At 36.0% G+C, this 72089-nt stretch overlaps 1 protein-coding gene across 1 annotated transcript; it reads left to right on the plus strand.

The window, feature by feature from the left end:
- The first annotated feature begins 43614 nt into the window (after nucleotides 1–43614).
- LOC149180165 (putative boron transporter 2) lies at nucleotides 43615–56854 on the plus strand. The gene is made up of 5 exons (XM_089418135.1): nucleotides 43615–44166; nucleotides 55283–55613; nucleotides 55709–56008; nucleotides 56099–56370; nucleotides 56480–56854. Exons 2-3 carry the CDS (start codon nucleotides 55515–55517, stop codon nucleotides 55832–55834), a joined length of 225 nt encoding a protein of 74 aa, XP_089274261.1. The 5' UTR covers nucleotides 43615–44166; nucleotides 55283–55514; the 3' UTR covers nucleotides 55835–56008; nucleotides 56099–56370; nucleotides 56480–56854.
- The last annotated feature ends 15235 nt before the right edge of the window (nucleotides 56855–72089 follow it).

Below are 72089 nucleotides of genomic sequence, written 5' to 3' on the forward strand. Positions count from 1 at the left end.
TTATTTCCAAATCACGAACTACAAACTAATAGGTAAAATTGCAATTATTGTCTATTCAATTACAAAAACAAGACTAAATGAAATACCAAAAACTGAAAGTGAAATTGCAACTATTATCTAATCCATTACAAGAACAAAACTAAATGAAATAGAAAAACTGAAAGTGAAATTGCAACTATCTATGATGGAAACAAAACTAAATGAAGTTCTTAGTTACTTTTCCTCTCAAATTTGGAAGAAAAACCTACTTGTGATGATATTTTAAGGAATTTTGTACTTCATTATTCTAAGAAAAGATAAATACAAAAATGCAGAAAAGACTCATTGCATGAATGAAGTATTCAACCACTTAGTTTAAGATGAGCTATCAACTAGAACGGCTCTTTAGAAACATTCATCTACACCATGAGTTAATAAACTAGTAACAAAATGGAAAGAAATGTAATGACACTAATCATTCTAATTGAAAACTTAAAGACTAGTGAAACAGTAAATAAAACAAACTACATTACACTACTAAATTTCAAATTCTAACCACTGATAAAAACTAGAAAGAAATTAAGCAAAAAGAAGCTATTCTGTACTGAAAAAATTATTCTGCATTAGTAACAAAATGACAAAGATTGCATTATAAACAAGGTTAGTATGAAAAATGGTTATGAATACTGTGGAAGAAATGATGAATTAATAGTTAACTAGAAAAGATAAAACAAAATGAAATGAAACCTTAGTCAGCACAGGTGCCCTCTGCAACTAATCAACTTATGTGTACTTAATCAAGACTCCAAGAAACTCCTTCACATATCCATGAAACTTGCGGTCTTCATATTAAAAAAGCACAGGAAATGAGTTTTCAAAATTACAAAGAAGTAGTCTGAGCTTAATACATCAGGAAATTTGAACTGGTTCTAAGTTCTTTACACAGGTATTTATAAGAAAATTATACAATTGTTTGTGGAGAAAAATAAGCTACAGCCAAAAACATGTAGCAGACAGGCACACAAAATTTTCTTCCTCGGCTGCTGGAGACATAAATCTAAGATGATGGTTGTTGGATTCGGTTGCATAGATGGATGTTGGAGTCTGTGGGTTCAAGAAGTTGTTTCAGATCCCATCATTGTGAAATGTGTTGATTATCCACAAGATAGAGTCCTGCTGCCTTCGGTCACTACGTTTGACTTATCCATTGACCGGAGTCTTGAGCTGGTTTCTTTGTCAATTTGTGCTGGTTGACTAGGATAGGATACATGTCGTGACCATTCTAGAGATGCCCATGTGGCCGGTTTCCTCTTTTGATACCTATAACCTGTCAAAGCATGAAGATAGCTACGGAACAACCAATTAGCTGCAGAATAGGCTATGTTCTGTAGCTAAAAGAAAAAAACTTATTCAAACAGCAAGACATAAAAGCATAACATGTAAATCACTAAAATGTTCTCCTTAAGGCAATGTATACTGGTTATTGATGATAGGGATGCATTTTCTTCATGGAAAAACAAAGAAAAGGGATGAGAAGAGTTGCTAAGGAAAGGGAACTTTTGAGGCTGAACATACCCTCACTACAAAACCATTGCATGTCCCCATGCAATCAAAATTGTGAACTTCCTCCTCCTATTGTTATGATACTTCAGCCAACACATACAACTTCCTCTTCTTGCTTTTCTTTGAACTGACTACCATCCTTGGCTCCCTCATAAGAAATTTGTATTTGAGATTAATAAGTGTCCTGTTTAGCTACTTACTTTTCCTTTTTAGTTTCCTTTTCTTTGTGTACCATAATCCCAAGTGTAGCATTGTGTTGTCATGAATAGCTCTATCCAGCTTATTCTATTCCCTTAAAGTTTCATTTTCTTTTTAGATGTGCTTGTTCAGAATTTCTAGCTCATAAATCTCCTGTTTGAGGGAGCTATTTAGAGTTTTTTGTGAGGTGACAGACTGCTTTGGATTAGCTGAAGTCCCTGGGTCTACTGAGGTACTCTTTTTCTCTAATGACTCTATGAATTCATAGATTTGTTGTTGTATTGGATCAATGTCAGGAGAAGCTATACTTGGGTTGCCTTCAAAATTTTGTGGAGGAGAGTTCTATGGACTTTGTTCATATGGAATATTGTCAGGGGACTGAACTGGAGTTTCTTCTTCTAAATTTATAAACTGGGCTTCTTTTGATTTCACCTTCCTTACCTTGCCTCGGAGTCTAGAGCTCCTCCTCAAGTTCTGGAAGCTTATGGTTTCTTATTTTGTGTCCTCCTCTTTCCTTTCTCCTTATTTTTCTTGATTTTTTCTTTGATCTTGGTTAGTCTTTCAGAAAACAACTGTTCATCTTCTTGAGGTGATGAAGGTTCAGGAATGTCCTCTCTGATTTCTTCAGCCCTCTCTTTCATTTTCTTCTGTTTAGTCTGCTTCCTAACCTCTTTTTTAGGAGCTGTCTCTGCATCATCTTTTTGTGAGGAGCTTTTAATGCTGATATTTCTTCTTCTGCTTCTCTTAACATGACTTCCCTCAAATAAATTTGGAGCATCTTGGAAGAAACTCCTTACCAAGAAATCCTCCCATGTATCCCCTACACTTATTAAATGAAATTCAACTAAAATCTTCACTAATCCATGGTGATATAAAGTTGTTTCTATTGATTCAACTTTCTTTTGGACATTAGTTGCCATTCTTCTCAGACTATTCAAAAGGAAAAGGGGAAGATTGAGGGTTCCATTATCTAGGAAATTCATTAACAATCTTATATGATAAACATACATAGACCCAAACCTTCCTTCACCCATAATGAATTTTTGCAGTATTAACAACATGCTACTCCATTTGTTTTTAAGTGCAGAAATTGGAATCCATTTTCTAAAGACTAAAACATCCATACCTGGGTTTTTAAGAATCACCTTCCAAGATTCATCATGAAACTCTTTATTTTTGAACCACCTTTCTCCTAGCCTTGGGAGTTCTATTGCTTCTGCTATGAAGGACTCAGTAACTGCAAATTTGATATCCCTATTTCCACTTCCGTGCCATCAAACGACCTGGCAAAGGATTTAATGATTTCCTTATGGTAGCCATTAAATTTTTCAATAAAACATAGCCAACCTACCTTCTGTAACATTCCCTTCAGCTACGGAAACCCCTCCATGTATTTTACCCCTACGGGCTCAGTTCTAACAATAAGCCCCATATCATCTGTTCTTGGTTACCCTTCAAAACTACTCTCACTATTTAAGAAATGGAATGATTGCGTATATGGTAATGTAGTGACTGGGTATATAGAAACATAATGATTATGGAAGCATGATGACAAGGTATATGGAAACAGAATGACTATGAATTATGGAAACAGAACGACTGTATATACGAAATATATGGAAATAGAGTGATTGTATACACAAAATGGCTGCATAAATATGAGAGAAAAACTTAAGAGTTGACATGTAATAAATAAACAGTCAGGGTTTGAAGAGTCATATATAGGTAGGTCACATTGTTAACTTAACCGTTAACAAATGTAGCTGTAGAGGACAGGTTAAGTACAAGTTATGGAGTTTAAAATGGAGATCAGTCATGAAGGAATCATTGACCGTTTGTCATTGAAGGCGGAAGATATGGGGGAGACATCATGGAAGTCAAATCACATGATGATTAATTAAGGAGACATGTGATCATACATATTATACAAGCTTATGTTTTTGAATTTCTTTTCGAAATAAATTTTTGTATTTTACCTTTGGAACCTTTACCTTCCGCTTGCTAATATTTTGATGTTTGCTCCATAGGTGCTTTAGGCATGATTGGTCTTCAAAGTTGATTTTTCTTCAATTACCTACATTTAAGATTTTATTATGAATTGAACACTTGTGCTTGGATTGACAAATAAACTGTTGCTGCAGAATTAGATTAGCTGCAGAACATGATCAGCTACGGAACAGAATCAGCTGCAGAATGTGGAAACAACTAGAGAATGTGAAAACAACTGCAGAATGTGAAACGGAGAGTAAAATATGGCTTATGAATGAATGAAATGGAAATGTTTGTGTAAGTGAAAATAAGACAAGATGATAAATGAAGAATGGAGATGAAAGAAATATTTGGAAAGGGAAAAATTTATTGGTGAAATATGGAAATGGAAAGAAGTGAAACTGAAAAAGTAAAACAGAGTGAAATGAAATGAGACAATGAATTTTGCAGAATGCAAAGTGACTATGGCTTTTTTTCACCACTTTTTTCAGAAAGGAAATGGAAAATATAGGGTGTCAGAAACTTTTGATTTTCACCCTGTATTTTCTGTATAAGCATGCCAATCAATGATTGGTTTTCAACCTTATACAATTTTTTTTTTAGATAGGAAAAATAAAGACTAAGTTGGTGGAGAAGAAGGATTCTTCTTCACTAACTTCATTTCAGAATTGTTCTGGAAGATCTTGATGAACTCCTCCTTTGAAATTGGTTTTTGATATATTTTCAATCTATGACCATTCACAAGAAGAGGAGTTTGACTTTCATCTATTGTTCTGATCCTCATTGCTCCATTATTAAAAACTTTTTCAATCTCATATGGCCCAAGCCAATGAATTTGAAACTTCCCTTGAAAATATTTAAACTTTGAATCAAATAACAATGCTCAATCTCCCTCTTGAAACCTCTTGTCCTTAATGTATTTGTCAGGCCATTTAGCCCTCTGTTGTTGGACTATACCAGTCCTTTGAACTGTCTTTTTCCTAATTTCATCAAGTTCATTTAATTGCTTTAGCCTATGCTTTTGAGCCTCTGATAAATCCATCCCCAACTGGACTGCCATCTTCAAATTTCTAATTTGGAACTCTATAGGGAACAAGACTTGTTTCCCATAAACAAGTTCATAGGGTGTATGTCCCGTTGTGTTCCTCCATGTAGTTCTATAGGCCCATAAGGCTTCAAGAAGCCTTTCTACCCAATCTCTTCTATGTAGATGCACAATCTTGGTGAGGATTCCTTCAATCAATTTATTTGTATACTCCACTTGACCATTTTCTTGTGGATGATAAGAACTAGATTTCCTATGCTTGATCTTGTACTCCTCCATAAGCCTTTCCATCATGTTGGATGTAAATTGAGATCCCTAATCTATCACAATTTCTCTTGGAATACCAAAATGAGTGAAGATGTACTCAAAAAGAAAATTAACTACAGATTTTTCTTTAGAAAAAAGTAATGCTTTGGCTTCTACCCATTTGGTGACATAATCAGTACATACCAATATATACTTTTTTCTGCTTAGATGGAGGATTAATTGGTCCAATAAATTCTAAAGCCCACTTTTTAAAGGGTTTGATAAATACCTCAGTTTGTAATGGCATTTCATTTGAGGGAGCAGGTTTCCCTACCCTTTGGCAGCTGTCACACCTTCTCACATATTCTTTAGCATCTTTGAAGATGGATGGCCAATAATATCCTAAATAAAGGATTTTATAAGTTGTCCTCTTGTTAGTAAAGTGTCCACCACACGGCTCATCATGACATGCTTTGAGAATATCAAGCATTTCATCTTCCTTGACACACCTTCTAATCATAAGATCTGGCCCTATTTTATACAATTCGTTAGTGATCCATGAATATCTTGCACTTTCTTGAATAATCTTTCTTTTCTCTCTAGGAAACAAATGTGAAGGTAACTTCCATGTAACCAAGCAATTAGCAACATCTGCAAACCAAGGATTTTGAGTAGTTACTGCAAAAAGATATTGTTCAGGAAACTTATCTTCAATCAGAGAGTCTTCTTTGTTATTTTGAATCCTAGACAAGAAATCAACAACTGTGTTTTGTTTTCCAGGTCTATCTAGCACAGTAATGTTGAATTCTTCCAAAGGTAAAAGCCATCTTGTAACTCTTCCATTAGTAATAGGTTTATTCATCAAATATATAATTGCAGAGTGATCTGTATGAAGAAAGGTTTCACAGCCTGTTATATAGTGTCTGAACTTGTTAATTGCATGAACAACAGCTAAAAATTCTTTTTTCAGCCACAGTATAATTCAACTCAGTGGGAGTCAAATTCTTACTTGTATAGTAAATGACATAAGGAATCAAATCTTTTTGTCCCAATATAGCTCCCAGAGTTGTATCTAAAGCATCTGTGGAAATATGGAATGGAAGTTTCCAATTTGGACCTCTTAAAATAGGTGCTTCAGAAATTTTTGCTTTCAAGATTTCAAATGCTAGTTGGCAATTAGGATTCCAATTGAATTCACAAACTTTTGTAAGCAATTTGAAGAGTGGAGATGCTATTTTAGTGAAGTTTTCTACAAACCTTCTATAGTATCCTGTAAATCCTAGAAAACTTCTAACATCCTTTTGGCAACTTGGAATTGATAACTTAGAGATTACTTTAACTTTAGATTTGTCAACTTTAATCCCATCTCCTGAAATGTGATGTCCTAAAACAATACCTTCTATAAACATCATAAAAAAATTTCATGGCTTAGTGAAAGGATTGTTTCTTTACATCTTTTAAGAACTATTTCCAAATTTTCCAAAGCTTCTTCAAATGTGTCTCCATAGACTGTAAAATCATCCATATATACCTCTACACAATCATGTATTAGATCAGAAAAAATTCCTAGTACTGCTCTTTGGAATGTTGCAGGTGCATTACACAACCCAAAAGGAAGTACTCGGTAGGAAAAAGTTCTCCATGGACAAGTAAATGTTGCTTTATCCTGACCTTCAGGTGCTACCTGAATTTGATTATAACTACTAAAACCATCCAAGAATGAGAAATACTTCTTACCTGCTAATGTATCTAACATTTGATCTATAAAGGGCAAAGGAAAGTGATCTTTAAGGATTGCCTTATTCAATTCTTGGTAATCAATGCACACCCTCCATTTACCATTCTTTTTAGGCACAATTACCAAAGGAGAAACCCATTGACTATCTAAAATTAGGTAAATGAAGTTTACATTGAGTCATTTCTGGAGCTCTTCTTTTACAATTTCCCTAAGATTTGGATTCATTCTTCTCTGAGGTTGTCTAATTGGTTTACTGTTTTCCTCAATATAGATATGATGGATACAATTCTTAGGATCAATGCCTTTCATGTCAGTGTACTCCCATGCAAATGCAACAGAATGTTTTTGTAATGTTTTGGTTAGCTCTTCTTATTGTAGTTTCTCAAGTTTTTGTTTATGTTCAATGTCCTACCTAGAAAAATTTCAATTGTAGAGCTACCAAACTCTTCCATAGAATAGAGAGACATCTGCCTAGATGACAAGTATTCAACATTAGATTTTTCTTGAAATTGTGCATGATCATATTTTGAAGATGTTTCAAAATTTTCCAATGTGTTCAAAATTTGACTATCTTCACTAATTTTTAACATAGTAAAGAAAGGTTGAATATCATATTCATCATCAATCCATTCCTTGTCATCTATTTCTGTGATTTCTTTTGCTAGAGGATACAAAGTAAATTTCTTTGTTGAATTACCATCAGAAATATACATGTCACCAGATCTACAACTAATAAAAGCATCAATTGTGGCCAGCCAAGGTCTTCTTAATATGAGTGGGTGTCCTCCTAGATTATTCTTGGGAGTTAAGATCATGAAATCAATAGGATATTCCCAAGAATCTAAGGAGACTAAAATATCTTCTAGTACACTATCTGGTTTGATTACTGATCTATCTGCAAGTTGCAGTAAGGTAGGTGTGTAAAGAAGATTAGGAAGTTTAAGTTGCTCCATAGTTTGTCTAATCATGATGTTTATTGCTGCCCCTAAGTCAATCAATGTATTTGGAATTTAAATTCCATTTGTATGTGTCTTGAAAATTGGACTCCCTAGATCCACATACTTTTGTATGGAAAATTTTCCCATCATTATGTCTGCTATCTTTCCTACCAGGTGAATTCTTTTTGTTTCTTTTGCTTTTCTTCCTGGTCTTTTGTTGCTTAACTCCTTTACTGTCTTCACTAGAATTGGAATTTCTCTAATGGCTTGTAACAAAGTAATTTTGATACAGACATTCTTCAATTCATCTAGAAAATCATAATTGCGCAACAAGATCTGTTTTTCTAACCCTCTATCAATTTGTAGTCTCTTAGCAAAAGGAGGTGTAGAAGTATATGTTGGTTGCTCAATGTTAGGATTTGTATTCACTCGTTCTTTTTGTTTTCCTTTTTCAATGTTTTGGTTTTGAAGAGATGTTTCCTCAAAAAATTTATTGACTTTTAGAGAATATTCCTCAAAAGTGTCTTGTTCTTGAATAACTACAGAAGATTTTTCCTTTTCTAATATCCTACGAAATCTTAGTTGAACATCATTAAGATCTAGAGGAGTAATCATGTAAGTTGGAAATTTTTGTCCTTCTACCATGTAAGCATTCTGAGGGTTTTTATTGTTGGGGTTTGGTAATGGTTGGGCAGGTAGCTGATTTGGTTTCTGTTGAAATGGCAGTAAGAGTTGAGGATTTTGACTTTTTTTGTGGGGGTTGTTGTGGAAATGGCAATGAAAGTTGAGGGTTCTGATTTTGAAGTTGTGGCTGCTGATTTGATTGCTGATTTTTCAGGGAGGATAATTCTGATAGGATGGAGGATATTGATAATATTGAGCAAATCTCCCATAAGAATTTTGTACCCCTTGTGCCCACGGTTGAGATTGATACTGAGATTGAGGTTGAGGTTGAGGTTGAGGCCAAGGTTGCTGCCAAGAATTCTAGTTTGGTGGGGGTTGAAGATACATTTGATTGTTAAATCCCTGATTTTGTGGCCCCAACCAAGGTCTTCTTGTAACAGAACAAAGATATTTTTCTGAATTTGGGACTGTTTCCTCTTGAAAGACAACCTTAAGACCTGGGATTGAAGGACAACTCTTGGTTTCATGGCTTTCCGAACAGATCATACAAGTTTCTACAATTTTTGCATCTAAAGGGAATTCCCTTAGAGCATGTTTCTTTTTGCATTTTGGAAAAAAAATGGCTAAAGCATCAGCCTATGTTTTCTGCTTGTTTTGAATTTTAAGGGTGTCTAGTTGCTCACTAAGGCTCCCTAAAATGTCAGTTTTAAACTCATCAAGCATATTGCAATTTCTACCCTACTTATAGATCCAGTTGCAGAATTGTTTGCTCTAACAAGAGAAGGATCTCTTGGCCCTTTCCCTATTTTAGATTTCCCTCTTGAGATATGAACACACAATTCTCCTATGTCACTCAATGGAAGTTGAGAGATATCTCCCTTCCCCATAATGTTAAGGATATCTATCCACTCATCTCTAATATCCTTTAACAAAAGAGCTTTCAAAGTTTCTTCATCTAAATTGTTCATCGTTGCTCTTTTCAAATTATAGTTGAATCTCTCAATCAAATCTTATAATTTTTCATCCTGTCTTTGCATCATTTTGAACACCTCATCTTTATGATTGGTAGGCATACAATAATCCAAGTATTTATCCAAAAATGCCTTTTTCTTGTCATTCCATGTTCTAATGGATTGAGTGACTAACCCAATCAACCATTTCAAAGCAACTCCTTTTAGTGTTGAAGGGAACAATTTGAGTTTTTTAGAGTCTTCTGGATAGTCATAAGTTCTGCACAAGACTTCAAACTCAAACAAAAATGTTTCAGGGTTCTCACTTCTCAACCCATAGAAGTTTGGGAGGACAGATGGTGAGATATTTTTCATTGTGGTATGTGTTTCCTCATCCACTATAGGGAATCCAAAAGAGTTATCTACTTCCCTATTTCCTCTGCCTCCTCCATTATTACCTCTACCTCGTCCATTATCTCCTCTACCTCTCCCTCTACCCCCTCCTCCAAACAGTGAGAATTCTCCATCTTGTTCTTCCTCTGCCATTATAGTTTCTTCAGAGTCAATATAGGGTTCAACCTGCAAGGTTATTCCCTTCTCCTTTAGTTCTTCTATTAATGGATTATGGAAGAGAGTTTCTACTTATTCTTCCTCACCAGGTATGTCTAATTATTCAACTACAATAGGCTCTCTTGTGGAGGTGAAAAAGGTTATCCCTGCTGTTGGAGATTCAAAATTTTTCTCTCCTAAAACTATCTTGATAGATGAAGTAGGAGATTCTTCTAATTGAGTTTCTACCCCTTGAATTCCAAGAATCCTATGGCTGGAAGTATGAGTCTAGGATGGAGGTGTGTCTTTTCTTACTCTTGGTGGAGTAGGTGGAGTTGTGGGAATTGAACTTCTACCCCTAGCTATAAATCTACCCGTAGAGTCTCTTTCTCTATGCATGTCATTGTTTTGTTTTGTTTTTTTTTTTTGAATGTAAGAGATAAGGCTACCTAGTTACACTTCCTCGGCAACAACGCCAAAATGTTTGGTCAATTTAGTGTCCTAAATTGCTCTACATAAATTATTAATCCAGGTATCGTAAACTGATGAAGTGTAGTGCACTATATGTGCTAGATGACCCTTCTTACTTCATTGTTTTTTAGTTTTATATTGTTTTGGGGGTTTTTGGGTTTTTGATCCTTTAATCCCTAATGATTTACAATGTACTTAAAAAAATATTAAATCTAACTTCTGTAAAGACTTCTAAGAACCTAAAGAGATGAGAACTAAAAAGAGCTTAAGTAAGATTTGGAAGCAAAGTTTAATCAAGAAATGAAAACAGAGTTCCTATTTCTAATCATATCATTATTTCTAAATCATGAGCTACAAACTAACATTTAAAATTGCAATTATTGTCTATTCAATTAAAAAACAAGACTAAATGAAATACCAAAAACTGAAAGTGAAATTGCAACTATTATCTAATCCATTACAAGAACAAAACTTAATGAAATACCAAAATTGAAAGTGAAATTGCAACTATCTATGATGGAAACAAAACTAAATGAAGTGCTTAGTAACTTTGCCTCTCAATTTTGGGAGAAAAACCTCCTTGTGATGACATTTTGAGGAATTTTGTACTTCATTGTTCTAAGAAAAGATAAATACAAAAATGCAGAAAAGACTCATTGCATGAATGAAGTATTCAACCACTTAGTTTAAGATGAATTATCAACTAGAAGGGCTCTTTAGAAACATTCATCTACACCATGAGTCAATAAACTAGTAACAAAATGGCAAGAACTATAATGGAACTGATCAATCTAATTGAAAACTTAAAAACTAGTGAAACAGTAAATAAAACAAACTACATTACACTACTAAATTTCAACTTCTAACTACTAATTAAAACTAGAAAGAAATTAAGCAAAAAGAAGCTATTTTGTACTGAAAGAAGTTATTCTGCATTAGTAACAAAATGAAAAAGATTGCATTATAAACAAGGTTAGTATGAAAAATGGTTATGAACACTGTGGAAGAAATGATGAATTAACAGTTAACTAGAAAAGATAAAACAAAATGAAATGAAACCTTAGTCAGTGCAGGGACCCTCTGCAACTGATCAGGTTATGCGTAATTAATCAAGACTCCAAGAAACGCCTTCACATATCCATGAAACTTATGGTCTTCATACTAAAAAAACACAGGAAATGAGTTTTAAAAATTATAGAGCAGTAGTCTGAGCTTAATACATCAGGAAATTTGAACTAGTTCTGAGTTCTTTACACAGGTATTTATAAGAAAATTATACAATTGTTTGTGAAGAAAAATAAGGTACATCCAAAAACACGTAGCAGACAGGCACACATAATTTTCTTCCTAGGCTACTGGAGACATAAATCTAAGATGATGGTTGTTGGATTCGGTTGCACAGATGGCTGTTGGAGTCCGTAGGTTTAGGAAGTTGTTTTGGATCCCATCATTGTGAAAGGTGTTGATTATCCACAAAACATAGTCTTGTTGCCTTTGGTGTCTACGTTTAACTTCTCCATTGACCGGAGTCTTGTGCTGGTTTCTTTGTCGATTTGGGCTGGTTGACTAGGATATGATCCATGTCGTGATCATTCTAGAGATGCCCATGTGGCCGGTTTCCTTGTTTGACACCTGTAACCTGTCGAAGCATGAAGATAGCTATTGAACAGCTGATTAGCTACAAAATAGGTTGCATTCAGTAGCTAAATGATGAAAACGTATTCAAACAGCAAGACATAAAAGCATAACATGTAAATCACTAAAATGTTCTCCTTAAGGCAATGTATACTAGTTATTGATGATAGGGATGCATTTTATTCATAGAAAAACAAAGAAAAGGGATGAGAAGAGTTGCTAAGGAAAGGGTAATTTTGAGGCTCAACATGCAGTCCAAATCGTCATCTCTCTCATAATCGCGGACTGGTTCAGTATAGCGCAATCGTTTAGCAGGATCTAGGGTTACTATTACGCGGAGCTATTTCTTTTCAAATATCATCTTGCGCTTCATTAGGTTGATTACCCTCAAGGATAATTTTAGGGGCGAATGTTCGCCCTTTGGCGAAATTAAGGGGTTTTAAATTTTTAGTGGGCGAATATTTTGTATCATAGTACATTTTTACAAATCACCTCAAATAGCCCACCTTATTTTAAGGGAGAGGGTAAAAAAGGTAAATTTAGCCCTTGAAATTAGGACTTACAACCTTCCATTTGCCCATTTTCAAGAATAGGTTTTATTTAAGTGAATCCATTCGCCCATTTTCAAGAATAGGTTTTATTTAAGTGAATCCTATGGGCCAAATACCATATTTATCAAAGAGGTATGGTAAATTAATAAAAATATAAATAAATGAGAGGTATGGTAAATAAATATAACATTTTTTATATTTACTCCATAAGTCACGTTATATACATGTAAGGGTGTAAACAAATAAAAATATAAGTAAAGTGGAGGTATTGTAAATAAATAAAATGTCTTTTCATACTTACTCAAAAGGTATGGTAAATAAATAAAAATATAAATAAACTAGACATATCGTAATTAAATAAAACCTCTTTTTATATTTAGTCCATAACCCTCGTTCTATTTATGAAGGCTCAAGAAAGAGGTTTTATTTAAGTGAATCCTATGGGCCAAATACCGTATTTGTAAAAGAGGTATGGTAAATTAATAAAAATATAAATAAACGAGAGGTATGGTAAACAAATAATTTTTTTTTTATATTTACTCCATAAGTCACCTTACATTTACGAACACTCAAAAAATGGGTTATATTTAGGTGAAACCTATGGCCAAAATACTATGGGACAAATACCATGGACTAGATTGTTATTAATACCATGCAAAAAACCATTATTAACCCTAATATTAGAATTAATAAAAATAAAAATGGCACATGGTATTGACCCATGGTATTCACCTGGAATGTAGCCTATTTAAATGGGGGAATTAAACCAGCATGTAGCCTATGCTAAGATTCACTAGGACTTTACAAAGTTTTATTATTTAGTGAAAGACTCGCCAAGATCTTACAAGATTTTATAATTGAGTAAAATATTCGCCATGCCTGGTGAGAGATTCGCCAAAAAATTATATATACATATTATATTATTGATAAAATCACCTTCCATTTTTCCTATATACCATGGAGATTCGCCCATTTATTATATTTATAAATTTAGGGGGTGTTCTTAAAATTTTCCCTGATTACCTTGTTCATGTCAGTATCCCAAACAATGCCAAGGAGCACAGGGTAGGGGTTGTTGTCATACATAATTTCTATTACTTCAAAGTTAGGAAATTCACTTAGGCCTTCAATATCTACAGTTACTCCTTGTAGTCGTCCCATGGGGATGATTTTTTTGTTGATTTTCCATCCTTAACTGAATCAGAGACCACTGCAGTACGAGTCTTCACATCTGCTCCTAAGTTTGCTTCGGTAAAACGTTCGCGTCTGACCCTAGATCCAAAATAACCTAATCCATGTCATATTCTCCTATCTATGCGGTCAGTGTCATCTCACATCATGTCCTTGTTTTATTCTCACCAATCTTCTGTACTGTTGGGCATGGAATCCCCCCAAGGCATGTTTTGGGGCTCAAAGCCCAAGTTTTTGACCCAATATTGTTGTAAAGACTTCGCGAATTGTGGGCGCCGAGTGCGAAATTCATGATAGAGTCACAGGGTTGTCCACCCTAGTCTTGTAATGTAATGTCAGCCTACCCATGGTCCACGAACCATGGGATTGTATAAATAGAGCGAGGCTCTAAGTGTAAAATATAACTAACTAAGAAAGCATAGTGAAGTAGGAGAAAAGAGCAAGAGTCTAAGTGTCTAAGTGTGTCTTAGGTCATAGAATAGGAGAAGGCTCTGCAACTGAGTGCACAGAGGCCTAGTAGTACGTAGTTGAGTGTGTGGACCGTTGCCCAATTTAGCTGTAGGGGTCTGCGCACTCAGCTACGGACTACTAGGCTTCTGCGCACTCAGTTGCAAAGCCTTCTCCTATTCTACGACCCAAGACACACTTAGACACTTAGACTCTTACTCTTTTCTCCTACTTTGTTATGCTTTCTTAGTTAGCTATCTTTTACACTTAGAGCCTCACTCTATTTATACAATCCCATGGTATGCGGACCATGGGTAGGCCGACATTACATTACAAGACTAGGGAGAACAACCCTATGACTCTATCATGCATTTCGCGCTCCGCGCCCGCAATTCACGGAGTCTTTACAACAATATTGGGTCAAAACTTGGGCTTGGAGCCCCAAAACATGCCTTGGGGGGATTCCATGCCCAACACATACCACGCGCGGTTCACCTGAAGTGTTTCCAGTGCATCTATCTATAACCTCCTATAACCCCTTCATAGCCTTGTTATCATGCAGCAACTTCATGCAGGTTTCTAGAAAGGTTGTAATCATAGAAGGGTCTATCTCCTGATCAGGCTTATCCTTGCTTCCTGAGGTGGAGGCCTCAATGAAGCTCTTCTTTGCTTCCCTGAATGTTTCACGTGCATGCTCCAAATCAAATTCAACCTCTTTTTCCGGAGCTTTGTGAACCCATGCGTTGTCTTCGAGTTGTTTCCCCTTATCATCTCCCGTTGAAATTCTACTTCAGAGCACTATATTCACATTCAGACCATCCTCGCGAGGCTAAGACCTCGTCATCTACAGGTTCTGAGTTGGCTGAGGGGGTAGCACCCCTTTGTCGCGTATCCTTGTTATCAACGTAGGACAATCCTCTGTCTCATGATCAAACTGAGTAGAATATTTGCACGACGGACATGTCGGGTTAGTGAATTCACAAGCATAGTATCCTGGTCCTCTGCAATTGTAACAAATCAACTAGCCCCGACCTCTGCCAGGTCCTCATCTACCTCGGCCTCATTCACACCCCTGAAAGCCTGTTTGCGCCATCCCTGCGCTCTCATCAGGGGGCTGCATTTCTGCCTAAACCCTATAGGCAAGAGTTCTGTCCATCATCAATTCATAACTTCTGCAGTTGCGCTCATCATGCCCTACCGACCTATAGAATTTGTTGAACAATTGCTATGGTGTTTGTACAAACTTCTGCAGCAAATGACTGTTATCTGTCGTATGTTTCCCTACTACCTGACATATAGCGCACGACAACACAGGCCTCGTGCTCAATCCTACTTGGCTTCCAGCCTCAAAGGCATCGGTCCTCCCCCTGTCATATAGTTTTCAAAGACCGAGCAGTGGTCTTTGTCATGCCCCTGACCTTTACATTTCAGGCACCGTACCTCTTTGCGCACCTCTGGTTAGACTGTTCTGTCGTGCTTCAAACTTTGAATTTCAAGGCAAATATTTTGCAACTACGCATGGATCTACTAAACCCCAGATTCAGATCTTGCATAAGTGTTTCATGCGGTCTCATTGTAATCTCCAAGGCCTCTACATGAGTCATATTCTTCTGTTGTGACAGTTCAACCCTTAAGTGTGGCAGGAGCAAAGCCACAAACCATTCACAATGTTTTCCATATGTTAATTTCATATTAGCTTCACGGATATTACACTTCAACCTCTGATCCAACTCCCAAGGTATCTCACCTGGTTTCATCGCAATTTCCTTGAACCCCACAATCGACTGTGCCTTAGATTTGGGCCTACTAAATTCTTTATTCAATGCGGTCTGGATGTCTGCCACTCCAGTGTTTGGGATATCATTAGAGTACTTGATGTACCAGGTTAGCATGCGATCCTACAAAGCACTAACCAATGTCACCTTCTTCATGTCGTCATCTGTGATGCCCTGAGTTTCCCATACATCTTTCACGACAAACCAAAACTGATTCAGGTCCTCATTTCCCAAGCCCTTAAAAAAAGGTAGCTTCACTGAATTTTCCATGCTGAACTGTGGTGGAGGCGGTGGTGGTATGGGTGAAGTCGCAGGTGATGGTGGTGAAGTTGGAGGTGGCAATCACAGGAATCCATGTCTTATTAATTGAACTGCGCTTCGCAGAGAAGCCTGCGCTACCCCCTCTTCGTCACCCAATGGAGGTGAAATCAGTGGGCTATATTCAGGACCCTTTCTTCCTTTGTTTCTATAAGTATTTCCACTTCGCATAGCTTTGAACACCAAGGTAGATGCATAACCCATTTTTCGCACAATAACATCTTAATCCAGGTATTTAAAGACCTCAAGTACTTACCTCGCAGACCTTTGAAAAAGAGTCGCTTCGTCTCACTGTAACTAACTAAGGTATCTACCATGAATTCACTCAAAAATCCTCCTATGATGATATCGAGCCAATGATAGACAACATGAGCGATCTTATCCTCAGAGGCTTCCAGTATCTGTACTAACTCCGGTGTCTAGAAAATAGGACCATCAAGTCTCCACCTTCCTTGGCTATCCGCTAGCTTCGCAATCCACTCAAATAGCTCAACTGGAAAGGAACATAAAAAGATCTCATAGATTTCTGTATACAGGTACCTGTCCAACCAATGTTCCTTTGTCAGCCGTGGATTTTTGTTCTCCTGCACCGCGAATTCGTGGATCTTCCTGTCCAACTAGTCTTTGATCTATTTCTTAGTTGGATTCCAGTGATATGACATCACACATCTCTTATGCAGATTCTAGTCCCAACAACGGAACTATTTGTTGGCTATGTGGGGCCTGACCCAGGTTCAACATTATTTAGCCAAACAAATCCCCACACTACTGACCCTTTCGGTATCAGCCCACGGAGCGTGGACCAAAGTCTCACCTGAAGCAGTATGGGGGGATGCTGGAATCAAGTTTCCGCACTCTGAGATGGTCGTGATGTTAGTTTTCACCCTTTGTTTCTACTTTCGCGCAGGTCACTAAGCTTTAGGTCTTTGCCAGTATAGACCTTTATTCCGCCCTTCAGTACCTCCGCGAAGGTGTACGATTGACCTTCGCACAGCCAAGTCATGATCCAGGTACTTTCACACTACTATGATAGCCGTCTGTATAGGTTCCCCTATCATCTTAAGTGTTTTACTTATCTTACTAAACAGTCACAGTTAGCGCCACGTAAACTAATACTCTTACTTGCATTCAATTAACGAATATAATCACATATATTCACGCATCACATAAACATTGTAAATTAATCCCAACACGCAATATAACCATATGCATAAATAGGAAATAAATACACAGAATTTGCAGAATACTTCTCTTTTTTGATATCTTCATATTATTACAGACTCTATCCACCCTGCGCACATAGCTACAAGGGTTCGCGCACTCAGCTGCGGACTTCCACCCTAGGCCTCTGCGCACTCAGCTGCAGAGCCTCTACCTACACTAAGACCAAAACTCTTAGACTTCTCTACCAAGACTCCAAACTTGTCTTCCTCGCTATCTTCTAAAAACTACTTAGAGCTTACTCACTTAACTCCTTTTTATACAATCCCATGGTCCTTGGACCATGGGTGGACCTTTACACACGACTTTACACTTTACAAAATAAGGGTGGACAACCCTTTATGACTCTTGACACCTTCGTGCTCCGCGACCACAAAATGCAGAGAATTTATAACTTTATTTACAACACTGTCCAAAACATGGGCTTTTAGCCCCAAAATTGTCCTTGGGGCTTCTCGTTCCCAACATCAATTCAAAAGCACTATACACTCAACAATATACACTCAAAAATATACAATTATAAATAAATATGTGCATTTTCCATCTAATCAACTAGGCAATTCGAATTCCATGCATGATTGTGTCTATTTTTAGTTGATTGACTAGTTAACTTAGAGAGCAGTGAGTTAACAACAGTCATAACTACTCATGATAGTTTGAAGATTTATGTGGAGGGTATATTGAGTTACAGTGTTAAGAATAAATCCCACAGTGGTCGTTTTTGAATCAATGTTTTGAGTCTATAACAAGACTCATCTTCATGATAATACCTACAGAGAAGAGTGCAAAGAGTAAGGGATTCATATAGAAAGGAATGAAAATGATAGAGTCGACCTTAATAATTTTAATATAGGGGAAATTAATATATTAGGGAACTTAAGATTAATATTTATCAAAATGTACATTTTTATATATAATAGTAAAGATTATAATTACTATTATTATTATTAGAGTAAAAATAAGGCTAGCAATGATAATGCCAATCATTATTATAATTAATCCTGCTATTTATTTGTTATTGTTTAACGCAACTATAATAGATTTATAACATTATAATAGATTAATTTCCAGTATTCTTTATTATATAAAATTAATAGTTTGTAATTATAATTATTTATTGTTATTAGTAATAATAATTATTATTATTGGTGTTAATTATATAATTAACACTAATAATAATAAGGCTAATTACTAATAATAATAACATAATAATTATTCTTTTATTTTAGATGCTAAATTAATCATATTAGTTATGAAGATGATAAAAAGTAGAAGGGGAAGGTTATATTATTATTAGGGTAGGCAAGGATTTGGATGTTAAGATTGCTAAGGACAGAATAAGGAAGGGGGAAGCAGAGAGAGGATTAAGAGGGAAAGGAAAGAGGAGGACAAGGAGAAAGACTAAATGAGGTAAAAGAGTGCTGGAGGGAAATAGAGAGAGAGGTACTAGTCAAGGTTGTGAGACATGGATACTTGAGTGAGTAAGGGAATCCAACTTTTGCTAATGTTCATGCCCCCATCTCTATTCAGATTGCGAGGATGATTTATAGTTTCAAGGGCTTCTCGGAACTTATGCTTGTATTGATTCTTTTCTCTAGCAAGAATTTTAGTGTCCTCAAGGAAAACATGGTGGCATATTTTTTTTAGTGTTCTGCAAGAGCTGAAGATTTGGACATCCCATTTCTCATGCTCCTTGAGTTTGATCTTGAAGTATCTCATTGGATCACCAATATAACATTCCCCACATGTACACATGACTTTGTAAACTTCTTTGTACTAGAGGCAATCTAGACTGACTTTTACAGATTTTATTTCTTGTCTAATAATTGTTAGGGGCTTGAAAGAGGTATCAATATTTTTCTTTCTAAGAACCTTGGCCAGCTTATTCGTGACTCCTTCAATGTATGTTAAGTAGGTCTTGCTAAGCAGTTGAGAGCTTACTAAAGAGGGTTTTGCTTCATTTCTAGCTTTAGTTCTAATGATGGTTCTCATTATGTCTTTATTTTTGTATCCAATGTTAGTAAAGACTATTTTTGTATAACTACTCAACTAACCTTCAATTGACACAACTAATGGCTAGAGATCATTTAACTGAGTTCAACTAACAATAACTCAACTAGATTGCTAGATCTTATAAATAAACTCATGCACAACTCTACTTCTAGCCTACAAACTCGAATTTACTAACTTAACTAGTAGACAAGGCCATTTCACTCTAGCTAATTACAATCCAAGTCATATTGCTGATGTGGAAAATTGAATTTTTTCCATTTGAATAAGGCACTAGTCAAATGAAGCCTTTTATTGCTATAATTTCAACTCTCTAAGGGACTAAAATGTAAAATGGTGAGATTATTTGAAATGATTTATTTTACTAAGTGTTAGTTTTAATTACTCTGTCTCTCTTATTTAATATGAGCAATGAGATATTTTTTTTTTTTAACTACATTGTATACAATTAAATGTTTTTTCTATTATTAATATGTTTTTATATACATGTTAATATTATTTAACTATGCATATTGAAATATTTTATTTATAACTTGCATTGGATTTTTTATTATTATTGATATTTTAAATGCAACATATTAATTTTATATTGAAATTTTGAATGAATTACACATCTCCCTTTTATTATTCTTAATATTTTATTATGGTCAACAACATACTCTCTCTCTCTCTCTCTCTCTCTCTCTCTCTCTCTCTCTCTATATATATATATATATATATAGATATAGATATAGATATAGATAACTGATATTAATATAAATTAATTTACATTTATATTCAAGTATTTTATTTATGCATAAGAATCATACATTTTTAACACTCAAAGGAGAAAATATAAATTTTTTATGTTTATTTTTAATTATTTTATCTCTATCTAAATTTTCTATAAAATTATGTTAATGTTGGAAATACTAAGGGGGGGTGAATCAATATTTACTTTGAATTGTTATATTATGCTAGTTAAATTTTATTAGAACACAAGATATAGAATAAGAAAATAGTTTTGTAATAAAAACAGTGAGGAATTCAATCCTCTATAACAATTTAAGCTCCAACCAATACAACAAAAGTTTTGACTCCTTCAAGGCTCCAACCTTGAATGAGAACTCCAATACTCAAATATCAATCGAGGCTCCAACATATTATGAGGAATACAATCCTAAAGGATCAATATAGGCTCCAACATAGTCTTAACGAGGCTCAAACCTCTTATGAGGACTCCAATTCTCTAGGGCTCCAACCCTCGCTATTTACTTTAGTCCTCCAAGGTGGCTTTGATACTACTTCAATACTTCCAAAATATTTTCAACAAGTCCTAAAAGATGTCTCGAACAAAGTTCCAATAATACTTCAAGGATGTATCCAATGGGTCTTCAAGATCAGCTTCAACAAATTCTCCATAACAACTCCATAGGGTCTTCAAAAAAACTAAAAAAATCTCAAGGAATGCTTTAGGAAAGGTCATGAAGTCTGCTTCTACGTCTTCAAGTTGCGTAATCATTGTCTCTAGTTCTACTTCAACAAGGTTTTAAGTCTACATAAAAAGTGTTCAAAAGGTAGCTCTAACAAAGCTTTAAGTTTGTGAAACAAGTGTTCAAAGGGAAGCTCCAACAAATCTTTAAGCCTGCATAACAAGTGTTGAAAGAGTTAGCTCCTACAAGGTATCAAGTCTTCACAACAAGTATATTCCTTATAATAGTTTCTACTCATCATAAAAAAATCTTCAAAAGGCTTCAGATTTTCTCGAAAGAATATTAAGAGAGTGGTGCAAATGCCGATGCGATTGGGGTTCTACAGGGCCGATATCATTCAAAACCTTTGTTTAAAGGATTTAAAGACTGAATTCTCTGTTTAAAAGCGTGTTGAGCCCGATACTTAGTGTATTTGGGTGTCTCCACTTACAAAGCCAGAACAATGGAATGCTCTCATCCGATGATCCTTTAACACCATATCTCCATTAAAAAACATGAAAAACCACAGGCCGCATCAATATTATCCTAATATATATAAAAACAAGCATTTTAAGGTCTCCCCGACCCAGTTATGTGATTATGCATGCAACATTGATTATTCATAGTAAAAAAATAATAGAGCTTCGCTCTTCAGCCTGATCACACAAGTAAATTCCTCTATCTCAAAAAGTGCATCAATTACATAGTTCCACACTTCAATCATAAATTCTTTGTAGACATAAATACAAAACTACATTTGAAGTTCTCTACCCTCTCTGGCCTGATTATTCAGTTAGCGGCCTTCTCTTCCTACGCTGCCCATAGGCTTACAAAGTTCTTGGGTCTTCTCCCTCTCTATCTCTCTCCTCTCGCATCTCCCTTCAAAAAACAAAGTAAATTGCATATATGCTAAGTTAACCATCTCCTCCACAATTGGAGGAATAAATTATACATTTAGAATTCAAATCCTATCCTAATCTAAACAAACTAGACTACCTGGCTTGATCTCCATGCAGGGAGGATCATTTACCATTTTATTCCAAATTTTTTTCATAATTAGGCCACTCTTTACTTACATTTATTTGAAATTAATACAAATTTAACAACCAAGTCTTCCTCCAAACTTGTATTAGCCACAACATGTGACCACTCCATCACATTGTTGGCTAGGTCTATATGCTCCTACATTAGACTCCCAAGGTTTAAATTAACCATGATCTCCTGATCATGCAGTTCTGATCTGTGTCGTCCTGAATCCCATAATTGGTTTGGTAGTTTGTTCTTGATTACTGCTGTTGTTGTTTGTCCCTCAAGTCTCCATCCTTTATGCTGTAATGCCCCATTGGTCATGCTTTCACCATCTGCTGCTTTCCTTTTCACATATTTGCTGCTATTTTCTCACTCTAATTCGCAGTTTTCCATTCCCTTCACCTGTACCATTCCTTCCAACCAATCTTCCTTTCTTCTTTTGTCCTGTATTTGTTTTATTGGAATGTTGTTGTATGAGCTTCCATAACTCATCCAATTCATTGTCCACTTCAATTCTCATATGTTGAATACTATTCTCCTACAACTGATTGTGTTCTTGAATAAGAACAACATAATCCATGTGCCAATGATTTTCTATATACATTTCTGAAATGTACAAATGCCTTCTCCATTGATCCTCTGCAATAATGACTTCACTACTTCTTACTTCAAATTCCAGTATACCGTAACTTCACAAATTTCTTGGAAACTCAGAATTCTTCTTGCTTGTTTAGCTACTTGGAATATTTCTTCTTCCAGTAACTTAATTTCTGCACTCTTAAGGATTATGGCATTATACTTGTCTGCATATGAAATGTCATCTTCAGGCTCTTCTTCATCAATAACTCTTTGTGGTATAATAGTAATTCTGTTACTATCATCGCTTGAACTCATTTCTAGTTCAACACTCCCATACTATAGATTCAACATCATTCCATCTTTTTGAGGCATTCTAATCTCATCCTTCATTAATTCGATATGTTCCTCAGAATCAGCTCCTTGTTTCAATTTCATTTCACATTTCCTTGTACCTACATATAAAGCTTCATCAAAATGAATCAATTCATTAAACATAAATTCTTTACCTTGCTTCCTCATTATGCCAACATTTTTGACAACTTATTTCTCATATTTGTCATCTATGACAAATTCTTCATTCTTATTCAGATCTGGTTGTATAGTTTGATCATTTATCTTTTGGTTTTCTTGCCTCTTATCTAAAAGACTTGAATCATGCCACAAATCTGCCATTTCATTTGGAATTTCTTCCAAAAGTTCTACACAATCTTCATTGTCTGCATCATCTGTCTTTAATCCTTCTTTACTCTGGCTTCCTTCAAGGTCAATGATCCTTAGTGAATGTTTAATATCTACTTAATTTGCTACAACTATGTTTAACAACTGGTCTTCCTTCTGCATCACATGATTATGCGAGTTTCCTTCACTTATGAAAACACTAAATAGTCGCCTTACTTCAGTGTATCCTTTGATCTCAATAATTCTTTTTCCATCCTCCTTTTGACTTATCCTTTGGATGTCATCTGACTGGACATTTTCCTACACTTGGTTGTAACTTTCCTCCTTGTTCTACATATGACTATGAGTAGACATCTCTCCACTTGTTAATATAACAATTTCCAATAACTTCTCGTCTTTCCTCAAGTCTATATGACCTGCAAACACACAACAACTTTCAATTTTCAAAATACAATACCTTTCTTTTTCTTTTGATGCTTCAAGCACCAATCCTCCATCATAGAGCTTTTGGATTTTAGCAGATCCTTCTTGCTTTGACTCCATTCCTTTGAGTCTTTCCTTCTCTAACAAATCACTATGAATTTGTTCAAGTTCCCTGAACTCGTTCATTAGCTTGCCATTCCACCTTTGTTGCAATAGCTTCCACTTGACTCTTTTCTTCATTCTCCATATGTATCTTCAGTCTTCTTCTGTCTTCATTTGTACTGCCAGACTAATCTCGGTTCTTCATTCCGCTGCCATTTGTTATACTTCTGCAATCTAATTCCTTCCTCAAATTCACTCTCATGTAGCTGATCATCCCTTTCAAATTTTTGGTTCTTTCCATCTTCATCTTGCTGGATTAATACTTCTGTCTCCTTCATGTCTTTGAGAACATAACTTCCTTGTTGCTCTTGATCTTTCATCTCACCTTCAAATAATCTCTGCTCAATTTCTCTGATTTCAGCATCATATTTATTAATGTTGTCTTCCACACCATGCATAGTAACCATATCCTTTTCTCCATCAGGTTCCTTGAGCAATCTCTCCAATAATTATATTTCATTGTGAAATCTCTCCAGTAGTTCATCACAATTTCCATTCTCAGCTTCATTCTTTTCCTGGAAATCCTCCTGAGTTATCTTTTTTTTTTGCACTATCATATGGCATAGTTATTTCATCAATTTCATTAAACAAATTCATTTGCTTACTTCCTTGGAATACCACTATGGAATTGTCTTTAGACTTCTGGTCCATACCAACTTCATCTAATTGTTTCACACCAAACAAAATTTCATCTATGAACTCCTTCTGATGCAATAGATCGGCACCTTCTTCCTCTAAAAGGCATTCTCCATCATACTTCACCTCAAGAGCTTCATTCCTGCTTGTGACAGTTTCACCAGACTTTCCATCATCCTCTATATATCCTACAAACATACACAAACTATGAGAATTAAAATCACAAGGCTTCATTTCCTCATCTGCTTCCATTGTCATCATATCTCCTGATTGTTCTGATCTATGCCAATAGTCCATGAGATCTTCATTTGATCTCTCATTATCCTCTTCACCCAAAATTTCACCTTGTTCTGGTCTACAAATGGAAACTTCCATTTCTTCTTCTGCTTCTCCGAGTTCCTCTGGTTCCTCTTGAGCACTCAATCTTCCTCAACTCTTTTACTATCTCTAATTTCACTTGCTGATTTCACTTCTCTTGTAGCCTTTTCCACTTTAATTTTTTCCTCATTGTCCAACCATGCCTCTAGTCTTCATCACTTTTCTCCAGCATCTCCATCAATATTCTAATCTGGAAATCTATCTTCGCTCTCTCTCTGTCAAACTCTTCTTGACTCATCCTCATGCCATTTGCTTTGGCATCTTTCCTTCTACTATGGATTCTCTCTGAACCTTTGTTATGACTATCTGTAGTCATCTTTTTCTCCTCTCTTTCCATGAGCTCCTCACTCCTCTGCACAAGCCTCTGCAACATCAAGTCCTCCTTACTACAATCTTACCTCACTAAGCTCTCCTCACTCAGTCTTTTGGTAAGCACAGTCCTCTATCTGGAACCTCCTCTTGAGCAACACCTTTGCTCCTTCTAGGCTTCTGCAATCTCTCACTCCCTCTTAAGAACACTTCAGTTGTCCTCTTTGTCCAATCTCTTGTTGGATTCTTCAAGTTCACTGCCACTTCAGAGTTCTTTCCTTGCTCTGCTTTTAAGAACATATTTGGTTCTTCTCTCACAACTTATCTTGCTCTATATTGCTACAGTCTTCACACTTTCTTATGCTGTCACCTGTGTTTTGAATGGATTTCCTTTGTCTCTTTCTTCTGCACGTTCTGCTACAATCTCTAAGAACTTCCCAAAAGTTCTTCTACAGTTCATTGCTATAATCTGGTTCCAAACTTCATTCATTCAACATGTTGTTGTTTCCATACCTCTGTAGTCTTAAATCTTCATAAGCAAACATCTCTTCACAAGAAAGTTCTTCCTTTTCCTACTTTGATACCAAAATGGTGCAACCCTAAGGCTGCCACATGCTCTACACCTTATCAGGACTTAAATTTCCCTTAATGGCCCTTTATTAATTCTTTATACCTCCATGCCCCTTATATATAAATATCGGAAGTGTTGTGTACTTGTAAAACCTAGGACTATACCTTTCCTTGGGTATATATTAAAACACACAGAAATTCTTGCAAACCTTACTTTCATCCTTTACCTGAACTTAAAAAACAATTTAACGATGTTCATAACCCTATCGGGTCCACACATCACCCTTGTACCATTGTATTAACATAATATCGCTATCGCAAACCATCGTGGGCCATACATGCTGGAATATATGAATACACGGAATTATATTGAAAAACTCCCAAAAAAAGGATTTTTACCTGTTCCCATAAGTGCGCTTATCATACACCAAGGTAAGCGCACCAAGCATTTGTGACCATTGATTTGGAGCATTGAGATCTAACGGTCCAGGTCAAATCATCTTATCGGTGATTGACAATCTTAATGGTATGCAATATTAGCACTATCCTTTGGTGGGGTCTGATGCGATTATCGCTAATCGCTATCGGCGATTACATTGATTATCAATTCACCACCTCCACTCCAATATGCCAATGCGAGGTAAGCCCGAACCCAATATGACTCAAAAAATTAGTGTATAAAACTTCAAGTCTGCCACATAGTTACGTAAAGTGTTTTAGTGCGAGCTTCTAGTGTAAAAGGCTTCTGCTGACACAACAGGTAATATACATAGGGCTGATGCGATTGGGGTTCTATGGGCCCGATATCATTCAAAACCTCTGTTTAAAGGATTTATAGATTGAATTCTCTATTTAAAAGAGTTTTGAGCCTGATACTTAGTGTATTTTTGTTTTTCCACCTGCGAAGCTAGAACGATGGAATGCTCTCACCCAACGATCCTTTAACACCAGATATCCATTAAAAACCATGAAAAACCACAGGCCGCATCAATAGTATCCTAATATATATAAAAAAAAGCATTCTAAGGTCTCCACAGCCCGATTATGTGATTCTGCATGCAACACAAATTATTCACAGTAAACAAATAACAGAGCTTCACCCTTCGACCTAATCACATAGGTAAATTCCTTTGTCTCAAAAAGTGCATCAATTACATATTTCCACACTCCAATCATCAATTCTATGTAAACATAAATGCAAAACTACATTTGAAGTTCTCTACCCTCTCTGGCATGATTATTTAGTTAGCGGCCTTCTCTTCCTACACTACCCGTAGGCTTACAAAACTCTCAGGTCTTCTCCCTCTCTATCTCCCTTCTGAAAACAAAGAAAATTGCATATATGCTACGTTAACCATCTCCTCCATAATTGGAGGAATAAATTATACATTTAGAATTCAAATCATATCCTAATCTAAACAAACTAGACTACTTGGCTTGATCTCCATGCGGGGAGGATCATTTTCCATTTTATTCCCAATTCTATTCAGAATTAGGCCACTCTTAACTACTTACATTTATTTGAAATTAATACAAATTTAACAACCAAGTCTTCCTCCAAACTTGTATTAGCCACAACATGTGACCACTCCATCACCTTACTGGCTAGGTCTAGATGCTCTTGCATCAGACAGTGTGCAAAAGAATGCTTCAATTATGACCTCAAATACTCCTCAAGAATAGTTCTAAGGCTCAACTTCAATAATTATTCCAATGGTATTCATGGTACTCCAAAATTATGATAAAAAAAACTTTAGGATAACCTCTAACACTCTCCAACCAATTCTAAGCAGATAGGAAGAATTCCAGGCCTTCCAGAGGCCAAATTTCAGGCTATAAAGACATGTCAAATATTTGATACCTCATGTCTGAGTAAAAATTACATGATCGAGGTTCTATCCATAGGTCTAAGCCACAAGACGCCTGAAATTTCCATGGGTCCAAGTTTTTGTCCACATGTCCAAGCTAGAGGAGAGGTAACAATCCAAAAGCTAGGCCAAATTCTGATCAAAGAAAAGAAGATGGTCTACTCCAAAATGATCCAAGATGCGACAAATTCCACAAAGAAGATATTTTAACCAAACCAATAGAAAACTTGTCTTTCTCCCTTGATTAGCTCCAAGGTTCACGCATTATGAACCATTTGCACTTTTATCTTCATATTTGAATTTCTTTTGTATAATTGACCGAATTGGATGACCAAAATGAAGGAGGCATAGTTTCTATTTATACTAATTCATCCAAGTGTGAATCAACATGTATTTTGGGAGGAGGAGCTCACTTGATCTTTTTGTAGGACGACATGTGAGTGTTTATTTCCAAAATTTCATGGGTTATGTGGATGACTAACATATTTCAACGTCATACTCCCTTTATTATTGTGTATTAAACATACAATCATCATCCATTTTTTATCATTGTTCTGTGTGTTATTTATTCATTTTATTTCTGGATTTTGTATTGTTATGTAGGTAACAATACAAGCTTTCATGGATTTCATATCAAGACACAATTATTTACCTAAATATCTAGTAATTGTTTTACAGGATGTTGGAACCATATTTATTCATGACCTTTGATCCTATAGCATAGGTGATCTTAAAGGTCCATGTTGTAATTGTATTGTATGACCTCTAAATGGATATCCAACCTTCTTTGAGTTAATATTTTATTCATATAACTTAAATGACACCAACATTGCTCATTTCATTCATCATTGAGGATGATGCCTTTGGCCCTTGATTTGACATCAATGACGAACCTATCAATAGTTACTTTATATGATTTTACATATCTTTCATACTAGGTTGCAATATCAACCCAACATAGGTCTATCTTAACCTAGAGGCACAAAATCTCTTGAGATGTAAACCTTTTTTACAGTGCAAAAAATGAGAAAGCTCTCTCTCTCTCTCTCTCTCTCTCTCTCTCTCTCTCTCTATATATATATATATATATATATATATATATATATATATTCTTGGCATATATTCTTACTCTATATATTCTTCGCATATATTCTTCGGTGAAAGTGTGCTGAGGCTCGGTGAAAAAGTTAAACACATACTCTATATATTCTTCGGTGAAAGTGTTCTGAGGATCGGTGAAAGAGTTAAAAACATACTCTATATATTCTTGGCATATATTCTTACTCTATATATTCTTCGCATATATTCTTCGGTGAAAGTGTTATGAGGCTCGGTGAAAGAGTTAAAAACATACTCTATATATTCTTGGCATATATTCTTACTCTATATATTCTTCGCATATATTCTTCGGTGAAAGAGTTCTGAGGCTCGGTGAAAGAGTTAAAAACATACTCTATATATTCTTGGGTGAAAGTGTTCTGAGACTCGGTGAAAGAGTCTGCGGGTTGCGGTGGGCACGGGCGATCTGCAGTCAGTTACCAAAGATTACCAAGGGCAGACGGGCGATCTGCAGTCAGGTTTTCTGATATCAGGTGCACACATTCCTTATCTTTTTCTTTTTCTAATACATATTTTCTCATATAATTTCAAGTATGAATATTTCACCACAATTACCAAAGATTACCAAGGGAATACCTAGCACAGTTACTCTACAAGGCCTTTATGAGTATATAGAGTCTTTAGAGAAACGTAGAGAAGAAAGAGAAGCCAAGCTAAAAAAAGAGTTAGAAGCCATGCTGGAAAATAAATTTGCATCTCTTGAAGACACGATCCAAAAACAAATAGAAAATAAAATAGAACTGCTAGAGAATAAAATGGAGGCAATGGAGACTAGACTGCAGGTTATAGAAAAACATAACCAAGATACTAACCAACCATCCCAGCAAGGAGATGCTGATACTTTAGAGAGTCTTAAAATGAAAGACATGATTAAAGAACTAGAAGAAAAAGTTAATCGACGCCTCACCCTAAATAATGTGGTAGATAAGTTAGATATCAAACCAATTAAAGATGAAATGAAAAAATTAATAGAATTAGACCACGAACGTAACAAAAGGGCCTTAAACCTTATAATATTCGGTTTAAAAGAGGAAGTAGATGAGGATACTTTAGCCTTAGCCCAGACAGAACTACATAATAGATTAGAAATTGAAAAATTGTGTCTCACAGAAGCAACAAGGTTGGGGAAATTAACCGAGAATAAAGGAAGACTAATCCGCATAAAGGTGAGCTCCACTGATCATAAGCACGACATACTTAGTAAAACCTCAAGTCTAAAAGGAACGGGAATATTCATAAATGAAGATCTCATTCCAGAAGACCAAGCAGAATTAAGAAAGGAGGTTCAAAAGGTAAAAGAAGCTAGAAAGGAAGGAAAATGGGCAGTAATCAGAAATAGAAAAGCCTTTATTCGAGATAGAAACCAAAAAGATAGTAATCAATAGCAATTAAACATGCTCCGGATCCTTTCTTGGAATTGTCGGGGCTTCCCATGGAACAAAGGCCCCAAGCTAAGTTGGATTTCAAATGATGTTGATATTATTTTGCTTGTTGAAACTTGGGAGCACGAAGAATCTAAGGTCCCTAACATAGATGGTTTTACGCTATGGTCTACCTGGAACAAGCGATCCTCCCGTAGAGGCATTGGGGGAATAGCTTGTTACATTAAGAAGAACATCTCCCCCCATGTTAGGATTTATAAAAACGACCCTCACAACCAATATAGTTGGATAGAGATCAAAGACATTAATAATAAAAAGTCCTACATAGCAATATGTTATTTTCCCCCCATTAATTCTAACTTCTATAAGAAGAAGAATCTAGATAAAACTAACCCTTATAATGGTTTAGAGAATGATATTTCTAGCCTAAGGAATGACGGTAATATCCTTTTAATAGGTGACTTTAATGCTCGAACTTCAAACAACCAAGCTATTATTCTAAGCAATCATTCCGACCCTAATCCTCTTTGGTTAGACGAAGACCCTACTCTGGCTAGCAAGTACAAAAGGAACTCTAAAGATCTCGGGGAAAATTTGTTTGGGTCGGAGCTAGTCAAGCTCTGTAGTGCTCAGGATCTCATAATTTGCAACGGTCTAAAGAAGTGGCCCAATTCTAGCAAGATGACCTGCATCCATGGACTTGGTAGCAGTGTGGTAGACTACGTTATTTCCGATCTCCCATTATGCAATGAAATAATAAATTTTGACATCTTAAACGACCACGAACCTGACTCTGATCATAGGCCTTTACTTATAACTCTCAATTTTTTCATGCATAGAGTTCCCATAGAAAATAATACTTATAACCAAAAGAACTTAATATTTGATAGAAATAAAAATGGTCTCTTTCTAAATGAATTAAAAACTAATTTGCTTCCTTTATCTAATATAGACAACATAGAAGACCTATATCATAATTTTACTACAACCCTCTCATATTCTATTAACAAGTTCTCAATCGAAGTTTCAAATAATAAAAGAAATAGAAAAACCAATCCATGGTATGACAAAGATTGTAAAAGTGCAAGGAGAGCAATTAAGGAAGCTGTTGATGAATCTCTTAAAATGGACAAGATAAAAATATACAAAGCCCTAACTAAAAGGAAAAAGAGGCAGTACATTCGTCAAAGACAGGAGAATCTCTTACACCTCTCTAAGGTAGCTCCTAAGAAATTTTGGAGGCAGATTCTAAGTAGGAAGACTAAGGATAATAATAAAATTGCTCTTCACGATTGGAATTCCTATCTTAAAAAGCTTTATGAATCTCCAAATGTCATGGATAATTTAGAAACCCTTCTCACAACGAAAGAAGTTTTCTCTTTAGAAGACATTAAGTTTGGGGTTAATCGCCTCGCTAATGGGAAAGCTAAGGACATTGAAGGTTACCAAGCAGAAATCTTAAAAATTGGAGGTCCTGTCCTCATCCCCCACATCCACAAGCTTTTCAATCAAGCAGTCAAGCAAGGGTTCCCTAAACCTTGGACTGAGAGCCTCATTATCCCTATTTTTAAAAGTGGGGATACAAATAACCCCTCTAATTATCGAACAATTATGATCAGCCCTCTCTTAGCCAAGTTATATGGTAGTATTTTGGAAAAGAAGTTAAGCATATGGCTTGAAAGTGAAGGTAAGCGGGCTAAAGGCCAAGCAGGTTTCAGAAGGCATCACTCAACAATAGACCACCTTGTTACGCTTAGGATAATTGCGGAGGAATGTCGTAATGATAAATCCAATTTATTTTGTTGCTTTGTGGACTTTAGAAAGGCTTTTGATACGGTTCCTAGATACAACCTTTGGAATAGATTAGAAGAGCTAAAGGTTCCTCTCGAGTTGAGAGCTGCCGCTATAAGGTTATACGAGAATGTAATTGCCAAGCTAAAGAGCAATGAAGGGTGGTCGAAAGATATTAAGTGTAACATCGGAGTTAAACAAGGTTGCCCCCTCTCCCCTACCCTATTTGGCATTTACATCGATAAGCTCGAAGGCTATTTAGAGGAAGCAGGATGTGATGGCACGATCTTAGCTGCAATAGTCATCATCCTTCTTCTTTATGCTGACGATATTGTTCTTTTGGCAAGGTGCCCATCTGATCTTAATAAGCAACTCAGGCTTCTTAAGGATTTCTGCTCTACCATGGGTATGACTGTTAACACTGACAAAACAAAAGTTATGATTATCAAATCCAAGAAGGACACTTACGCTAATTTTATGTATGACAATAATAACATGGAGGAAGTGTATTCTTACAAGTACCTAGGAATTAATATTCATCATAAGCTCAACTGGAACCATAGCATTGAGAAAAAGGATTAATGGGGGGTGGAAAGCTTACTTTGGTCTTGAAAATAATTGTAAAATAGCAAACCTTGTAATGTGGGATAAAAAGAAGTTCCTCTTTGAAACTTTAGTCACTCCTGTTATCTTATATGGCTGTGAGGTTTGGGGTTGCAGCATCTCTAGAGAATCATGGAGAAAGATTGAGCAAATCCAGAAGCATTTTATAACTTATAACCTGAAAATCAAAAGTAATACACCCTATCTTATTCTCCTTATAGAAGCAGGTCTTTCCCCTATTGAGAGCCTAGCTATGCTTAGGTTTCTATTGTACAAGCACAAAATTAGTAACATAGACGATCATAGACTTCCTAAGCTAGCTTTAAATTCTAGCCAAAACCACCTAAGGCTCAATCGAGGGTGGCATAAAGACACAAGGGCCTGGTTAAACTATTGGGAGATCAACGAAAATGATGCATTGCAAAACATAAATAACATTAAAGATATTGTTACTTCTAAGTTCAAAGAAAAAATGTGGTGTGAGAAAGACTTAGCGGCTAAAAGAAAATTAAGTTATTATAAGAAGGTCATCAACCCCACCCTAGAAGATCAAAAGTATCTCTCTATTTTAACTAGCTCAAAGAAGAAAATTAATATAGCAAAGATTAGAACGAATTCTCATGAGCTCCATAGTGAAACAGATCGTTGGGCAGTTCCTAAAACGCCATGGATGGAAAGGATCTGCCATATATGTGAGAATAGGAACATCGAGGATGAAAACCACTTCCTCTTAGAGTGCCCCGCGTATAACCACATTAGATCTCAGTTTCACAATCTTTGTTACAATACTGACCTTCCTAGCCTTTTACAATGTCAAAATTATAGTGAGCTCGGGAGGCTTCTCTCCAAGCTTTTTGAGCATAGGAATAAAATCTTAAATCAAAATAGATAATTTGTTTATTTAGGTCCGATAGACCATTATTTGGTCTCAGCGGACGTTAACCATCATCATCATCATCATCATATATATATATATATATTAATTTTTTGAATGCGTAAATAGAACTCTCATTTATTGTGTAGACTGCACAATGGATCTAGTAAGCACTCATAGAGATGTGCAATTCCAACAAATATTTAAAATAACATAAGATTTTAATTTTTTCAATTACATTATAATATATATATGTATATGTATATATATATATATGTATGTATATATATATATATATATATATATATATATATATATATATATATATATATATATATATATATATATATATATATATGTATACATATATATATATATATATATATATATATGTATACATATATATATATATATATCTATGTATGTATGTATATGTATATATATATATATATATATATATATATATATATATATATATATATATATATATATATATATATAACAAAACCAATTATACATCTCCCTCCTATTATTCTTACAAGTTGTCTATAATGCGACTTTTTGAAAACTTTTCCGATTTATTTTTCTGATTTAATTTGTCTAAAATCCAACATGAATTCATTGAAATCACAAGTTTGATGGGTAAACTATGCACAATGTGCCCAAGGGGTTTTTGAGGGTGCTATATATATATATATATATATATATATATATATATATATATATATATATATATATATATATATATATATATATATATATATATATATATATAGTTAAAAAATGAGTTTAAATAACAATAATCAAGATTTCACCTCCAGATTCTAGCTAGAAAATCCACCGGAAACTCCAAAAAGTCGCATTAAAGACAACTCGTTATTCTTATTAGGAAGTAATTGAATTTTTTTACTTTCAATTACTTCTCTTTTTTGGAATATATATATATATATATATATATATATATATATATATATATATATATGAAATTGATTTGGAAATAAATAAAATGTAAAGTTAGTATTTTTTTAATATAAAACTATTTTACTTTATATGGATATCAAAATATTTTTACCACATCTCCTTCGTTCTAAACATGTATATTCAAGTTTGTTTTTTATTACAGAGTTAACAATTTTTTTATTACAGAATCAATAATATTTTATTACTTGGAGAATAATTTTTTGTTTTTTAAAAGGACGTATATCAATAATGGAACCGCACTTATCACCTTCATACTAAACATGTATATTCAAGTTTTTTTTTATTACTAAGTTAACAATATTTTATTACTTAAAGAATATTTTATTTTTATTCTAAAAGGACATATATCAATAATGGAATCACACTTTCTCTCATATTGCATTGGAATTAGACTTTCTCGCATATTGCATTTGTAACATTTCCCCATAACCTCACATGAAAATATATGGAGTTAGAATTTTTTTACACGATTTACCCACAGGTAGCTATCTAAATTACTATCACATATTCGTTATTAACCATTATATAGAATCTTCATCATTACATAGAGTAAGTTTAGTAAGGGAATAATAAATTACATAACCATTAACAATCACTGTTGTAGCATATTATAAATTTTCTGATGAAACCTTGCATCATTACCATGATTATTTTAACTCTATTAGTTAATCATATTCTTGAAAATATAAACTCACATCATGCAAGGAATCAACCTCATAAAAATGAACAACATGCAAGCACATCAAATACCCCATAAACCCCATAGGGTGAAAACTAGCAAACATTTAATTTATTATTAAACACTCGTGAGGGTGTTCACCCCTCACTCAATGGTTATAAAGGAGTCCATCCCTTCACTATTGTTATAAAATATTACAAAAAATATCATCTAAAAAATAGCATAACTTGTTATAAGATACTACAATCATCGTGACATCATTTACCCACAAACCCTTGAGCATTGTGTGTTTAAGGTCTCATTCTTGCCATCAGTGGATTATCCTACAACCAAAATTCCTTTAATCTGCATAGGCCACTAACTTAATTCCCACCATAACGGTAACTTAATCCATATTTATATGTCCCAGCCCTTTCCTGCAACTGTTATTTCCAACAACCTTTGATATCATGATTAAATCAATTATTAATCAAAACCAATTCATAAATATATACTAGTGGTGCTTCACCATCTATTCATGTGCATTCATGAAATGCAAACAAAATATCACGACATGCTTCCTTTAACACTGCATATGAATTAGTTATAAGTGTATAACCATCAATAAATTTCTATAAAAAAATACCCCATTAACTAATATTCCACTCACATAAGGCCACATTCTTGCAAGATAAATCACTACAACTATCCAGACATTCCTTTAAAAGAAACTAACACAACATTTATGATCTTCGTGCATGCAAATTACATAAACTTTATCAAAATCACTAATCAGATGCTCAAAATTATGCTAAAAATTAAAAGTGTCAGAATTTTGTAAAACTTAATTTCAGATCGAAGATCTCGTCATTCTGATACCAATGATGTAAACGACACTCAAATCCGAGCTCGTATGTAGAAGTTAGAACATGTCAAAGTTCAGGTTTGACTTAGACACTTGGCAGGATTGAATGATGTGGCAAGGCCCTTCAACAAATGAGGAGGCCCCAAGTGGTAGGCCTCCATTAGCCCCCACATATCACAATCGTAAGTCGTAGGCAGATCATGTTAAAGAATCGCTCCCAAGCAGGGAAGGGTTGTGATGCAATAAATCACAATCGCAGATCAGGGAAGGGAAGGCTTTACGAAAAATCAGCCCCCGGCAGGTACTGGGTTACGATGTGATATTGCAATCACAAATCGCAACAAGGCAGAGTCCCGCATACCTTAAGACCAGCATAAATTTTCCGATTGTGATATCCAGGATGTGATGTGTTTATGGATTCCAATTTATAATTCTGTTGGGTCCACCACATCGCAGTCGCACAATCGCCACCACTTTCACAAATCTTAAGCCCACTGGTCCCTACTGATTGTGATTTCTGAACCCACAGGGAAGTATGGCTCTAGTGGCCGAAATGTGGAAAATTTGATGGATTTAAGGCTGAATTTGATGGTTAGTGGCCGGAAAAGGGGAATTTGTTGAGCAAATTGTGGGAGAATTGGGAGAGGTCATAACGTCTTCAGTTATTATCCAAATTAGGTGCAAAAAGAGTCTATTCTAGTAGCTTTGGCTATTCTAAACTCATTGATATAGGTTTCAAAGGCATTTGAGCATTGTAAACACACGTTTGTTGTAATTTTGAGCATAATAGAGAGGCCCAAGCATTGGAAGATGGACCAAGGAGACATAGCCTAGGAGGGTAAAATCCTCATCAAATATATGTGTTTTGTGTTGTATTTTTATGTTCTTTGTTGTTATTTTGTTGTTGTTCAACATATGTTTTATGTTAAATTGTTTATAACTTTTACATAAGAAACTCTCATGGGAATCACTTAAATAAGCAAAAATGGTGAATCCTTAAGCACTTGATAAGAAAAATATAAGAATCTTGGGTTTTATTCTGAATGGGGAATTAGCACAACATTAATAATCTGCTCTGTTTCAGAGAAATTCGGTATCGGAGAACTCGTTTTTTCTTACTAGATTTTCTTGTGCAAAGAAGGAGTATTGTTTGCTAGTTTTATGTCATGCTAACAAGGTTAAAACTCAAAAGAGGTGAAGGAAAGCTAGTTGGAAGCCCTAAAGTTGGGTCAAGGGGAAGAAGAGAAAGGGTTTTAAATTCTTCTACCCCAGTTCAGCCTCAAGTTGCAGTTGAAACTCCAGAGATCATGTCTCATGAAGGAGAAGCTACAAACATGACAGAAGATGAGAAGACCTTCAGAAAGGATTTCTTTGATATGACAAAGATGGTGAAGGTCCTCTATGAGGAGAGGAATAGTAGGTTGCAAGGAGAAAGTTAAAACCTCCCAAAGAAGAAGGCTCTTCTAGAGGAGGTAATGGAAAAGGAGGTAATGGGAATGGAGACAAACCTCCACCCTCTCCACCATCTACTTCATCTTATTCTTCACAAGAATCTTCACACTCTTCCACCAATACAACCCTTACTCATACTCATCATCATTCTTCAAAAGGAGCTGGAAAGTCACCTCTACTTAAACTAGATGTTAAATTTGATTTGCCCATGTATAATGGTGAAGTGAATGCATAGAAGCTTGATAATTGGATTCGTCAGTTGGAGGTATATTGTAGAATTCAAACCTTCAAGAGGATTATATCAAAATTCATCTGGCTTCATTGAGAATGGAGCGTGCAACACTCTTTTGGTGCGAAGAAAGGACTCAAGACGAGATCAAAAAACATGGTAAGATTTCTATTACTTGGTCTGATTTCATTGCTGCTATAAAAAGACAATTATACCCTTTAGCTTATATGAAAAAAGCTATCATGAATTGGAAAAAATTTAGACAATTAAAAGATCAAAATGTGGAAGGGTATACTCAGGAGTTTAGGAGAAGAGCTCGTACGCTAGGAGTAGACTTGCAGTCACAAGATGCTTTGCCGAAATACATAGGAGGTTTGCATAGCTATCTTTGACACACCATTCTTATGTTTAATTCCACGAATCTTGATGAGGTTTGTGTTCAAGCTACACATCTTGAAGCAAGAGGGAAAAATGTACAAGAAGAAGGTAAGAAGAAGTCATTCCAGAGTGGTGAAAAAGGAAAGAAATCTCAAGGAAAGCAGAAGAAAAATTCTTCTGGAAGAAATAAGGGGAGAAACCCGTGTGCAATAATTGTTCCGAAGAGGGCCATGATGAAGCACATTGCTGGAAGATTCATCCTGAATTAAGACGGAAGAAATTTAACAATTGAGGGAAATAGAAGACAAACACTATTGTACAACAAGATTTGGGTTCCAACTCAGGTGATGAAACAAAGATTGCATCCACAGTCACTAAAGGAAAATTTGTGGAAAAACAAACAAAGAGGAAGCAGTGGCAAGAACCAGCACAACAAATAACTCCAAAAATGCTTCAAATGAAGAAAACATAATTGAGTTGTACCATATCAAAGTTATTTCCAAACACATCAAGATTGATATGATGTTTGACAGTGGATCCCAGGAAAATTTAATTTCTATAGACTTGGTCAAGAAGTTGAATCTGGAAACTGTGCCTCATCATAAATCGTATCTGTTGGGTTGGATGACCAAGGATGAAAATCTTCAGGTTACAAGGAAATGTGTTTTCAGGTTTTCTATTACTGCCAATTTCGTTAATGAAGTCGAATTAGATGTAGTGTCGCTAGATATTTCTGGAATTGTGTTGGGAAGCCCATATTTGTATTACCGAAAAGCCATTTTCCATATATTTGAGAAAAAAATATCATTTGTTCAAATATGGAGTGGATTATATTGTGAGAGCCCATTGTAGAAAGCTTAATATGTATTTAGCAAGCACAGGGCAAATGAAGCGACTGGTCAATTCCAACAAGAATCTTGTGCTCCTTATGATCAAGCAGAGAAGAATGACACATAGTGTGAATCCTTTGCAGGTTGTGACGTGAAAGAGAAAGCTCAATTGGTTGATGTGGCCAATTAATATGTAAATGTGTTTCAAGAACCAAAGGGATTGCCACCAAAAAGGGGAATTCAGCACAAAATTTAGCTATGGCAAGATTGTCCACTCCCAAATATCGGTATGTATCAAATATCAATTCTGGAAAGTTTAGAAATTAAGAAACAAGTCAAGGAATTGTTAGATAAAGGTGTAATTTGTCCCTCTACTTCACCATGTGGTTCACCAATTATTTTGGTACCCAAGAAAGATGGAACCTGGTGCATGTGTGTAGATTATCGAGCTTTGAATAAAAATATCATAAAGAATTGATACCCACTGCCCAGAATAAATGATTTTCTAGATCAATTGAAGAATGCAAAATATTTCACTAAATTAGACTTGAGTAGTGGATATCATCAAGTTAGAATAGTTGAGGAGGATATTTAAAAGACTGCTTTTAAAACCAAACAGGGATTGTTTGAGTGGTTGGTTATGCCTTTCGGTTTTTGCAGCACTCCAGCTACATTCATGAGAGTTATGAATGATGTTTTAAGATCATTTCTTGATGAGTTTGTAATTGTCTATTTAGATGATATTTTGATATTCAGCAAATCACGAGAAGAGCATGTCAAGCATGTGAGGAAAGTGTTGGATGTCTTGAAAAAATAACACTTATTTATGAAGTTGTCCAAATGTGAGTTCGGGAAAACTTCCTTAATGTATTTGGGCCACATAGTTGGAGGAGGTGAGCTGAAGATTGACCCCTCTAAAGTTTCAATCATTGTGAATTGGCCAATACCCAAATTAGTCACAGAAGTAAGGAGTTTCCTGGGAGCAGCGCAGTACTGGAGGAAGTTCATTGCCAATGTCTCTTCCATAGCAGCTCCACTACATTCTTTGACCAGTGCGAAGGTTGTCTTCCGGTGGGGAGGAAAACAACAAAAAGCATTAGATGCTTAAAAAAAAAAGATCAGTTCAACCCCAACTTTAACATTACCATATTTGAAACAACCATTTGAAATACAAACAGATGCAAGTGACTACACCATGGGTGCAGTTCTTTTACAGTATGGTAAGCCCATTTCATTTCATTATGAGATTTTTAATAGTGTTGTTATTAACTATCCTACATATGATAAAGATCTTTACACATTGGTGAAAAGTGTGAAGAAATGAAAGCATTACTTAATGGGAAAAGAAACCATTATTCACATCGATCCTAAACCTTCGCAACATCTACAATCTCAAACAATATTACAGCAATCAAGGCACTTTCATTGGATGGAATTCTTACAGCATTAATTCCACTTGGTAATCAGGTACAAGAAAAGTATTTATAACAGAGTTGCTGATATGATTTATAGACCAGTTGTTAATGTAGCCATTTTACTCAAGAATCATTATGTTTTTCCTGAAAGTTATGTTGAACAATACACACATGATGCTGACTTTCAAGAGGTATATTCAAACTTGAGTCCAGGCCACCAAGATGAGGAATTAGACTACCATGTACATGATAATCTATTGTATCATTTGGGAAAACTTATTGTTCCATAGGGAGAGAGTAAATGTCACAAGGGAAGTGTACACTTCTCTTATTGCTGGACATTTCGGTGTAAGTAAAACAATGAAAAATCTTCAAAGGTATTTTTAATGGCCTTGTATGCTTGAAAGTGTGTCACGTTTTATCAGAGGTTGTTCGTTGTGTGCAGTCGGTAAGCCTAGTAATAGGAAACTAGGATTGTACACACCACTTCCAGTGCCTTGACATCCATGGGAGTGTTTCTACGGATTTTGTAGGAGGTATTCCTTTATCAAGAAAAGGTCATGATTATTTGTATGCAGTTGTGGATAGTTTCAACAATATGTGCATATTAATTCCTTGTAAAAAACAAATTACCACTGAATAAACAACTCAACTTTTATTTCAAAATGTATACGCTCATTTTGGATTACCTACTTTTGTTGTAAGTGATCGTGATTCCTGATTTGTTGGGAATTTTTGGTCAAATTTATGGAACTCGATGGAAACCAAGTTGAAGAAAAGTACAACCTTCCATCCGTAAACAGATGGTCAAACTGAAGTGGTTAACATGACAGTTATTCATTTGCTAAGAGGATATTGCAACAAACATCCTAAGTTGTGGGATGAACAGTTGCATTATATTCAGCATGCTTACAACCGAGAAAAACACTCTTCTACTCTAACTTCGCCTTTTGAGGCATGTCTTGGTTATTTTCCTAAATCGCCTTTGGATTTCATCTTTGAGAAAGATGTAGTTATAGATGGACATAGTGACATAGATAGAGAAAAGAAATTCATTGAGAAAATTCAGTTGATTCACCAAACAGTTCAAGAACAACTAGAAAAGAGTCAAGGCAAGTATAAGGCAAGACATGATAAGCATCGTGTGGATCATTAGTTTCAAGTAGGTGATGAATTTTGGCTTTACATTAGTAAGGAAAGGCTTCAAGGTGAAGGTAAAAAGTTGAAACCAATCCATTATGGTCCATTTAAAATTCTGGAAAATATTTTTGATAATTCTTTCGAGCTTGATTTGCCTTCATATATGCAAATTTATTCCATTGTTAATGTTGAAAATTTGAGATTGTATGAGCCTCCTTTGATTGGAGATCAAGGAGAAAGTATACAGATTCCATCAATTGAATATTTTTCTACAAAATTTCTTGATGAGCTTCTGCAAGACACTATACTTGACAGAAGAATGAGGTAATCAAAGAGGGGAAATGTTGATTTTCTTTGAGTGAGTCCTGTTTAGTCAATTTAGTGTTCCTAAATTGATGTCATTAATTGTCAACCCGGGGCTCGTAAGCTGATGAAGTGAAGGTGTACTATATGTACTTAAGCAACCTCTTAGAGTTTTTGTCGTTTGGGGGTGTTGTTTGTGATTGATTTATCTTCCTAAAATGGAGTGGTGATTTATAAACAGATGAGTGATGGTGTGTGTAAGGTGAATTCTAGATGAGTGAGAGTGTGTGATTGGTGGTTTCTAACTACTTGCTGAAAAGTAAAAGCTTGAAAGAAATAAATAAATTAAAATGAACTGAAAGCAAAGAACCACTTTCTAATGGCATTAGACACCATTCATGCTGCTGCAAATAAAAGGTAAGAAAATCACTTAAAAGACCAATGATAAAGTTTATCTCTTCCTAACTCTCTGCCTCTAACACATAGTACTGTGTAAGACACGATTAGGAAGTAGCTAAAGATAAGTCTAAGAAATGATAAAAATGAGAAAAATCTACTTTAAAGACTAGTTATGATGTTCAGCTCTCTCTAACTCTCTGCCTCTAACACATAGTACTGTGTAAGACACGATTAGAAAGTAGTTAAGGATTAGTCTAAAAAGCACCCAAAGCCAGCTGCAAGTTATTAATATTCTGATCTCTAAAAGATAGACAATTTATGATAAAGAGATCATTCATATGTTAGCAAACCACTTTGAGAAATAAAACTAAAAATCAGCTATGAAAATAAAGTAAAGGCAGCAACTCGAATCTGTCAACTGAAACTACCACTAGATATTTAAGCAAATACACAAACACAAAACCAATCCCGGGCTTAAAAACCTGCAAAAGAACAATGCTGATCAGCTCAAAAGAAAGGCTGGAAATGAAATAACAAGAAAGTAAATTACGTTGTACATGTTTCAACTAAAAGAAATGCTGAATAGAAATAATGAAATGTTGCACATAAAATACTTTACAAGGCTAACATGAACAGGGGCCCTCCATTCATATCATCCAAAAGAGACTCAGGGAATTGGAAACTTCAAAACAACACTGTTTCTATTACTCCATGTGCAGAAAAATACAGTCCAGAGTGCTAGAACAGCACTATAAAAACAGAGTCTTCGAATGCTCTAAATTAACAACAAGTTTTTAAAATGCGGCAACTAAAAAGTAACCTTCAGCGTATGCAAACGCTAGTTTTATAGGCATCTGAAAGACGGCCTAATGCGTACAGCGAAAACTGGAAAACTAACTAACTGTCATGCGTAATTAAGGATCAAAACACGTCATAAGTCTGCGTGGATGAGCTGGAGGTTCTGGTCGTTATGGGCATTGAATCCAGAGTTGGATTATGTCCCCCACGGCCTGCATAAGACGGACAAGTCACCTTTTGAACTGACGTGACCCAACAGCTTACGTATCACCGTTAAGCTGCCTTTATTGACCGTAACTTGACCCTCGTTGACCGGAGGTACAGATGACGTGGATGGCTGAACAGATAGCACAAGAACCTCGAGCACCTTGATTCCTAAGTGCCCATGTGGCTCATTTGGCAAAATGACACGTGGAACCTTGAGATTAACAAAAAGGCTGCGGGATCATCAGATGGCTGCGGAATGCCTGTAAGTATGTCAAAATCTAAACAAAACAGTCACACATTAGCAAAATCCCTAAATCATGCTTAATGCCATCATATGTAATGATCTGGGTGAGTTTATGCAGCAAAATAGAGCAAAAAGGAGAGATGAGTGAGGGAAAACTGTAGGAAATGATGGATAACCAAGTGTAAAGTGGAGACTCTACATACCCCCACTGCGAGGGTATTGCATGTCCTCATGCAACAAGGTTAATTTTAGGGGCGAATAATCGCCCAAAGGCGAAATTTAAGGCTTTTTATATTTTAATGGGGCAAATTTTTAATTAAAATAATAAAAACTTTTTTATATAATTAGCCCTCATTTTATTTAAAAATTAACTTATTTTTTAATTTTAGCCCAGGGCGGGTAAACTAACCGAATGGTATTTTTCTTAAAATCGCCCCATTTTGATATTTGCTCCCGGTTTGGGATAGCAAAATCGCCATTTCTGATTTACAGTTTGGGTTTTCTGATTTGGGAGTAGGGTTTTCTGGTTTGGGAGTGGTTTGTGAGGGTCGATTTGGTCCTGGGAGGTTAGATTTGATTTGTTTTCAAATGGAGGGCGCTCCCTGTTTTCACAGATTCAGCCCGCTGTTTGCATGCTGTTTTCACGGATTCAGCCCGCTGTTTGCATGAATTCCGGATTTATGGTGTATATGGCTCCCTGGTCCCTGTATAAAAATGGTTTTGAAATAAGTTTTTTCACTCAGATCTAAATGTTCTAGTTACCAGCAACAGTTTCGGTGCCGGTGCGATATTTTTGCATTTTCAATCCGGTTATTCTTCTCTTGTTTTCGTATCCATGGTTTCTTGGATTTGAACGGCTCATGCCACTGCAGCAGCAAAAACAACAGTCTCGGTATTTGACAGAATTGTTGGCTGAGCGCGAGAAATTAGCCCCTTTATGCAGGTCCTGCCCATCTGTAGCCGGCTTTTGAATCAGGGTAAGTGGCTTCATATGTCTTCCACTTATTAGTAATTTACGATTCAGTTGCCTTGTGTAGCCAATTCTGGAAAATGTTACTATGGACATTTGCAGTTTGTTTTTATCTCATTTTATTCAATTGTTTACAAAGAGCATATATATAGGCATGTTCAAGCAGTCTCTTATAACTGATTCTGTGATGTTTCTAAGGGACAGTATTCTGAAATAATATCATCACACCAGATTTTGACTAATTGCTAGTCAAAAGAGCTCACATCCAAGTAGTACATTTTACGTAGTTAAATGCATTCAAATGCCTGTATTTGGTCCATCAACAATGTTGCAGGCGTCCAAGCAGTCAAAAGGTCATGTTATTTTATTTATCAATTATTTGGGCAGCATCAAAATTTTATATTTTTTAAATATTCCATTGTAAAGCAAAACGGCTCTGATCAATGTCTATAACATTATTTAATCTTTCGATGTGGAGATGCAAAGGCTCTAGGTAATTGAACGAGTGAAATTTAGATGCTGCTAATCCTTACAATTTCCATGTCCACATGTTACCTGAGGGATCTTGAATCTTTATGTTTAGACGTTGTGCAGATTCAAATATTGACTATTGTCATTTGGGATTTAAACTCAATGTTGGTTAAAATTGAAGGAGTTTTTCAATTTGACAGGAAAGCATAACGTGAAGAAAATGGTTCTAACCCTCAGGAAGACATGCTTTAATAGATCCCACACAAAATTGTTATGAGCTGCATCATTTGGAATCTATCGAACTCTGATGGAGTAAGGGTGCACAAATGGCAATGAGCAAAACTCTTCTTGTTTCAGAGATTTGAAGGATTGATCTGTATTGGAGAAGGAAACGGCAGCAATGAATTTGTTGTGCTTGATCATGTGGAGATCAAGACCATTCATGGTCATCAATTTGCATTTCATGGTGAGTGGGAAGTGTTTTCTCTCAGACCCTCCTAGAATAAAATCCCTAACCTCACTCAAAGGGGGAGTTGGAGGACACAATCAAGTGGGTCACTAGCTATCACTTATTAACTCACTCCGCTCTTTAGGCTAAGAAAATTCCGTACCAAGGGGGGAAGTCCCTACACTAACCCTAAGACTATTGTTGATATAGCAGAGAAATCTCGTTTAGGATTAGTCTCTACCTAACTAACTCAATCTGGGGGATGTTCTAAGTTTGGAAACAAGAAAATTCTCAAAGGAAAAGTCAGACACAAACGGTGGCTTGGATTAATTTGTTTAATGTGAAGAAGTATTTGCAATTTTTACAAAGCCCATCAGAGTGATCAAATGTCAAATGTCAACCGTGAAAGTGTTGTTGTCATGACATAATGGGTTGGTGAAAAATGCTTACTAAGAAATCTTGTGGAATAAAATTATCTTGCCTTATCTACAATTCTGGATCTGTGTTATTTGCTAAGGTTCAATGTTCACCATTTTGCCCAAAACGGGAACTAGACATGCTTAAACCTTCCACACTCCTCAAAATAGTTCCGCTTACACTATTTGATTTATAAAACAGAGAATGCCAAGCCAACTGAGCAATGGCATGAATGACATTTTTAAGGGTTCATATAAAGTATGCTCAACTGTATTGAATGTTTCTTTATTTTGCTGCCAAGTTTATCCACGGTGACTGTTTTTATATACAACACTGGAGTTGCTCGTAGTATGCATAATATTTGACTAGACCATGTCGAGCATTGCAAAAATTTGCTTTTCTCTTAATTTTACGCATGGCTGAATCTCTGCTTCCACTTATTCTGCTATGTTTTTCAGAGCATGCAATGGATTTTTCATATTTAACATTATCTTGCCATTTACCCCGGTCATTTGGACTTTGATAAACCATTGACAACACGTTTTTAACAAGCAAAGTGGCCTACATTGTTGAACCATTTGAGGAATGATCCAAGATATTTAGCAGCAGTGGATTTCTCATCTCAGAAATTTTAAATATCCCTACGGTTGATGTTAATGGCATCTCTGAAAACACTGCTGTAAGGCTTCTCTCAATTTGTATTGGTGTTTTTGAACAATACCCTGCCAATCCCAAGGTTTTGCTCTCCAATTGCCAGAATATTTCAATGCAAATTCTTTCTTATACAAGTTAGAATTAGTGGCTTGCTTGGTTATGAATTTCTTTCATCAAAAGGTTCAATGATGCACACACTTTAAGCCATGACTTCACTGCCCTTGAATGTGCAGAGGTGGTCTGCTCATGTTTGGCAGATGCCTCCCAGGATCATCTAGCTAGGTCCTCTCAGGCATGGCTACTTTTCAGGGCCCAGGCAATATCGTTAGACAATGTATTGGATCATTCTTAGTGATTGATTCCATGGTAGATTCTTCTTTTTACCCTTTTCCTCTTCATCCTGTCTTTTGTAACTCTAGTTAATCTCTTGCACTCTATCCTCTTTCCACTTTTTTGATCTCCTATTTAGTTCATGTTCTCTTGTTTGATCCTGTTATATTTTGTTTTATGCTTTTGGGGTAGCATAGGGTGCCCCTACATATTGGCATCAATGGTTGTACTTCTTAGTCCTGTTTGCCTATCTGTCAGGCTTTATTTAGACTTAAAATAAAATTATCTTGCCTTATCTACAATTCTGGATCTGTGTTATTTGCTAAGGTTCAATGTTCACCATTTTGCCCAAAACGGGAACTAGACATGCTTAAACCTTCCACACTCCTTTCCTAGGATGACACATGCTTAAACGTGAACTACCAGACAGCTAACACCTATGCGCCAACCTTGTGCATTGTGAGTAATCATTGTATTTTAAGACAAGTCTGACTCCTAAAACATCTCAAGCTAAAAGTTGTATGGAAATCATTTGATTTCTTTGGTTCTGTACATAAGGGGAATGATTCTAAAAGGATAAATTGTATTCTCATCGATACATTCTTTCCAGTAATTCATTGTAAGTTCACCCTATGTCATTATGGTAACAAAGAGCTCCTATATTTATTGCTTTCTTCAAAGACAAAATGTCTGCCACTTATTAGTAATTTACCATTCAGTTGCCTTGTGTAGCCAATTCTGGAAAATGTTACTATGGACATTTGCAGTTTGTTTTCATCTCATTTTATTCAATTGTTTACAAAGAGCATATATACAAGCATATTCAAGCAGTCTCTTATAACTGATTCTGTGATGTTTCTAAGGGACAGTATTCTGAAATAATATCATCACACCAGATTTTGACTAATTGCTAGTCAAAAGAGCTCACATCCAAGTTAGTACATTTTACGTAGTTAAATGCATTCAAATGCCTGTATTTGGTCCATCAACAATGTTGCAGGCGTCCAAGCAGTCAAAAGGTCATGTTCTTTTATTTATCATTTTTTTGGGCAGCATCAAAATTTTATATTTTTTAAATATTCCATTGGAAAGCAAAACAGCTCTGATCAATGTCTGTAACATTGTTTAATCTTGTGATGTGGAGATGCAAAGGCTCTAGGTAATTGAACGAGTGAACTTTAGATGCTGCTAATCCTTACAATTTCCATGTCCACATGTTACCTGAGGGATCTTGAATCTTTATGTTTAGACGTTGTGTAGATTCAAATATTGACTATTGTCATTTGGGATTTAAACTCAATGTTGGTTAAAACTGAAGGAGTTTTTCAATTTGACAGGAAAGCATAACGTGAAGAAAATGGTTCTAACCCTCAGGAAGACATGCTTTAATAGATCCCACACAAAATTGTTATGAGCTGCATCATTTGGAATCTATCGAACTCTGATGGAGTAAGGGTGCACACATGGCAATGAGAAAAACTCTTCTTGTTTCAGAGATTTGAAGGATTGATCTGTATTGGAGAAGGAAATGACAGCAATGAATTTGCTGTGCTTGATCATGTGGAGATCAAGACCATTGATGGTCATCAATTTGCATTTCATGGTGAGTGGGAAGTGTTTTCTCTCAGACCCTCCTAGAATAAAATCCCTAACCTCACTCAAAGGGGGAGTTGGAGGACACAATCAAGTGGGTCACTAGCTATCACTTATTAACTCACTCCGCTCTTTAGGCTAAGAAAATTCCGTACCAAGGGGGGAAATCCCTACACTAACCCTAAGACTATTGTTGATATAGCAGAGAAATCTCGTTTAGGATTAGTCTCTACCTAACTAACTCAATCTGGGGGATGTTCTAAGTTTGGAAACAAGAAAATTCTCAAAGGAAAAGTCAGACACAAACGGTGGCTTGGATTAATTTGTTTAATGTGAAGAAGTATTTGCAATTTTTACAAAGCCCATCAGAGTGATCAAATGTCAAATGTCAACCGTGAAAGTGTTGTTGTCATGACATAATGGGTTGGTGAAAAATGCTTACTAAGAAATCTTGTGGAATAAAATTATCTTGCCTTATCTACAATTTTGGATCTGTGTTATTTGCTAAGGTTCAATGTTCACCATTTTGCCCAAAACGGGAACTAGACATGCTTAAACCTTCCACACTCCTTTCCTAGGACGACACATGCTTAAACGAGAACTACCAGACAGCTAACACCTATGCGCCAACCTTGTGCATTGTGAGTAATCATTTTATTTTAATACAAGTCTGACTCCTAAAACATCTCAAGCTAAAAGTTGTATGGAAATCATTTGATTTCTTTGGTTTTGTACATAAGGGGAATGATTCTAAAAGGATAAATTGTATTCTCATCGATACATTCTTTCCAGTAATTCATTGTAAGTTCACCCTATGTCATTATGGTAACAAAGAGCTCCTATATTTATTGCTTTCTTCAAAGACAAAATGTCTGCCGCTTATTAGTAATTTACCATTCAGTTGCCTTGTGTAGCCAATTCTGGAAAATGTTACTATGGACATTTGCAGTTTGTTTTCATCTCATTTTATTCAATTGTTTACAAAGAGCATATATACAGGCATGTTCAAGCAGTCTCTTGTAACTGATTCTGTGATGTTTCTAAGGGACAGTATTCTGAAATAATATCATCACACCAGATTTTGACTAATTGCTAGTCAAAAGAGCTCACATCCAAGTAGTACATTTTACGTAGTTAAATGCATTCAAATGCCTGTATTTGGTCCATCAACAATGTTGCAGGCGTCCAAGCAGTCAAAAGGTCATGTTATTTTATTTATCAATTATTTGGGCAGCATCAAAATTTTATATTTTTTAAATATTCCATTGTAAAGCAAAACGGCTCTGATCAATGTCTATAACATTATTTAATCTTTCGATGTGGAGATGCAAAGGCTCTAGGTAATTGAACGAGTGAAATTTAGATGCTGCTAATCCTTACAATTTCCATGTCCACATGTTACCTGAGGGATCTTGAATCTTTATGTTTAGACGTTGTGCAGATTCAAATATTGACTATTGTCATTTGGGATTTAAACTCAATGTTGGTTAAAATTGAAGGAGTTTTTCAATTTGACAGGAAAGGATAACGTGAAGAAAATGGTTCTAACCCTCAGGAAGACATGCTTTAATAGATCCCACACAAAATTGTTATGAGCTGCATCATTTGGAATCTATCGAACTCTGATGGAGTAAGGGTGCACAAATGGCAATGAGCAAAACTCTTCTTGTTTCAGAGATTTGAAGGATTGATCTGTATTGGAGAAGGAAATGACAACAATGAATTTGTTGTGCTTGATCATGTGGAGATCAAGACCATTGATGGTCATCAATTTGCATTTCATGGTGAGTGGGAAGTGTTTTCTCTCAGACCCTCCTAGAATAAAATCCCTAACCTCACTCGAAGGGGGAGTTGGAGGACACAATCAAGTGGGTCACTAGCTATCACTTATTAACTCACTCCGCTCTTTAGGCTAAGAAAACTCCGTACCAAGGGGGGAAATCCCTACACTAACCCTAAGACTATTGTTGATATAGCAGAGAAATCTCGTTTAGGATTAGTCTCTACCTAACTAACTCAATCTGGGGGATGTTCTAAGTTTGGAAACAAGAAAATTCTCAAAGGAAAAGTCAGACACAAACGGTGGCTTGGATTAATTTGTTTAATGTGAAGAAGTATTTGCAATTTTTACAAAGCCCATCAGAGTGATCAAATGTCAAATGTCAACCGTGAAAGTGTTGTTGTCATGACATAATGGGTTGGTGAAAAATGCTTACTAAGAAATCTTGTGGAATAAAATTATCTTGCCTTATCTACAATTCTGGATCTGTGTTATTTGCTAAGGTTCAATGTTCACCATTTTGCCCAAAACGGGAACTAGACATGCTTAAACCTTCCACACTCCTTTCCTAGGACGACACATGCTTAAACGGGAACTACCAGACAGCTAACACCTATGCGCCAACCTTGTGCATTGTGAGTAATCATTGTATTTTAAGACAAGTCTGACTCCTAAAACATCTCAAGCTAAAAGTTGTATGGAAATCATTTGATTTCTTTGGTTCTGTACATAAGGGGAATGATTCTAAAAGGATAAATTGTATTCTCATCGATACTTTCTTTCCAGTAATTCATTGTAAGTTCACCCTATGTCATTATGGTAACAAAGAGCTCCTATATTTATTGCCTTCTTCAAAGACAAAATTTCTGCCACTTATTAGTAATTTACCGTTCAGTTGCCTTGTGTAGCCAATTCTGGAAAATGTTACTATGGACATTTGCAGTTTGTTTTTATCTCATTTTATTCAATTGTTTACAAAGAGCATATATACAGGCATATTCAAGCAGTCTCTTATAACTGATTCTGTGATGTTTCTAAGGGACAGTATTCTGAAATAATATCATCACACCAGATTTTGACTAATTGCTAGTCAAAAGAGCTCACATCCAAGTTAGTACATTTTACGTAGTTAAATGCATTCAAATGCCTGTATTTGGTCCATCAACAATGTTGCAGGCGTCCAAGCAGTCAAAAGGTCATGTTCTTTTATTTATCATTTTTTTGGGCAGCATCAAAATTTTATATTTTTTAAATATTCCATTGGAAAGCAAAACAGCTCTGATCAATGTCTGTAACATTATTTAATCTTGTGATGAGGAGATGCAAAGGCTCTAGGTAATTGAACGAGTGAACTTTAGATGCTGCTAATCCTTACAATTTCCATGTCCACATGTTACCTGAGGGATCTTGAATCTTTATGTTTAGACGTTGTGTAGATTCAAATATTGACTATTGTCATTTTGGATTTAAACTCAATGTTGGTTAAAACTGAAGGAGTTTTTCAATTTGACAGGAAAGCATAACGTGAAGAAAATGGTTCTAACCCTCAGGAAGACATGCTTTAATAGATCCCACAAAATTGTTATGAGCTGCATCATTTGGAATCTATCGTACTCTGATGGAGTAAGGGTGCACAAATGGCAATGAGCAAAACTCTTCTTGTTTCAGAGATTTGAAGGATTGATCTGTATTTGAGAAGGAAATGGCAGCAATGAATTTGTTGTGCTTGATCATGTGGAGATCAAGACCATTCATGGTCATCAATTTGCATTTCATGGTGAGTGGGAAGTGTTTTCTCTCAGACCCTCCTAGAATAAAATCCCTAACCTCACTCAAAGGGGGAGTTGGAGGACACAATCAAGTGGGTCACTAGCTATCACTTATTAACTCACTCCGCTCTTTAGGCTAAGAAAATTCCGTACCAAGGGGGAAATCCCTACACTAACCCTAAGACTATTGTTGATATAGCAGAGAAATCTCGTTTAGGATTAGTCTCTACCTAACTAACTCAATCTGGGGGATGTTCTAAGTTTGGAAACAAGAATATTCTCAAAGGAAAAGTCAGACACAAATGGTGGCTTGGATTAATTTGTTTAATGTGAAGAAGTATTTGCAATTTTTACAAAGCCCATCAGAGTGATCAAATGTCAAATGTCAACCGTGAAAGTGTTGTTGTCATGACATAATGGGTTGGTGAAAAATGCTTACTAAGAAATCTTGTGGAATAAATTTATCTTGCCTTATCTACAATTCTCGATTTGTGTTATTTGCTAAGGTTCAATGTTCGCCACTTTGCCCAAAACGGGAACTAGACATGCTTAAACCTTCCACACTCCTCAAAATAGTTTCGCTCACACTGTTTGATTTATAAAACAGAGGATGCCAAGCCAACTGAGCAATGGCATGAATGACATTTTTAAGTGTTCATATAAAGTATGCTCAACTGTATTGAATGTTTCTTTATTTTGCTGCCAAGTTTATCCACGGTGACTGTTTTTATATACAACACTGGAGCTGCTCGTAGTATGCATAATATTTGACTAGACCATGTCGAGCATTGCAAAAATTTGCTTTTCTCTTAATTTTACCCATGGCTGAATCTCTGATTCCACTTATTCTGCTATGTTTTTCAGAGCATGCAATGGATTTTTCATATTTAACATTATCTTGCCATTTACCCCGGTCATTTGGACTTTGATAAACCACTGACAACATGTTTTTAACAAGCAAAGTGGCCTACATTGTTGAACCATTTGAGGAATGATCCAAGATATTTAGCAGCAGTGGATTTCTCATCTCAGAAATTTTAAATATCCCTACGGTTGATGTTAATGGCATCTCTGAAAACACTGCCGTAAGGCTTCTCTCAATTTGTATTGGTGTTTTTGAACAATACCCTGCCAATCCCAAGGTTTTGCTCTCCAATTGCCAGAATATTTCAATGCAAATTCTTTCTTATACAAGTTAGAATTAGTGGCTTGCTTGGTTACGAATTTCTTTCATCAAAAGGTTCAATGATGCACACACTTTAAGCCATTACTTCACTGCCCTTGAATGTGCAGAGGTGGTCTGCTCATGTTTGGCAGATGCCTCCCAGGATCATCTAGCTAGGTCCTCTCAGGCATGGGTACTTTTCAGGGCCCAGGCAATATCGTTAGACAGTGTATTGGATCATTCTTAGTGATTGATTCCATGGTAGATTCTTCTTTTTACCCTTTTCCTCTTCATCCTTTCTTTTGTAACTCTAGTTAATCTCTTGCACTCTATCCTCTTTCCACTTTTTTGATGTCATATTTAGTTCATGTTCTCTATCCATGTTCTTTTGCTTCCAGAAAAAGTTGAAAGGACAACCTCTATCTCTCAACCATATCCTTAAGCTTCGAAATGGAGACAAGCAGTGCGTGTCACATTACCAATCCACCAGGTATATTACAGAACTTAAAATATTATAAAATACTTAGTGAGATATTAGACCTGTCCTTGAGCGTCTGACCAAGATACGAAAGAACATATTATAAGAATTATCAGTGTGGATGATAATATTTATTTTCTTAAATATTAAAGAAAATAACAGGGAGAAATGTATGACATTTGTTGTTGCATATGGAAATTAAATTTTTGAAGTTAATATGCATTTGTTTGTTGTTTTAGGCTTTTGACCACTTGTAATGATGGAATTGTTAGGCAAACTTTATTTTAAACTGATGATACAGTAACAAATATATCTTGAAAAAACTCCAGTTGCATTTCACTATAAAAACACCATAATGCTACTCATTACACATGTTAGCCAATGTTGCTTAAAAAATATGTTAAAGGATAAATATCATTTTAGAGGATTTTAGTAAATCTGCATTTTCATAGCTGAGTCAATTACCCATAAAATTATGCCTTACATTATACTATCAAATTATGAGGCTGAGGCTCTCTTACAGTAGAATTTCCCTTGAATTTACCCGAAACTTTGAAATGGTTTCCAAAACACGCAAGGATATGGTTACCTGGGTCATAAATCCAAATGCAGCAGTTACGTGTAAACTTGGAAACACTCTTTTTATATGTTGAATTTTGTTCCTTTTTTGCAAATTTTTATGTTTCATTTAGAAAGATTCTGCTATTTTTTTTAGTTTTGTTGTTCTGAGTGGGTACCACAAGGTTTGGGTTCCTCAAACCTGCAATTTATGAAACAAGATTCTGAAGAAATGCAGAGAACAACGTTATGTTGGCAGTTGGCACATTTCTGTTTTGGCAACACCTCAGAAAATTGTCAGGGGCATTTCTAGGATGTTTTGTACCTCAAAATGGTTCTGCTACATAAACAGGTGGTTAGGTTGCAGGAGTTTTCAGCAACCTTACAAAGACTTGGTAGGTAATAATATTTGTCTTATTCTGAAGAACTATATTGATAGAATTGAGTTATAGAAAATCTATATGATTCTGCATTTCCTAGGTTTGAGTCTACTTTTGAGTTTGGTAAGCAAAAAAATGTTCAGCAAATCACACTTACAACACACAGCTGTAGCTGGCCTTCAGATACAGAAATATGGCCAAAGTACTGATATGGTCATATCTGGCCATATATATGAATAATACTGTCAATATGTCATGGACCTTATTTTTGTTATATATTGACTGTATTGTATTTGGTTGTATTTTATCGTATTCAGTTGTATTTGCTTTTTCCAAATATAAATTTTGGACTAGACTCTTATTTCGGTCATATTTGTTTTTTCCTCAAATATGGATATTTATGGTATTTGTACATGTATGCACCAAATACAGCAAACAAGCATTTTGAGTTAGAGAAATATGATTCTCTTACCATATATTCTCAAAGCTACAAAAACTTGAAAATGCAAAAATAATCTTCGGTAGATGTATAGATATAAATTTGTTATAGCCCATGCGTGCATTTGAGATAACCCTAGATTCATCTTGGCCACAATCATGGATCCTGCTTTGAGAGTAGCTTTGCCTCCCCCTCCAGGCCCTGAAGTGGCTGTGTTTCGAAGTTTGGTGTCTGCATTAGGGAAATCTTTAAAGTCTTAGCCAATTTGTTTTGTGAAGAAGCTGGAGAACATTCTTGAAGTCTCCATCCCTATTTCATCCTGAAGGCATAAATGTCTCTGGTCACAGCGTTGCATCCCAACTTGCCCAACAAAATGAGTTCAACTTAAGAAAACCTTCTTCATACCATTATGACTTCTCTTAGGATTTTTGGTATGCAAATTACCTCAGTAAATATATATTATTTAGAACCATGTTGTAATTTTTGTCAGGGTTCATGTTTAGGTTCAACTGTCACTGGCTACCCTATTCTGGAAGAGCTTTTTCTCTCCTGAAGACATCTTGATCTAACTCTTCATTCTTTGTTTTCACCTCCATAAAAAATCTCTAGTGGATTCATAAATTTTCCTTTTATTGTGACAGACTATTTTATGTGGTATTGTTGGCATACCTCCTTCAAATGGTGTTATTCCTGAATCTCCAATGCACATGAAAGGCTTAGCTACCCTCAAACATCAGGTACCAATATATTGGAATTATCAATTGCAGCTTCTCAGGGAAAAGACACAATTCAGACATTTTATAGACGAGTAACTTACAAGTACTTTTGTTACAGTTGGTGCTTAGCAAGATAGTGACAACAATCCGAAAAAGTATGCAGAAAAATTCAACCTTAGGGCAATTATACGGAAACATGCAAGAAGCCTATGAGCAAATGCAGACCCTAATGGTTTATCAGCCTCCACCTGCCTTGGTAATGGTCTTATTTTTGAGTTTGGGTGTTTCATTTTATCTAATTTTCCTCTCCCTTTATTTATTTGTCTTGTCATGTCCCAACCATTTATGCAGGCACTTAAGGAATTGAAAGAGACCACAATTCAGTTGGCTGCAAGTACTGGGAATATGGATGCCCCAGTTGATGAATCAATTTTTAATGTTGACAAGGACGTGGATGAAAGAACAACAATTGAGTAATTTGTTGCAATCTCTGATGGTGGTTGGCTGCCTTGCAGTAATGCCCATCATTAGAAAGATCCCAACTTCTGTGCTTTGGGGTTACTTTGCCTTCATGGCCATAGAGAGTTTGCCAGGAAATCAATTTTGGGAAAGGCTATTGTTTCTTTTCACTGCTCCAAGCCGTAGATACAAGTATGAACTTTATTCAAACTATAATGTGATTGAATTTAATGCTTGTAATATAGTTTTCAAATCTGATCAATGTTGAACTGATGGTTACAGAGAACTTTAGGAGTATCATGCTACATTTCTTGAAACGGTGCCTTTCAAGACAATTGCCACTTTCACCATTTTCCAGACATGTTATTTGCTGGCATGTTTTGGTATCACATGGGTGCCTATAGATGGTGTTCTCTTCCCACTACTAATCATGTTGTAACTTGTTAGTCCCAGCGAGGCAGTATATCCTTCCCAAGTTTTTCAAAGGAGCACATCTTCAAGAATTGGATGCAGCAGAGTATGAAGAAGCCCCTGGAATGCCATGCAATATAACAGTGAGTGCAAGACACATATCAAACAAATTTTAAAAATATTACTCAATTCTATTTCATAAGCCTTGCAGCATGAACAATAATAAATTGAACTGTAACATATTGATTGCAGGAAGCTGGAATTCAGGGGTTCGGACTAGGAAGCATGGGAACAGGTGCAAATGATGGTGAATTTTTGAATGAGATGATTACATGAAGTCGCGGTGAGGTCAAACACATATATAGTCCACGGATAACTAGCTCGAGTGATTGCACACTAATTCATGGATCCGAGTCTACATTAAGTCCCCAAGTTGCAGAAGCTAAACAAATATATAGCCCCCGTATAAGTGAGATCAGACAGACACATAGCCCTCACAGAGGGGAAAAGCATTCGGGCATTCCCCTGGTTAGTCAAGGAAAAAATACGAGTCCAAGTGCATTTGGTTTGAGGCCACATAAACCAACTTCCAATTAGGTGTTTGGAGTCTAAATCCTCGGCTAGTAATCTTTCCATTGAGTGAGCATATCTTATGTTTAATAGTACATATTTTGTTGGCTTATCATTATTTAATCATTGTGCCATAAATCACTCGGTTGTATTTGGTGTGTCTTCACAAAGAACCTCTGTCCATCTCAGAGGACAAGGTAGACCATATAGTGCGTGTAAAAAAATGTAATGGAAGTCAAGCTTGAAGTATTTCTGTTTTCTTGAAGCATGAAATCTATTATGTCAGTCTTGTGGTTTTGTAGACCCCGGGCATGCCAAATAAGCATGGTGGTATTAAAGGGTCTTGTGAGTGGTTTGAGCTTCATAGAAAGTCATCCTTATTCTACCAGTTGGATCATAACCACAAAGTTTGCAGCCTTTAATGTTTCATTGAAATAAAAAATGTGGAAATTAAACTTGACAAATGAAAAGGAAATGGTAAGGCTTACAATATTAGAACTTCTGTAAATGTTTAGCCATTACCTTTAAAAACTAACCAAGGGAAATGTCAAATGATCAAGGATATGTTGAGATGGAAATATCTATTTTTCATGACAGTAAAACATTTAGATAATGGAAATAAAGAATATGTGCATTCAAGTTAAATCAGATTTATCTTGAATGGTTGGGAAGATTTGTTATTATCTTTAATAATTTAAGTCTTGTAAAGAAAATTCAGAAGGAATAATTTAAGTCTTGTAAAGCAACAAACTTGAAGAAAAACAAAGAATATGAAGCCATATACAAGGAATATGAAGCCTGCGTGTTATGTTAATTTATGAGCAGTTTTATGCTCTGCAGTATAATCTGTGAGAAAATTGGCTACAATATTCAACAGACGGGACATTATGAGTTTCTCAATTTGTGCTATTATATGCTATGGATTTTCTAACCGATATCTTGAAAACGCGGTCTGTACTTGCCATCTATGCCTGAGTTTTGCAGCGGTTTGTTACTTTCAAGCCATGCCTAATGTCATATTGTTTGTTGCAACTTTAATGTAGACAACTAACCAGGAAGGCATTACGTCATTCATAGAGGATGCTTAGGCATGATTCCAAGCTTTTGAAAATAATTGTGATTTCCATCACTAGTCATAGCACTTGATAGAAAGTTGGGATATTCATGAGTGTGAATTTATGTTTGTGTGTTTACATACTTTCTTATGAATTAACTAATGCTCAGTAGCAGTAGACATTGGACAAGTATATTTGTATACTTCTGTTTTAAATTGAAACAAATCCAGGGCTAAAAGGAATGGATTGATTGCACTAGTCATCCTTCTGTAACTTTCCAACATAGGCTGGAGTAAATAGATTGTAATTTGGGTAATTTTTCTAACTGCAAACAGGAACATACTTGTGTATTGGCAGGGAAGCTATGATGGCTATTATGTCAGGCCAGGTGATCGCACTCCCTTGATCGTGAGCACGATTGTGATCAAGATGGAAGACTTCATAGTCTAGATTGATTGTTTAGCAGTGATAGTTAGTGGGCTCATTCACAAAAGCTTCTATTTCACTAATCCTTTTTATAGAGTTGTCAGATTCAATTTCCAAAGGTTTTAAGTACATTGTAGAGTTGAGTTCTAAGCGAGTTGTGATTCACAGTATATCAGCTATGCCACTTGAATGAAGACAAGCATAATAGAGGTATCAGACTCTGTTATAAGCTTACCTACATATTATAAGGGACTTGGTTGGTTTTTTTATAATTTTATAGACAAGTTCCATGTCGTGGAAATGTGAAAAAAAATAGTGATATTGCCACCATGTGGCTCTTATCATATATGGTTTTATACTTCTTCAAAAAATTCTCTAAGAGTTCACAATGCTAAAATTCACTAGGTCTTTACAAAGTTTTATTATTTAGTGAAAGACTTGCCAAGTTTTTACAAGATTTTATAATTGAGTAAAATATTCGCCATGCCTGGTGAGAGATTCGCCAGAAAATTATATATACATATTATATTATTGATAAAATCGCCTTCCATTTTTCCTATATACCATGGAGATTCGCCCAATTATTATATTTATAAATTTGGGGGGGGTTCTTAAAATTTTCCCTGTCATGCAATCAAAAACATGGTTCAGTCCACCTGCTGGGATGCCTCTGCTAGGACATCCAGCCTTCTCTTCTTTCTCTGTGTGGCCACATTGACCCTTGGTCTTTTCATCAAACACCTGAATTTCAGATTGATTAAAGCTCTGTTTAATTTTCTGCATCTCTTCTTGAGCTTTTTGTTTTCCTTTTGCCACAAGCCCATATGAAGCATGGTGTTATCTTGGACCATCTTGTCCACATTGCCCTGTATCTTCAGTTTTTCATTTTCTTGTTTGATGTGGCGATTTAGTACCTCTAGTTCAAATATTTCCTGCTTCAGTGATTGGATTTGTTGCTCCAAGGGTTGAGCAGTGCTTGGCCCAGCCACTGCTTGTTCCAGCGTCTCCAGGTAATTATAAACTTCTTGTTGATCAGGGTCAACCTCAGGTGACCTCCTTGGGCTATGCTCATACTGAAATTCGGATCCTTGTTCAAATTCAGGCTCATGCTCAAATGGACTTTCCTCACGTGGAGGACTGGTCTCTACATACTCAGCGTGTGAAGGATTTTTCTCCAAGTCAAGACTTGTAGCACCTTTTTGAGGTGTGCTCAAGTCAATGAAGAATGACTGTTTACCCTTTGTGGCCCCTACTTTTCTGTTTTGTAATCTGCTGCTCCTTCTCACAGAGGTGGTACTCTGTTTTTCTTTTGGTACTTTTTGCTTTTGTTTTTCCACCTTTTTGGAAAGGGCAGTTTTATGGAGTTGAGCCAATCTTTGTGCTAAGGGCTGAGTGTCTTCCTCACTAGAATTCTCAGGAGTGAGGTAAGTTTCTTGAGCTATGGATTTCCCTTTATCTTTCTTTTGTTTCTTCTTACTCTCTTTTCTCTTTTGAGCAATATCTTGGGCAAGTTCTGAAAGAGTTTTTGTGATAATTCCTTGAGCTGTTTGATCAGGGTCCATAGCAAGCTCAGGATCAATATCACGTTCAGAATGATGTACATCAGTTTCTTCTACAATCTGCTCTTGAACAGTTTCCTCTTGGACAACAGTTTCAGGGGTAGCCTCCTTTCGTTTTCTTCTACTCTTTCTAGGCACAGAGGTTTCTCCTGCTTCCTCAAAATGGTTTCTCACAAGAAATTTCTCCCAGGTATCTCTTTTTGCTTTCAACTGTTTCTCAACTAGCATTTTAACAAGACCATGATGACATAGATGTGATTCAATGTTTGTTGGGTTCTTTTGGGCCATTGAACACATTTTTCTAAGACTTGAGAGTAGAAAATATGGAAGGTTAATATCATCTCCTAAGAAATGCATCATGACTTTGGCATGGTAAACATATAAGACTCCAAACCTTCCCTCACAAGTGAAGAATTTTTGTACTAATAAGAGTAAAGTTGTCCATTCTTCCTTAACATAAGAAACAGGAATCCCTTTTGTAAAGATGCTGGTATCCATACCTGGGTTCTTTAAGATTTGCTTCCACTGTTGATCTTGAACTGACCGGTTCTTAAACCATCTTTCTCCAGTCTGTGGGAGTGAGGTAGCTTGTGCTATGCTGCTCTCAGTGACTGTGAACTTTAAATCCCCTATCTCCACTTGATTATCTTTATCTCTGAAGGAGCGTGCAAAGGCCTTCGTAACTTCTTTGTGGTAACCTCTGAACTTCTGGATGCATTGTAGCCAGTTTGCTTTTTGCAACACTTCTTTAACCTGAGGATATCCCTCCAGAAATTTTGGACCCTCTGGTTCTGCCCTTAAGAGTTTCCCCATTGGCTCTACGGCTCTGTTCTAAAACACGGCTTCAATAGTGGACTTAACACAGTAAATTCACGGCTCTGTTCTAGAACTTTGTGGAAAAGGAGGTTACACGGCTTCAACAATAGCCTTAACACAGTAAATTTACGGCCTTGACACAGTGGATTACGGCTCTTGACTCTTGATACAGCCGTAACAGATCTTCACTGGTGATCAGAATTAGCAGAGAGGAATAAAACAGAGTATGGTTAATGGTGGCAGCGTAGTGAGCACAGCGTGAATGGAATGAAACAGTGTGGAAATGAAACAGCGTGAATGGAATGGTATGAGCGTAGGAGGGTAGAAGGGTTATGAAATGATGAGTAGAAACGGCTAGGTCCTTAGGTTTCGGGCGTAGATTTACACTTGGCTGCGGGATTATGTCATAGAGAGACGTAGTACAGTAGGCTACGTCACTTAGGTACGAAAGCCTTAATGAAAGAAGCAGCCGCAAGTGAATTTCAAAATCGTGGTAATCAAGGACTGATAGATTTGGGAAATACGTGGATGTATGGTCGCATGAGAGGGGAAACTGGTAATCATTACATGTAGTGGCAAAAAAACATAACCCAGAAAACTTTGCAAAATGAGATAACCGTAAGTTTAGGATTTAAATCATACCTCAGATCCGTGCTTGGATTTGCTTTTGATGATTTGCCACTAACCCTTCATTGATTTATTGTTGTTGCATGACTCTTTCCCATTTATTGTTGATGACTTCTGAACTGTAAATTTTTTTTTTCAAACAGACTGTGTTTTTCTTATGCAGGTACAGAGGGCTGCGGAATGGCTGAATGGCTGCAGAATTGCCAAACAGCTGCGGAAACTGCAGTGGTAACCTCCGGCTGCACAAAAACAACTTTAGCTATCTAAAAATGACTTTATTGATGGAATGGAATGTAGTGAACGGATGGATGGATGAAAAAAATGAAGTGGAGTGAAAATGAATGAAATGGTGGATGAAATGGTGGTAATAATGAAAATGAGATGGAATAAGGAGAGAAAGAGAATTTTGTTTTTTTTTTTTTGGAAAACATGAGGTGTCAGGTGACCCTGATTTTCACCTCAGGTTTTCTGCATGAGACTGCCAATCAGAGATTGGTTTTCAGGCTCATACATTTATTCTTTTTTTTTTTTTTTTTTTTTCAAAAACCAAAGATTAGGCTGATGGAGGAGAAGAATCCTTCTCCACCAACCTGATTGCAGAATCTTCTTTGAACAATTTGACAAACTCTTCTTTTGAGAATGGCTTCTGGTAGATTTTCAAGCGGTGGCCATTCACAATAAGAGGAGTATGAAATTCATCAATAGTTTTTACTCGAACTGCTCCATTGCTAAAGACTTCATCAATCTCATATGGCCCAAGCCAATGAGTTTGAAACTTTCCCTTGAAGTCTTTGAACTTTGAATCAAACAATAGAGCCCAATCTCCTTTCTGAAACTTTCTTTCTTTGATATGATGATCATGCCATTTAGATCTTTGGTGCTGAACTAGATCGGTCCTTAGAATTGCATCTTGTCTTATTTCATCTAGCTCATTTAGCTGGTCCATTCTGTGTCTTTGAGCTTCTGAGAGGCTCATTCCCAATTGGACTGCCATCTTGAAGGTCTTGATTTGGAACTCAATGGGGAGCAGGACTTCCTTCCCATAAACAAGTTCATAGGGAGAATGTCCTGTTGTGTTCTTCCATGTAGTTCTATAGGCCCATAAGGCTTCAGGGAGCCTTTCCGCCCAATCTCTTCTATGAAGATGAACAGTCTTGGTGACAATGCCTTCAAGAACTTTATTGGTAGATTCCACTTGGCCATTTGACTGCGGATGGTATGGAGTAGATGTTCTGTGCTTGATCTTATATTCCTCCATCAGCTTCTCCATCAATTTAGATGTGAACTGGCTGCCCTGATCTGTTACAATTTCCCTTGGGACACCAAAATGAGTGAAAATATCCTCAAAAAGAAATTGAACAACTGAATTTTCAGTGGCAGAAGGCAATGCTTTTGCTTCTACCCACTTAGTAACATAATCAGTACAAACCAGTATATACTTCTTTTGCTTTGATGGTGGATTAATTGGTCCAACGAAATCTAGAGCCCATTTCTCAAAGGGTTCGATGCATACCTAAGGCTGTAGAGGCATTTCATTTGAAGGAGTTGGTTTCCCAACTCTTTGGCAGCTGTCACACCTTTTAACATACTGCTTTGCATCTTTAAAGAGAGAAGGCCAATAATATCCTAGAGAAAGGATTTTATAGGCTGTCCTCTTGTCAGCAAAGTGCCCGCCGCATGGTTCATCATGACATGCCTTAAGGATGTCAGGCATTTCATCTTCCCGAACACACCTTCTGATTATACAATCTGGCCCTGTTTTGAACAATTCATTAGAAATCCAAGAATAATGTGCACTCTCCTGAATGATTTTCCTTTTCTCATTAGGAAATAAGTGTAGAGGAAGCTTCCCTGTAACAAGATAATTAGCCATATCTGCATACCAAGGAGTCTTGGTAGTCACTGCAAACAAGTATTCATCTGGAAACTTATCTTCTACTGGAGAATCTTCATTAGTGTTTTGGATTCTAGACAAGAAATCAGCTACTGTGTTTTGTTTTCCAGGTCTATCTAACACAGTAATGTTGAATTCTTGTAAAAGTAAGAGCCATCTTGTAACTCTACCATTAGTGACAGGTTTGTTCATTAAATATCTTATGGCAGAGTGATCAGTATGGACAAAGGTTTCATAGCCGGTTATGTAGTGTCTAAACTTGTTGATTACATGTACCACAGCTAAGAACTCTTTTTCTGTAACAGTATAATTTAACTCAGTGGGAGTCAAATTTTTACTTGTGTAATAAATGGCATAAGGGATCAAATCCTTTTGTCCCAAAACAACTCCTAGAGCTGTATCTGAAGCATCAGTAGAAATGTGGAAAGGGAGTTTCCAATTTGGTCCCCTTAAGATGGGTGCTTCAGATATTCTAGTCTTTAAAGCTTCAAAGGAAGATTGACACTCAGGATCCCATTTGAACTCACAGTCCTTGGTAAGCAATTTGAAAAGAGGGGATGCTATCCTAGTGAAGTTTTCAATAAATCTTCTGTAATACCCAGTAAACCCAAGAAAACTCTTAACATCCTTTTGGCAATTTGGAACAGGTAACTTAGAGATGACTTCAACTTTGGATCTATCAACCTTAATCCCATCTCCTGAAATATGATGTCCTAAAACAATCCCTTCAGTAAACATCATAAAACACTTTTCATGACTTAAAGAAAGATTTGTTTCCTTACATCTTACCAGTACTTTTTCCAAATTTTCCAAAGCTTCTTCAAATGTATTACCATAAACTGTGAAATCGTCCATGTATACCTCTACACAATCATGAATCAGATCTGAAAAGATTCCTAATACAGCCCTTTGAAATGTAGCAGGTGCATTGCACAATCCAAAAGGGAGTACTCGGTAAGCAAAAGTTCCCCAAGGACAAGTGAATGTGGTTTTGTCTTGATCTTCAGGTGCTACCTGAATTTGATTGTACCCACTAAAACCATCCAAGAATGAGAAATACTTTTTACCTGCTAAAGTGTCTAGTACCTGATCAATAAAAGGTAGAGGGAAATGATCCTTTAAGGTTGCCTTGTTCAATTCTCGATAATCAATGCAAACTCTCCATTTACCATTCTTTTTGGGCACTATAACCAAGGGAGAAACCCATTGGCTATCTGAAATGGGGTAAATGAAGTTTACCTTGAGCAATTTCTGGAGTTCTTCTTTCACGATTTCCCTAAGGTTTGGATTCATCCTTCTTTGTGGTTGCCTAATAGGTCTGCTATTTTCTTCAATGTAGATGTGATGAATACAAGTCTTAGGATCGATTCCTTTCATGTCAGTGTATTCCCATGCAAAGGCAGTGGAATGTTTTTGCAACAGTTTAGTTAATTCTTCTTGTTGTGGTCTTCCCAAGTTTTTGTTAATGTTCAATGTTTTTCCTAGAAGGATTTCAACTGTAGAACTACCAAACTCTTCCATTGAGAAGAGAGACATCTGTCTAGAGGAGAGATATTCAATATCTGCATCTATCTGAAAATGTGTAGAGTCATATTCTAAAGATACTTCAAAATTTTCTAATGTATTTAGAATTTGACTGTCTTCACTAATCTCAGAGATGGTTAGAACAGGTTGAATAGTATCTTCATCCTCTACCCATTCATCTTCTCCTATTTCTGTTATAGCTTTTGCTGGGGGATACAAGTTGAATTTCTTGGTGGAATTACCATCTGAGATATACATGTCCCTAGACCTACAGCTTATGAAAGCATCAGTTGTGGCCAGCCAAGGTCGTCCTAAAATAAGAGGATGTCCTCCTAGATTATTCTTGGGAGTTAAAATCATAAAATCAACTGGATATTCCCAAGAATCTAGAGAGACTGGAATATCTTCCAATACACCATCAGGTTTAATGATTGATCTATCTGCAAGCTGCAGCAAAGTAGGTGTAAAGAGAAGGTTAGGAAGCTTTAACTGATCCATGGTCTGTCTACTCATGATGTTGATAGCGGCTCCTAAGTCAATCAAAGTATTTGGGATTTCAACCCCATTAATATGAGTTTTGACAATAGGGCTACCAGGATCCACATATTTTTGCATGGTAATCTTACCCATCATTATGTCTGCGATTTTTCCAACTAGATGTATCCTTTTGGTATCTCTGGTTCTTTTTACTGTTTTCTTCAAACTCAACTCCTTTATTGTCTTCGCTAGAATGGGAATTTCCTTAATGGCTTGTAACAAGGGGATCTTGATACAGACATTCTTCAATTCATCTAGGAAATTATAGTCAGGCACCCATATCTTCTTTTCCACTCCTTTGTCAATTTGTAACCTTTCAGGAAAAGGAGGTGTAGCTAAAGATGTAGGTTGCTCAACTATGGGAGTTGTAGAGGTTGATTCTTTTTCTTTTTCTTTTTGGATATTTTGGTTTTGAAGTGATACTTTAGAACCTTTATTGGCTTTGAGAGATTCTTCCTCAAAAATGCTTGGTTGTTGAACACTTGTAGAAGGTTGGTCTAAGATTCTACCTGATCTGAGTTGTACTTCATTGAGAGGAACAGCCATATAGGTAGGGAATGGTTGACCTTCCATCATGTAAGCATTTTGAGGGTTCCTATTATTTGGATTTGGTAATGGCTGAGAGGGAAGTTGATTTGACTTCTGCTGGGAGAGTTGAGAATTTTGATTTTGTGGAGGAGGTTGTTGTTGTTGAGGGTATGGAAATGATAGTTGTTGACCTTGATTTGGAAGTTGTGGAGCTTGCTGATTCTGAAATGATGGAGGATATTGATAGAATTGAGCAAGTCTCGCATAAGGATTTTGCATGCTTTGCATCCATGCTTGAAAAGCATTTTGAGGTTGAGGCCAAGGTTGTTGCCAAGGATTCCAATTTGGTTGAGATTGAGAATTCATAGAGTTGTTAAACCCTTGATTCTGTTGTCCTTGCCAAGGTCTCCTTGCAATAAAACAGAGAGATTCAAGTGTATCTGGATCCTCTTGAAAGACTGCTTTGAGGCCAGGAATTGAAGGACAATCCTTGGTCTCATGAGTTTTTGAGCAAATTACACATGTTTCTACAACGTGTGCATCTAAGGGACATTCCCTTAAAGCATGTTTCTTTCTACACTTCGGGCAAAAGATAGCCAAAGCCTCAGCTTCTGCTTTTTGTTTATTGTGAATCTTAAGGGTATCAAGTTGTTCACTGAGACTCCCTAAGATGTCAGTTTTAAATTCATCAAGCATACTGCCGATTTCAGCCCTACTCACTGATCCTGTTGCAGATTTGTTTGCCCTAAGGATAGAAGGATCTCTAGGCCCTTTTTGAGTTTTTGATTTGCCCCTTGAGAGATGGATACAAAGTTCTGCTATATCATTGAGAGAAAGTTGAGAAATATCCCCTTTCCCCATCATGTTTAAGATGTCTATCCATTCATCCCTAATGGCTTTTAATAAGAGGGCTTTTAAGGTCTCTTCATCCAAGGTACTCATTTTTGCTCTCTTCAAGTTATATTGAAATCTTTCAAGTAAATCTTCTAAGCTCTCATCTTCTTTTTGTATCATTTTAAAAACCTCGTCCTTGTGATTAGTAGGCATACAATAGTCCAAATACCTATCCAAAAATGTCTGTTTCATCTCATCCCAGGTCCTAATGGATTGAGTGAGTAACCCCATGAACCATTTCAAAGCTTGATCTTTTAATGTTGAGGGGAACAATTTGAGTTTCTGAGTATCATCCAGATAGTCATAAGTTCGACACACAACTTCAAACTCAAATAAGAATGTTTCAGGGTCCTCAGTTCTTAACCCATGGAAGTTAGGGAGGACAGATGGTGATATGTTTTTCATGGTGGCTCGGGAATCCTCATTAACAATGGGAAACCCAAATGAATTATCCCCATCTCTATTTCCTCCTCCAAGGGGACCTCTACCTCCATTATTGTTATTGTTGTTTCCTCCTCCTCCTCTACCTCTACCTCTACCACCTCCTTCTTCTTCTGCCATGATGATTCTCCTAGGGATTTCAAAATCTTCTGGTTCCTCTACAAAAGGTGAATGAGAAGAGATTTCTCCTTCTTCTTCAGATGATTCTACTTCCTCAATTACAATTTGTCTTCCTGTAGGAGAAAGAGAAGAGTCTCTTCCTGGTTCAAACTCAATAGAAGGTGTAGGAGAGTCAACTCTTGGCTCTTGAATTTCAGGAATTCTAGGACTAGGAGTTTCGGTTGGAGATAAAGGGGGTGTCTCTTGTCTATCCCTTGAAGCAGATGGACTTGTAAAAATTGAACTTCGAGCTCTAGCTAAAAACCTTCCCCTAGAATCTCTAGCTCTATGCATGTCATTTTTTATTATTTTCTTCAAGTCAAGTTAATAGTTCTTTTTCTGATCTTCCAGTTCACTCTAGGTTCAAGAAGAGAGCATACTCAAGAAACTACCGAGTTAATAACTTTCTCTTTTCTGATCCTCCAGATCACCTTGCAGTGCAAGAGGAGAGCATACTTTGATAGGTTATCAACTTCTTTCCTTGAAATTTTTATGTTGTTTTTTTTCTAAGAATATGGCTACTTAATTTCACCTCCCCGGCAACGGCGCCAAAATGTTTAGTCAATTTAGTGTTCCTAAATTGATGTCATTAATTGTCAACCCGGGGCTCGTAAGCTGATGAAGTGAAGGTGTACTATATGTACTTAAGCAACCTCTTAGAGTTTTTGTCGTTTGGGGGTGTTGTTTGTGGTTGATTTATCTTCCTAAAATGGAGTGGTGATTTATAAACAGATGAGTTATGGTGTGTGTAAGGTGAATTCTAGATGAGTGAGAGTGTGTGATTGGTGGTTTCTAACTACTTGCTGAAAAGTAAAAGCTTGAAAGAAATAAATAAATTAAAATGAACTGAAAGCAAAGAAACACTTTCTAATGGCATTAGACACCATTCATGCTGCTGCAAATAAAAGGTAAGAAAATCACTTAAAAGACCAATGATAAAGTTTATCTCTTCCTAACTCTCTGCCTCTAACACATAGTACTGTGTAAGACACGATTAGGAAGTAGCTAAAGATAAGTCTAAGAAATGATAAAAATGAGAAAAATCTACTTTAAAGACTAGTTATGATGTTCAGCTCTCTCTAACTCTCTGCCTCTAACACATAGTACTGTGTAAGACACGATTAGAAAGTAGTTAAGGATTAGTCTAAAAAGCACCCAAAGCCAGCTGCAAGTTATTAATATTCTGATCTCTAAAAGATAGACAATTTATGATAAAGAGATCATTCATATGTTAGCAAACCACTTTGAGAAATAAAACTAAAAATCAGCTATGAAAATAAAGTAAAGGCAGCAACTCGAATCTGTCAACTGAAACTACCACTAGATATTTAAGAAAATACACAAACACAAAACCAATCCCGGGCTTAAAAACCTGCAAAAGAACAATGCTGATCAGCTCAAAAGAAAGGCTGGAAATGAAATAACAAGAAAGTAAATTACGCTGTACATGTTTCAACTAAAAGAAATGTTGAATAGAAATAATGAAATGCTGCACATAAAATACTTTACAAGGCTAACATGAACAGGGGCCCTCCATTCATATCATCCAAAAGAGACTCAAGGAATTGGAAACTTCAAAACAGCACTGTTTCTATTACTCCATGTGCAGAAAAATACAGTCCAGAGTGCTAGAACAGCACTATAAAAACAGAGTCTTCGAATGCTCTAAATTAACAACAAGTTTTTAAAATGCGACAACTAAAAAGTAACCTTCAGCGTATGCAAATGCTAGTTTTATAGGCATCTGAAAGACGGCCTAATGCGTACAGCTAAAACTGGAAAACTAACTAACTGTCATGCGTAATTAAGGATCAAAACACGTCATAAGTCTGTGTGGATGAGCTGGAGGTTCTGGTCGTTATGGGCATTGAATCCAGAGTTGGATTATGTCCCCCATGGCCTGCATAAGACGGACAAGTCACCGTTTGAACTGACGTGACCCAACAGCTTACGTATCACCGTTAAGCTGCCTTTATTGACCGTAACTTGACCCTCGTTGACCGGAGGTACAGATGACGTGGATGGCTAAACAGATAGCACAGGAACCTCGAGCACCTTGATTCCTAAGTGCCCATGTGGCTCATTTGGAAAAATGACACGTGGAACCTTGAGATTAACAAAAAGGTTGCGGGATCATCAGATGGTTGCGGAATCAGCAGATGGCTGCGGAATGCCTGTAAGTATGTCAAAATCTAAACAAAACAGTCACACATTAGCAAAATCCCTAAATCATGCTTAATGCCATCATATGTAATGATCTGGGTGAGTTTATGCAGCAAAATAGAGCAAAAAGGAGAGATGAGTGAGGGAAAACTGTAGGAAATGATGGATAACCAAGTGTAAAGTGGAGACTCTACAAGTCCCAAAGGTACAAATCCATCAAAGACCAAATGGATTGAAGAGGGGAAGGTGAGAGAAAAATACCCTCATATGTTCAATAATTGAATATAATATTTTGGGGTCCAAAAGGCTTCCACTAGGGAGGAGTGATCAGGTGCTCAAGATTATGCTCAAAAATCAAGGTGTCAGAATTTTTTTAAACTAATCTTCAGATTGAAGAGCTCATCACTATGATTCCAATGGTGTGAATAACACTCAAATCCGAGCTCGTATGTAGAAGTTAGAGCAAGTCAAAGTTTAGGTTTGACCTAGACGCATGGCAGGATTGGATGATGTGGTAGGCTCTTCAGCGAATGAGGAGGCACTAAATGGCAAGCCACCATTGGCCCCCACATATCGCAATCACAAGTCACAGGCAGATCATGTTAAAGAATCAGCCCCGAGCAGGAAAGGGTTGTGATGTGATAAATCACAATCACAGATTGACGAAGGGAGGGATTTACAGAAAATCGGCCCCCGACAGGTACTGGGTTGCAATGCAATATTACAATTGAAAATCACAACAGGGAAATGTCCCATAGACCTTAATACCACCGGAACTCTGCCGATTGCGATATCTTGGCTGCGATTTGTTTATGGATTCTAGCTTATAATTCCATCGAGTCCACCACATCGCAGTCATACAATGGTCATCGCTTTCACAAATCTTAAGCCCACTGGTCCCTACCAATTGTGATTTCTGAACCCACCAGGAAGTATGGCTCTAGTGGCCTAAATGTGGAAAATTTGGTGGATTTAAGGCCGAATTTGATGGTTAGTGGCCGGAAAATGGGAATTTGTTGAACAAATTGTTGGAGAACTAGGAGAGGTCATAACTTCTTCAGTTCTTATACAAATTAGGTGCAAAAAGAGTCTATTATAGCGGTTTTTTCTATTCTAAACTCATTGAAATAAGTTTCATAAGCATTTGAGCATTGTAAACACACTTTTGTTGCAATTTTGAGCATAATAGAGAGGCCCAAACTCCTCATCAAATCTCTATGTTGTGTATTGTATTTTGATGTTCTTTGTTGTTATTTTGCTGTTATTTAGCATATGTTTCATGTTAAATTGTTTATAATATTTACATAAAAAGCTCTCATGGGAATCAGTTAATTAAGAAAAAATGGTGAATCCTTAAGCACTTGATAAGCAAATGATAAGCATTTTGGGTTTTATTCTGAATGGGGAATTAGTAAAACATTACTAATCTACTCCATTTTAGATCAAGAATTAGCCCTTTAACTATACTTTTGGTACATGAAAATATGTAAAGAAATCTAACAACGAATGTTGTTCATATGCATGCAAATGCATATACTTTCCAAAATAATGCTTAACGCAATAGAGCATGCAACATATGTTTCCTTTTCAAGGAAATCTAGTTAATAGGGCATGCAAAAACATGTTTTCTTTTCCATAAAACTAATGCAATAAAGCATACAAATACATGTCTTCTTTTCCAAAGATTGTACCAACATTACCCATATATATATATATATATATATATATATATATATATATATATATATATATATATATATATATATATATATATATATATCCAAGGAAACCAACACATTACTACATGTAATTCATCTTCTTTCCCAAAGAATCTTTTCCAATGTAGGCTAACACAACATGCTATCATTTCCCACATACAAATGTATATTCTTTCCAAACGAAAGCTAATACAAATCTTGCATGCATATACATGATCTTATTCCAAAAGAAACTAACATAATAGTTATGATAGCATAAAATTAATCACATATAGTTTTTATAAAGAAATATAGTTCAATAGTTCTTTTATCCATGCGAAGAACATATCTCTATAACACAATGACTATTTTGTGTGTATGCAAGAGCTTATCATAATAACCCTTCTTTAATGTACACAACACATATTCCCTTCTCTAGAATTCTACCACCATTAAGTATTATTTCCATGTAAACAATTACATACTTCTTTTTCAAAAAGAAGTTAATATAACGTCGTTTCTCTATCAATAAATTACCACAAATAACCATATTTTATACATAAAACCTTTATGCACCTAAATCAAGAAATCAACACAATTCATCTAGCAAGAAAATATTTTCAAGAGATTATTCTTTTCAAGAATATCTACATAACAAATTTCTCTGTCTACATGCAAAAACATATTTTATATATCACAATGACTACCGTTTTGTACATGCAACATGTGTTTTTTATAACATAATGACCCTTACTTCAATGCACATAACCTTTTCAAAAAACAAGCATGTGTTCTTGTTCTTGTATGAACGAGATTCATATGCATGTTTTAAGAAAAACAATTCATCTGATGCACAAAACGCCTATGCATGCTCCTATGCATGTCTTTCTACTCAAATCCTTCTTTAAATAAAGAACAGATGTGATATATGCATACAGATTCATCAAAACCCTTCCAAGAAAATTAACATGC

Source organism: Pinus tabuliformis, chromosome 3_2 (genome assembly GCF_031772625.1).
Source record: "Pinus tabuliformis cultivar Carrire ecotype Pingquan chromosome 3_2, CPIR1, whole genome shotgun sequence".
NCBI lineage: Eukaryota > Viridiplantae > Streptophyta > Pinopsida > Pinales > Pinaceae > Pinus > Pinus tabuliformis.

Coding starts and splice junctions, on each gene's coding strand:
- LOC149180165 (XM_089418135.1), top strand. CDS start 55,515: ATGCAGAAAAATTCAACCTTAGGGCAATTATACGGAAACATGCAAGAA. Junction 55,614..55,708: donor ATCAGCCTCCACCTGCCTTG/GTAATGGTCTTA, acceptor CCATTTATGCAG/GCACTTAAGGAATTGAAAGA.